Source organism: Primulina eburnea, chromosome 11, assembly GCF_022965805.1.
Source record: "Primulina eburnea isolate SZY01 chromosome 11, ASM2296580v1, whole genome shotgun sequence".
Lineage (NCBI taxonomy): Eukaryota > Viridiplantae > Streptophyta > Magnoliopsida > Lamiales > Gesneriaceae > Primulina > Primulina eburnea.
Window position 1 is genome coordinate 34324432 of NC_133111.1, and position 72089 is coordinate 34396520.

Genomic DNA, 72089 nt, shown 5'->3' on the forward strand with positions numbered 1-72089 from the left:
GCAGAGGCCAGGAGGGGGCCAGACCGCGAGCCAGCCTCCTAGACAGCATGCCCGATTGTTTGCTTTGACTGAGGAGCAAGCACAGGATGCACCTGATGATGTAGTTGCAGGTAACTGTTTTATTTCTGGTTATCCTGCATATGTACTGATTGATACTGGTGCATCACATACTTTTATGTCTGAGCGATTTGCTTTAATGCATGCATTGCCTGTTGAGTCCTTAGCTACTATAGTATCTGTCACGTCTCCGATAGGAACATGTTTAATATCGGTGAAATCTGTGAAATCGTGTATACTGCAGTACGACGGGCATACGATTGATTTAGACTGTATTGTTCTTGGTTTATCTGATTTTGATTGTATTGTCGGCATCGACATGTTGACCAAGTACCGAGCTACAGTTGATTGTTTCCACAAGATAGTTCGATTCAGACCTGAGATGGCTGAGGAGTGGAAATTTTATGGTAAGGGTTCTAGAGCTAGAATTCCTTTGATATCTGCCATAAATATGACTCGATTATTGCAGAAGGGAGCGGATGGATTCCTGGTATATTCAGTTGATTTACTGAAGACGAGCCCATCATTGGCGGACTTGCCAGTGGTGTGTGAGTTTGCTGATGTCTTTCCAGATGAGATTCCTGGATTGCCTCCGATTCGAGAGATAGACTTCGGCATTGAGTTAATGCCAGGAACAGTTCCGATTTCGAGAGCTCCTTACAGGATGGCACCGATCGAGTTGAAAGAGTTGAAAGAACAGTTGGAGGATTTATTGGCCAAGGGTTACATTAGACCTAGTGTATCTCCTTGGGGTGCTCCAGTACTGTTCGTGAGAAAGAAGGATGGGTCGATGAGACTTTGTATCGACTACAGGCAACTGAACAAGGCAACGGTAAAGAATAAATACCCCTTGCCTCGTATTGATGATTTATTTGATCAGTTGCAGGGTTCATCGGTATATTCCAAGATCGACTTGAGATCTGGATACCATCAATTGAGAGTCAGGGATTCTGATATCTCAAAGACCGCATTCAGAACCAGGTATGGACACTATGAGTTTATTGTCATGCCTTTTGGTTTGACGAATGCACCTGCGGTATTTATGGGATTGATGAACCGCGTATTTCAGAAATACTTGGATGATTTTGTTATCATATTCATTGATGATATATTGATTTATTCAAAGAATATGATTGAGCATGCTAATCATCTGAGGACTGTGTTGAGAATTTTGAGGGCAGAGAAACTGTATGCTAAATTGTCGAAATGCGAGTTTTGGCTGAGACAGGTTGTGTTTTTGGGTCACATTATATCGGGAGACGGTATATCAGTTGATCCCAGTAAGGTTGAGGCAGTGATTTCTTGGCCGAGACCTACATCTGTGCCGGAAATTCGCAGTTTTATGGGTTTGGCAGGATATTATCGTCGATTTATTAAAGATTTTTCGAGTATTGCCAAACCAATTACGCAGTTGACTCAGAAGAATGCTCCGTTTAATTGGTCTGAAGACTGTGAGACCAGTTTTATTGAGCTGAAGAAGAGATTGACCAGTGCGCCTGTGTTGACGATTCCTTCAGGTACTGGTGATTTTGTGGTTTATTGTGATGCATCTCATAGAGGACTGGGATGTATACTGATGCAGCGAGGGCATGTCATTGCCTATGCCTCGAGACAATTGAAACCACATGAGACCCGTTACCCAATTCATGATCTTGAATTGGCAGCCATAGTCTTTGCATTGAAGATATGGCGACATTACCTCTACGGTGAGAAATTTGAGATATATTCTGATCACAAAAGCTTGAAATATCTGTTTTCGCAATCAGAGCTGAATATGAGACAGCGGAGATGGCTGGATTTACTGAAAGACTTTGATTGTGAGATTAAATATTATCCAGGGAAGTCCAATGCAGCAGCAGATGCGTTGAGTCGAAAGGTATGTGCACTATCCTTATCGACAATAGTTGTCTCGAATTTGATAGAAGACTGCTGTTTGTCTGGATTAGCTTTTGAGACGGATTGTCAGCCTCTAAGATTATATGCAATTCGAGCTGAACCAGAATTGATATTGAGAATCAAAGAGGCGCAGAAAATTGATCAGAACGTACAGAATTCGATTGCGATGGTTAGATCTGGACATCAATTGGAATATCAGGTTCGTGACAATGTCTTGTATGTGAATAATCGTCTTGTTGTGCCAAATGTTTCAGATTTGAGACAGCGGATATTGACAGAAGCGCACAGCAGTCGTTTTAGCATTCATCCTGGTGGCAGGAAAATGTATAATGATTTAAAGACACAGTATTGGTGGAAACAAATGAAATCTGATGTGACTGAATTTGTAGCCAAGTGTCTGAATTGCCAACAGGTGAAGGCTGAAAGAAAGAAACCAGGAGGATTGTTACAGAGTTTGTCCATTCCTGAATGTAAATGGGATCACATTTCCATGGATTTTGTGACACAGTTACCGAGATCCTCCCGAGGTTGTGATGCGATTTGGGTCGTGATTGATCGATTGACCAAATCTGCGTGTTTTATTCCATACAAGATGACGTACCGATATGATCAGATGGCTGAGATTTATGTCAAGGAAGTGGTAAGATTGCACGGAGTGCCGAAGTCGATTGTTTCAGACCGTGACCCTCGGTTTACATCGCACTTCTGGCAGAGTCTGCAGCAAGCTCTTGGTACGAAGTTACATCTTAGTACCGCATATCATCCACAGACTGACGGACAGTCAGAACGTACGATCCAGACATTGGAAGATATGCTGAGAGCAATAGTGCTGGATTTTAGCACTAATTGGCAAGATGCACTGCCACTTTGTGAATTTTTGTACAACAATAGCTATCAAACGAGTATTGAGATGGCACCATTTGAAGCGTTGTACGGAAAGAAATGTCGATCCCCTCTTTACTGGGATGATATCTCTGAAGTTCCTGAGACTGGACCGGATATGATCAGAGATATGACCGAGAAAGTGAAATTGATTCAAAAGAAAATGAAGGCAGCTCAGGACAGACAAGCCAAATATGCCAACCTTCGACGACGACCGTTGGTATTTGAGACTGGAGACCGAGTATTCCTGAAGATTTCTCCTTTCAGAGGTGTTGTCAGATTTGGCAAGAAAGGGAAATTGTCTCCAAGATATGTAGGTCCATATGAGATTCTTGAAAAAATAGGAGATCGTGCCTATCGACTAGCATTGCCGCCTTCATTATCTGGAATACATGATGTTTTTCATGTATCGATGCTGCGGAAATATCTCCCTGATGATTCTCACGTGATTCAGCCAGACGAGACCAAGCTGGATGAGACATTGAGTTATGTCGAGAAACCGATCAGGATTATTGATCGTAAAGAAAAACAGCTCAGAACGAAAATGATTCCCCTTGTGAAAGTTCAATGGACTCGTCATGGTGTTGAAGAAGCCACTTGGGAGACTGAATCAGATATGAGACAGAAATTCCCAGCATTGTTCCACTGATGTAAAGTTCTATTACATTTCTGTATATACTCCTTACTGATATGATAGATTGCTTGTGATTTCGAGGACGAAATCGTATCTTAGGGGGGAGGAATGTAATGCCCGGAAATTTAATCCCAGTAATCTGTAATTATTGATTTATAATTGATAGGATTACAAAAGGATTAATTGGGACATTGAGAAAAGAATTAGAAATGAAATGGTGAAGGTGAGGCCGAGGGGACACCGCACCCGCGGCCTAGGAAGCACCGCACCCGCGGTTGTGCTTCGGGAAATGTTGTGCATCGAAACCGTAGGGTGACCGCACCCGCGGTCTTGCAGCGACCGCACCCGCGATATTGAGCGCACCCGCGGTCCCTATGACACCGCACCCGCGGTGCTACGTGTTGCGAGAAAAATGTTGCCACCTCGTGAATGCATGCACGGTTATATATAATGGTTATCCCTTCGAAAATCAGAACATAAATCGAGAAAGGGTCGAGGGAGATTTGTGAAAAATCCTTACGCCTTTATCTTTCAATCCGTCCGTCCGAATTTGAATCCGACTTCGGTATTGAGTTCCTGGCAACGTAGGCTACAACTGGACGTAAGTTTTACTACGTTTTGACATGTTTTAGAATTATGATATCGTCAGAATTGAATGGAATTCATATATGATGTTCTTGACATATTAGACATCGTAGAATCGAAGTCAGATTAAGAAACAGACTGATTATGGAATTGTTATGATTTTCTGATTATAATCAGTTAATACCGGACAGATTTGGATTATGGATTGATTATAGAATGTATTGGATATGGGTTATAGATTGTAACTATTATCTGGTGAATTGGTATAGACGGGGATATTGGAATTGTACCGTTATACTGTTGATTTTGAATTAATTCCAGATTGATCAGATTATTATGGAGTTGACTAGTATATTGATATGAGATTATTGATATTGTCAGTACCAGACAGGCTTTGAATTCAGGACTTCGACTGAGCCAGAAACCGACGAAAGAAAGGTATAAGTCAATGTGGTATTGGGAGATGGACTTGAGTCGGTTTAGACTTGGGTTTCCCTAAATCACATACTTTATTTTATTGCATGGATATTTGCATTACATTGATTAATGTACTTGTTCTCTTGAATTTAGATGACAGGTATTAGACGAGTTATCTTGTGACAGAAGTGCCGGATAGTGGTGGTATCGCCACGGCACATTGCACGATGTCACAAGATAGGATGCTAGCGATAGAGCTACAGTCCATGACGGTTAGGTCAGGACACTGGATGTATGGTTATATCGAGTAATGGAATCCATTACGGACTTCGATATAGGAACACCATATTTGGTTATATCGAGTAAAGGATATTGGAATTCTTCTATTACGGAATTCGATATAGGAATACCGGGACACTGGTTATATCGAGTAATAGAGATTATGGTTCCATCCTTTACGGAATTCGATATAGGAATACCACATCTGGAAACCGGGATCCCTAGACTAGGATTGAGTCTAGTCTGAAATATGATTGATGTCGACAGTTTGATTTGATATTGATTATGTTTCAGATTTTGATACATATATCTGTTACCTGATTACATGCTTTATAGTGTTTTATATGATTGCATGTTTCATTGATTTATACTGGGATTATATTCTCACCGGTATATCCGGCTGTTATCTTGTCTGTATGTGTACTTGACAACAGGTGGGACAGGTCCAGGGTCGAAGAGATGAAGAGCTAGATCGTGATTAGAGTGGTGGCACCAGACTTGGACTAGATGTAGGGTTAAACACTTGCCTTTAGTTTTAAACCCTAGTTTGAATAAATGTTGAAATACAGGATTTGTATTTTATATACTGATATGTATATATGTTGTATGTCACTACGTTCCGCATTTTGAAAAAAAAATTTAGACCCTGTTTTAATTGATTAATTAGTCCCAATGATGATTAAGAACTTGATTAGCGTCCGGGTCCCCACAATGCGAAGTCCTTCTTTCTACCCATTGAAAATTCAGAATCGAATCATTATGGCTTGCATTTTGCTACACAATTTCATTCGATCTTAGACGCCGGACAATCTTTCCGAGGACATGGAAGATGACACACTCAACCCACCTTCCGAGACAGATAATGATTTCATTGACAATTTCAATTCCTCAAATGCATGAAATATGTGGAGAGATAACTTTGCAATTTCGATGTAATTTCGATGTACCACAAATAATGAAAAATTGTTTCTGTTTTTGTATTGTGTTTGTAAACTTACTTTTCTTTGCAATTAATATACCAATGATGTTTGCTTATGTTTGGAACTGTGGATGCACAAATGTTGTGTAGCAAGTATTTGATATGAAATTGAAGATATTTCATACTAAATTTGTAGTTAAGATGTGTTCTTCTGTATACCTTACATAACTCAATTTTTGTTCAAGTGTTGTCTTACAACAATATCACAAACATTGATATCGGAGAATCATCTTAAAATTTAAGTTATGTTAAGTTAAACTTCACATAAAATATAATTTCTGTCAACCAAATTTCTCCAACCACATTTAACTACTGCATAAAGATCAAAATCAAAATGCATATACATTAAACAATTATTATTGTTTAAGATTAAAGTTTTGACATTGTATTCTTAGAAAAGTACACGGATAAGAATTATGCAGACGACATCTTACTCACAAAATTCCTTCTTTATCTTCAGATGTGTTCTTCGAATGGGTTTGCACGGCAAGTCGACAAGTTCGAAACGAAGCTTTCAGTTGTTCTGTATATAAATATTAGTAACTAATATTATTACTTCAATAAAATTGTTTCCAGATTTTAAAAAGTCACAACATCAACTTTTCTCAAAAAAATGTAACTATTTTATCAACATGGAATGAGATTATAGTCAACTACTATAATATTTAAATTAATTTTTACACAAAAAATTGTTTGAAGAAATAAAAATAGAGAAATTTATGCAAATCAAAGCTTACTCAAAAATACGTATTCCTAACTTCCAAATTTTTCTTCGACTGTCTTTGCACGACAGCTTCCGAACAGATTTATAATTTTGTCTCTGTAAAAAAAAAAATTTAAATCAAATGCTTTTAACAAACAAATTACTTACAACAACCATCCATCTCCCAGATATTGCAACCACCCATCTTCAGATCTATAAGTTGCGTGGCCTGTGTAAAATTGAAATTTTTTTTTTGCAGTATTTACAGATATGAAAATACTCGTACACAAGCAGAATCGCAAGTCCTCGATGAATCCTGCTTCGTGCTTTCACCATTCATTTCCTTTGAAGCACTTTAGGTGAAGAAGAAATAACATCGTCGACCACATCTTCAAGGGAAGACTTGCAAAAAGATATTTTCTACCATATGTCCATAAAGTAGGGTATTTAGTTTTGTCAACTTCGACTGTGGAATATGGTTTGTGTTTTGAAGGGTATTGTGGGAATTACATTGAGGTACTGGACGGCATTTTAGTCAAAAAAAAATTATCCAACAAGTAAGCCACATATGAAATAATTAGTCACACAATATTACACATCATTCCTTATCAAATACATATCAATCAAATTATTAATCATTTACTTATCTTATCACACATATCAAACGGAGCCCAATAAATCCGATTCAAGAAATTGGCCATCGATTTAGGAAATTGGCCCACGAAATTCGATGGGTGGTCGTGGACTAGGCCCATAAACCTTCAGTTTTAAAACTCAGAATTCGATCCGATTTAAGAAATTGGCCCACGAAATTTGACCCGACCAGACGTAGAAATTTGGATCCGTAGATCTTTCTAGAAGCCACAGCACGTTTTATTCTTCTTTTCTTCTCATCGCGATTAAATTAGAAATTTCTAGAGATAAAATACAATAAATTCCTCCGCGAATTTTTATTCTCATTATTACTATTCTCTCTCGCACTTTTTGGAAGCTAAAGCTTCGGAAATTTCTTACCGCGCGGCGCATTCGATCTATTCTCAGGTACTCTACATTTTGATTCGCAAACCCTGATAAGATGAGTTAATTTTTTAGATCAAATCTATTGTTGCTTTTCCTTTTTCTGCTCTTAATTTTCTTTTTTTGTTTTTTTTCTCCCTGGATTTAAGTTTGAAGTTGGTTGATTGATTTAAATGTTGTTTCTTCTTCCTCGGTTTATTAGGTTTGGAGGTTATTTATTTATTTTTGTTGGATTTGATGTCAAATATAAAACGACGGAGCTTTGCGATCTTGTGGGTTATATGTCAATTAATTTATAATTCCAGCGGCTTTTACTTTCTGTCTTTTCTTCCTTAATTTGCTGTACTTTAGGAATCCATTCGGAGATTTCAAATTGTATGAAACTATGTTTTCTTTTAATTTGTGTGGGAGGTAAATAAATTTTGCGTCTTTAATAGCCTTCATGATGTAATCTGAACATTGGTGTAATGGGAATGAGTGGCTGGCCGTCATGTGTATTTTACTGGTCTGTGACTTCAAATGTTCACGCCGCAGGTCGCAGCTTCCTTGTTCGGAGTAAACTGGTGGTTTCTGTGACTTTTAGCGACGGGAAAATATGAGTGTGGTAGGTTTTGACTTTGGTAATGAGAGCGGCGTTGTTGCTGTTGCAAGACAAAGGGGCATTGATGTTGTTCTTAATGATGAATCCAAGCGTGAAACTCCTGCAATCGTATGCTTTGGTGACAAGCAGCGGTTTCTTGGGACAGCAGGAGCTGCATCAAGTATGACGAATCCAAAAAATACCATATCTCAAATTAAGAGGTTGATTGGGCGCCAGTTTTCAGATCCTGAGCTGCAACGCGATCTTAAGTCGTTGCCTTTTTTAGTCACCGAAGGGCCTGACAGTTATCCTTTGATCCATGCACAGTATTTGGGTGAGATGAGGACATTTACACCAACTCAGGTTTTGGGCATGGTATTTTCCGATCTCAAGAGTATTGCAGAGAAGAATTTGAATGCTGCCGTTGTAGATTGCTGCATTGGTATACCTGTTTACTTCACTGACCTACAGAGAAGAGCTGTTATAGATGCTGCCACTATCGCTGGCTTGCACCCCCTTCGGCTTATTCATGAGACTACTGCTACTGCTTTAGCTTATGGAATTTATAAGACCGACTTACCTGAAAGTGAACCACTGAATGTTGCTTTTGTTGACGTTGGACATGCAAGTATGCAAGTTTGTATTGCTTCCTTCAAGAAAGGTCAGCTGAAGATATTGGCCCATTCCTTTGACCGGTCTCTTGGTGGAAGGGATTTTGATGAAGTTCTTTTCCAGCACTTCGCCTCAAAGTTCAAAGACGAGTACAAGATTGATGTCTATAAGAATGCTAGAGCTTGCCTAAGGCTTCGTGCTGGCTGTGAGAAGTTAAAGAAGGTTCTTAGTGCAAACCCTGAGGCTCCTCTTAACATCGAGTGTCTGATGGATGAGAAGGATGTTAGGGGTTTCATCAAGAGAGAGGAGTTTGAGCAAATTAGCATTCCAATTTTGGAACGTGTGAAAAAGCCATTGGAGAAGTCTCTGGCAGAAGCTGGGCTCACTGTTGAAAATATCCATTCAGTTGAGGTTGTTGGTTCGGGCTCTCGGGTTCCAGCTATGATTAAAATCTTGTCCGAGTTCTATGGTACGGAGCCCAGGCGTACAATGAATGCTAGTGAATGTGTTGCCAAAGGCTGTGCTTTGCAATGTGCTATACTTAGTCCTACATTTAAAGTGCGGGAATTTCAGGTAATGTTCCTATTATTTGTAGCTGTGTTTCTGTGTCATCTGGATAACTGAACTCACTTCTAGCATGCGATATGTTTAATAATCATTTGAGAAAAACATGAACATTATTCATGGGATACAGACGCAATCAAGTAATTATTGGACTTTCAACTTCTCTCTGCATACCTGTGTTTCTTGTTAAATTTTCAGTTGCAAAAGTGCGTTTAAGAACTTGATGGTCGATTGAGGGATCTATGAATTTTCATTGGGATCTTGAATATATTGTCATAATCGGGTTGGCATCTTCTACGGGTATGTGTATATTTGTGGCGCTGTCAAAAACCAACATTTGTGATTTGCGTTTATGTGCGCCAGGTTTTGTAAAATTCCAGGAACAATCTTCCCATGGGTTTTACTTTCCAATTACATCCAATGATTCTCGGATTATGATATGGTTAGTTCCGATTCTGCAGGTGAATGAGAGCTTCCCTTTCCCCATTTCACTATCATGGAAAAGTACTGCTTCAGATATGCAAAATGGAGCAATAGAGAACCAGCAGAGCACAATCGTATTTCCCAAGGGTAATCCTATACCAAGTGTGAAGGCTTTGACTTTCTACCGATCTGGCACCTTTACAGTAGATACACAATACACTGATGTCAGTGAATTGCAGGCACCGGCAAAGATTAGTACATACATGGTAAGTTTCATTTTCTAAAAAAAATATGGTTGATTATTAATTTATTTTATTTGTATTGTCCAACAAGTGTTTCTATTACTTAAACTTGTATTGTGCTTACTTTCAGATTGGACCTTTCCAATCCACAAATGAGCGGGCTAAAGTGAAGGTTAAAGTCCGTCTGAATCTTCATGGTATTGTATCAGTCGAGTCAGCAATGGTAGGTTCACACGATAAAGCTCTTTGATTTAGTGTATTTTTTTATGGCTCTTTGACTATTGATAATCCTGGATAGCAGAATAGAGGTTTGTCAAGCATAGAATAGAGATTGTGAAAAAATAAAGTTAAATAAATTGCCTCTGTTGCCTGCCTTCATACAGTTTACCATTACCCTTACCCTGCAATAGAATTTTCCCAATATTATACATCTCAAACCATGTGCCAGAGCCAATATCGGTTAATTCTCTGTGCCTCTGTGGCGTGCTATTTCAGAATAATAATTATCTCCAATTCTACGTAATTCTCTGCGCCTTTGTGGCATGCTATGTTAGAAATATAATCAGATAATAACTTATATGGCAGCATTTATAAAAAATAGGATATGTAGAAGCAAATCAGCTACGTAAATATGATCGATATGTTTTTAAGGAATGGCGATATATAAAGGTTTATATATGTTATTGTTTTGGTAATACAACATACTGAACATAGTTGATTGCATGAAATATGTCAACCATAATGGTTATATTGGTATGTTCAACGTGCTTGATTACAAGAAAGTTTGTCAACCATAGATCATATTGGTTATTATTCTCTTCGTCCCAAATATAAAGACCACACTTATTTTTTTCATCTGTCCCAAACATATAGTTCGATTATCATATTTACTATTATTTTCTGTTTTCTTTTAGGAATCTACGCATACTTAATTTGCTTTCGTAAGTACTAATTTATTCATTTAATTTTGAAAATGTAAATTATCAATTCTTATATGTATTAATTTAATGTTGAAATGTCCACCATTTCTCGATGAATGTCCAAATCCTTGGAAATAGGGTCTGAAAAAATTGAAGATAAATCTACCATTTTCAGCTTAACTTTTGAGTATGAAATTGAAACAACATTGTTCTTATTTATAATGACTGCTAAAAATTCAAAAACAGTTGCGAGAAAAGATCCTAGCACTTACAACTGATTTTTTAAGAAATCAGATGAATTCATTTGTTTTAGGAGGTGGAAAATTATCAATTTCGTTTTTAGGCGTTGGATTGCTTCAATTTTGCAAAAGTTTGAAAACTTGTTCATTGGAGCCACTTATCATTAATGTGATGAGAAGTTTAATTTTTGTAAATTTTAATTTTTAGGATTTTCTTTCTAATCTGATATTTGGAATTAACATTGCATAAATACAATAGTTAGCTCATGAAGATTAAATCACAACCTGTAACTAATCCAACAATTTTTAGTTAGCTCATGAAGGTTAAATCAAAACCAGTAAATATATTAACTAATTCCGACAATTTTTTTATCCTGTTAAACACTCAATAAATAAGAGATGATGGAAACTTTCTTGTAGAATCTACTTTTCCAATACTTTTCTTAATCTGTGTCAAATTACATGTAAGCCTATATGTATAGGACGGAACGGAGGGAGTATTTTTTTCCTTTTTTAACACTGTTCTGTTTAATTCATTGATTTTTTTGACCTTCTCTTATGTAGCTCTTGGAAGAGGATGAAATTGAAGTTCCAGTTGTGAAAGATTCGGCAAAGGACCCAGAGAAGATGGATACTGAAGATGTTCATACTGATCCTGCTACATCTAGCACCCCTGACGCTGATGTGAATATGCAAGATTCTAAAATTGATGCTCCTGAACCTGAAAATGGTGTGCCAGAGTCTGGGGACAAGCCTGCTCAGATGGAAACAGATAAGAAGGTTAGCTTACAATGGTTAAATTTTATGTGCTGGCAGTTTCCTGTTTCTGGGAGACTAGCCGTTGAAACATCATCTCCGCCTTTGTGCATTCTGTTTCGAATATTTATTGGGATCTTGATCTTATCTGTGCTTGAATCAAATGTTGTTTCTTCTATCAAATACCAATTTGAGCTATCTTTTTTATTCTTTTGCCCGTGACTCTTTTTGAAGTTAATTTTGTAGTCTGATTCGCAATCTATGTTTTTGCTCGTGATTGTTTAGCTAATCAGAGTTGAGTATGTGTTCTCTCAGCTGTGACGAATGTGTTTTATGCTCATCAGGTGGAAATTCCGAAGAAAAAGATAAAGAAAACCAACATAACTGTGTCAGAAGTTGTACATGGAGGACTCTCGGCCTTGGAATTGCAAAAGGCAGTAGAGAAGGAATTTGAGATGGCGTTGCAGGATCGTGTAATGGAAGAAACCAAAGACAAAAAGAATGCTGTTGAGGCTTATGTTTATGAAATGCGGAATAAGGTATGTAGCAGTGTGTTGGCATTGCAAGTTTCTGGGTTTAGACATCCTGTTAACGTTCTTTTGTTGCTCGCAGCTTCATGACAAATATCATGAGTTCATATCCGATCCAGAGAGAGAGCAGTTTATTTCCAGACTACAAGAGATAGAAGATTGGTTGTACGAGGATGGGGAAGATGAAACCAAAGGTGTTTATATTGCTAAACTTGAGGAGCTCAAGAAGGTATGTCCGTTGAAGTTTAGTTTTTACACATGTTTTTGTTTCTCACTTTCAAAGTTCATGATGTACTTTTTTGGGTTTTGTAGCAAGGTGATCCTGTAGAGCTGCGTTACAAGGAGCATTCGGAGAGGGGAACTGTGATTGATTTACTTACTTATTGCGTCAATAGTTACAGGGAAGCAGCTGTGGTGGACGATCCCAAGTTTGATCACATTGATTTGGCTGAAAAACAAAAGGTACAGTCTTGTCCTTTGTGCCCATATGCACGCATATACTCGGTTGATATATGCTCTATGGCGATCGAGAAACTTCTATCAATCTAATTGTTCAGGTTTTAAATGAATGCGTGGAAGCTGAAGCTTGGCTAAGAGAAAAACTACAGCATCAGGATTCACTTCCAAAGCATGCAAATCCAGTTCTTTTGTCTGCTGATGTGAGGAAGAAAGCTGAAGCTCTTGACAGGTATTGCAGAATTGGTTTCTTTTCAAGTTGATAGTCTTGATACATTTCATCCATTTTCTCTTTGAAACTTATGCACTTGCTTTTATTTGAGATGGACAAGCATGTTTTAAAGATTTGAGAAAGGTTCATATATAGCTACACCAATTCTATTGCAGTACATTAATTATTTGCTAGAGACACATTAGTTGTCAACATTATCATTCTGGCCTTCCAACAACTATTTTACCCTGGCTACATGGATAGCCGGTAGTGATGTTTTCTTTTTGTATGGATTTCTACTGTTTTCTGAAATTAATATCTCACTAATCCTTGAATCGTGAAACCAATGCTTAACAATGCATCACCGATTTATGTTGTTCACTTCTGTCACGCAAGCTGATTTGTTTCTCTTCTCACTTCTTAGCAATGTTCCTTGTGGACAATAAATATTCGAACTATCTACAGTATGCTATTTTAGTTTCTATGAATTATATCTAATTCTACAAGTACCTTTACAGGTTTTGCAGGCCTATCATGATGAAGCCAAAGCCAGCAAAACCAGCCACGCCTGATGTACCTTCGCCAGCATCAGCCCAAGGAGGTGAGTCGCAATCTCGAGGGCCAGATAGCACGAACACATGTGACACTGCGGAATCTGGAAAAGAATTGCCATCAGCCGATGCACAGCCTATGGAAACAGACAAATCCGAGACTGCACCAGCTTAATGCCAATAGGTGCTTTATACGTGTGGGTTCACTTGTAAGGCTAGAAAACTTGATTTAAACTTCAGATTGGCCATGGAGGCCATGAATATCTTCGATGTTAGAACATTCAAATTATGTTTTTAAGTATACTTCTCCGGGTCGAAAACCATACTATTTGTTGTAGGTGGCTCTTTATTATGCATCTGTTTTTGAGAGGGTGTTTCAGGCATGACAGAATGACTATTGATCTTCCTTCAGTTGAATGAATCAAAAAGGTTATCCTTTGTGAAAGAAATTCTTTTATAAGTAATTGTCAATGTATGCAGGAAATATCCTTGTTAATTTTCTAGTTTTCTTTGTTGACGTCAAAAACATGTTACAAGGAAATAAAACTTGAACAGATTAAACGATTTTGTCTTTATCAAAATTTGAACGAATATTTATTTCAACATAATATATCTATTTCAACTAATAATTTTTATTTAAATGTTCTAATAAAAATATTCTATTTCATATCTTTATATACTATGTCATGAAGGTGATGGGATCAAAACAGTGAGATTACATTTGTGTTCTACTCAACTAAGTGACAATGATTACTATAAAATGTTCAATAGTTCATGTCACTCCTCTGTAAAAGGTTGGTTTACAACAGATTGAATTTTTAACCATAGTTAACCAATCAAAATTTCATTGGTCAAATTGCATTAGAAAGTATAGAAGATATTAGAACATGAAAAAGAAATCGACTCAATATCTATTAATTAAGATTGCTGAAGACTTGAAAAATGAGAGCTAAAATTCGTGAAAAATTTTCTGCTTTTTGGGAGAGCACACATTTGTTTCTTTCGAATGCTTCAATATAAATAATAATCAAAATCCTGATTGTAATTCTAATCACTCTTTTACTTAATTAATTAGATTAATTAAGGTAATTAAAGATTCTTAGTACATGCCAATCATGGCCAATCTCGAATTAATACATATATTTTTTAGAATATCATGCATTAATATTATTTTGCTTTGTGTTTAAGTTTTTAAAATTTTGGTGTCATGAATATTTCCATACTATATAAATCAATATATATTTTATAAAAACTTAATGTACTATATATTAATTCAATTAAAATACAAATTTATTAAAGTTCATTTGAACTTTAATAAATTAGGATGATGAACTTATACTTTTACAAGCCCATGATTCATGCTCTCATTATATTAATCTCATCATAATCCCGATCGACGATCCAATATCATCGATGTGACAATTTCAACTTGTTCGTTATTACGATGCACACTTTAATTTCGAGAACATCAATGTCTAAATAATGCATGTGCACTCCTTTTGACTGTTTTTAGTAGTAATACTCTCAAAATTTCTACAGTTTTTATAAACTTTATTTATAAGCTTATCAATTGATCCTATCAAATTTATTTCTTTTAAATTCATCTCATACATGCCTTATATTCAAAGCATAGAGAGTACACGTAAGAAAATTATGCGTTTATTCAAAAAAAAAAGGAGAGTAAAACAAAAGGGGATGTAAGGTGTGGGGTAACCAAAAAGAGATGAAATCATATCCCTCGGCTGAAAAGATCGAGATGTATGGCGTTGAGGAATTTCGGATGAAAATTTTGACGAGTGCATAATGAAAATGATCGGTGTACTCCTAATCTTTTTGGACCACTTGAGCACATGTTGACATTACCCCTAAATATCGTTGTGCAACCATGAAATTCTACTACATTGTGTTTAATGGTGGTCACGAATAGAAAATGAACTCAGGAGAGTGAAAACTTGCGTTGAATTGTTGATTTGGTAACTTACACGATTTGCGAATAAATCTATCTAAAGTACAAACTGGTAGAACCCACAGCACACACACGAACACATTTTCTATCCAAAAAAAATGCTATGTGGTGATTTAAAAGGGGGATTAATGGATGTTGTGATGTGACTAATGAGGTGTATTTCAAAAGCCTACAGAGGCATTAGATACCAATTTGTTGTTTCGCCATCGAGTTGGTTGTTTGGTACTTTAATTTGATATCTTATTTTGTGTTATAGTTTTGGTCTATGACCTATTTGCTCGAGGCCAAGAAAAAGTTCAGTATGAGGGGGTTGATATGTGCTGTTTTTACGTGTTTTATTACATTAGTTTTGTATATGTGTGCGCATTTCATCTCCATTTTGTTCGTTTTAGGCTTAACATATGCATATGATAATGGCTCACTCGTACTTAATGTATTTGCAGGTGAAATGACCGGATAACTGAAATTGGGAGACAAAGATACAAGCCACCAAAAGGAAGCAAAAATGTATACCTCTTTCAAATGCTGAATATTAGTATGTGGCGGCTGGTAGCTGCAGTTCACAACTATTGTGGATGAATCAAATGGACTACAGTTACAAAAATCCAGCACAACACTCTCGCTCAAAACACAATGACATCATACATCACTTTATTTGATATTTGGTTGAAAAAAAGAATAATTTGATGAAATTTTTGGTACTAATAACCAACTGGAAGATATTTTCAAAAAAAAAAATTTCCAGAGATTTTCAACCTTAGTAAGTCTCTCAGTTTGTGTACATGATAATCACTCACTGATGTAGTCTTAGATCTTGCAACATCAGGGAAAACACTCAACATGCATATGCATTTATAGGATGTTAAACATATTGCATTAACTCTTTCATTCTATTTTATGAAATTTTTATAATGTGATGACTTTTTTTTTGTGCTTTCAATTTCAAGTTTTATTTCAATCAACACATTTGGCCATGAGATGTGCTCTGACTAAGTGATGAAGCAGTTGAGGGATGTTCTTGTACTCCATAATCCTGTCTCATTTGAAAAGTGACTTGAGAATATTGAACAAAAAGTAAAAAAAAAAATTATTTTGTATGAGAAGAAAAAGTTGGAAAAAACTATCTAAGAGAGTTCGATAAAGACTGTTTTTTAGTGATGAGCTATCTCTTATGAATAAAAAATAGAAATCATAATAGTAGAAAATGTAAAAAGCTACCTAGAGGAGTCCAATGAAGACTGTTGTTTTAGTGTGAGTGCTACTACTTCTGAATAAAAATTAAAGTATAAATGTGCTCTGTGTATGTAGGAAAATAAAAATATTTTAAAATTAGAAGTGCTGCTGGGAGATGTTGCCAACACAACATATAAACACCTCAAATTTTGATCACATGCCTGACATTTGTTTAATATATCATATTATATTCATACTTAAGACATGCATGTTGATGGTTATTTGATTTTCTCTTGATCGGTGAGTTATCAGATTGAAGTTGTGACATTTGCCTGAACACCTAACCTTCCTGATTTTGAATATTTGTGATTTCCCAAGGATTAATGGGTTGAGTCAAAGAGGCGTGAAATCTGGATGATTTTCTTTAAATATGATCACACACGTTTGTATTTTTTTACCATTGGGTGATAGAATAAAACTAGATTGATTTTGGGCAGATTTTTCAGTAGGAGAATCTTTGTTACCGTTGGAAGCCTTACTATTTAAATGAATCCACAAATTTATTACTGCTAATGAACTTTTCTCTCTACTTGAACTCTCATTGCCCATATTTTTCTTGCTCCCATTTTTCGTGTTCTCTACGCGAATATTTTATTTCACAGATGACTAGAATTGGATATGATCATATTGATATTCAAAGAAAAGTGCCTATAAACACCGGCGTTCCACCCCGCGTGGCAACACCACCTGCATAACCCCCTACGGTTGATTTTCTTCAAATGGTTGCAGTCATCGAGGACTCAATTATGATTGAAGTCATTGGATCTAGGGAGTTGGGTAATGCAATAGATGTGGACAATCTGCCAAATTTTGAAGAAATGAAACATGCCTTCCATGTTTCTCAAGGTACAACGATCAAAACGATAGGCTGGGTACGACCCCGACTTCGTTCATTCCAAGAAATTAAAAGCACCCTCCTCCACTACTAATATCTTGGACCCTGACTTCTCATCTAGAGATGACTATGATGATGAAGATTTTGAGTTGGTCGCAAGAGCTAAATCTGTTGCTGTTGAAAAGAAGACGATCCCTAATGTGAAAGAAGCTGTGGTTTCGGAAGAACCGACTGCCTATTCCGAGGATGAAGAGTCACTGGCTAAGTTTGTTGCATGATTAAAAAATAAAGAGGCTTGAAGAAAGAAACATCAGAGATTGAAGAACATGATGAAGAAATGTTGCAAGAGTTCGAAGAAAACCACCGAGGAAAATCTAATATGATTATATTTATGATTCTAGTTTTGACTCTGATTTTGACAAATATTCTGGAAAAGATGATGACAATGATGATTCTGATAGCGAGAATGAAGAGAGTAATGATGAAGAAGGTAATAATGTTGATGCTGGTCATGATGTTGAGAACGATGTTGACGACACACCATGGACAACATCGATACTGCATACCATGACTTGAGTAAGTCATATTTTCCACAAAATATGATTAAAATTAAAAATAATTGAAAAATAGGAGATTGAGATTTAAATAAATATATATGACAAATGATTTGACTTTTCCTTAAATTTTCTTTGAAACTTCTCAACCAATTTTTTTTAGAACTTTCGTTTTTATTTAGCATAATACATAAGGTTAAGTGGATAGAAATGATTTATTATTAATCATATTACTTAAGATTGAATTATTACAAAGAGTGACTCTCATGTGAGACCGTCTCACGGATCTTAATCTGTGAGACGGGTCAACGCTACCCATATTCACAATAAAAAGTAATATTCTTAGCATAAAAAATAATACTTTTTCATGGATAACCCAAATAAGAGATCCGTCTCACAAATACGATCCGTGAGACCGTCTCACACAAGTTTTTGCCTATTATAAATTTGTCTGCAATATATATTTTTCTGTTACTTTCTTGTAGTTTTAATGATTAAGCCGATTTTTTTCAAAAATTTATTATCTAAAATCATTTTATTTGTTTTTAAATTTATTGAAGCGTTCACTACTTTTTATCTTTAAAATGCTACTAATTTTTTTTCGAAAAAAAATTCGAAACTTTCTTGCTAAAATAACTCCACAATTAACAGTCTTAAATGCATAAAAATTCAACGTCAATCACCAAAATCATACATCAACATTCAAAACAATCCAAAAGTAAACTTCAAAATAAAACATAAATCTCTAAACGGAAAATTTTCAAAATCTTTTCGTAAAACTTTAAATACTAAATAAGTAAATAAATGCGGAAAATCAATGTCCTTCGGGAGTGTACTGGCAGATTCGATCCACTCAAACATCAGCGCCTTTCTCAATCTCGTACTCACCTGCAACCAGTCAAAACTAGTGAGTCTAATGACTCAACACGTTCTAACCATGAGTAACAAATAATACATATACATGCACATGCGTAAAAATCTTACTTTTATTTAAAATACCTAGCGTAAATTTGTAAGCATAAATAAATAATAAATCATTTAATCGTAAAGCTTTTCATCATCATATATCATTTTTGGTGAAGTTTGATCTAGCTGTAATCGTATCATGTGGTCGATTGATCAGTCTTAGCTCACCGTTGCGCATGGGGACAGGCGCTAGTGAAGGATCGAGTGTGCTAGTGCCTTGAAGGCATTTCAAACACTATATTCTCCAATGAGCTACAATAGCTCTTGTTCTAAAAATATTAACACCGATGAATTAAATCGAGTTTGGTTTAAACCCAAGCAGAAGAAACTCGAAGTAATTCTTCATGAAGAAGATTGTTATATTCGAAAACATTTGAATTCATGTAAACTGAATAAGCGAAAAAGGGTAAATTGGTTTTTGCATTCACCAGTTTAGTGTGGGTCAACTGAACTGACGGATACTCTAACTGATCCAAACAGTTTGAAAACATCAGTTGATCAATTAATACACAAGATATGTTTATGGATGTTCGGAGACTTCAACTGCTCATACGTCAACCATTCTACCGCCTCGGGTAGGATCCACTAGAAGACCATGATTTATACAACACTTTTTACAAACCGACTCAGCTAGGACTTACACTACTGCCTAAACTGAACTCCTAGCTACGACTGAAGCAGCACCTTCCAGCCAACACTTCTTTAACGTCTATGTGTCAAAGACTTCATACACAAGTTTAACATCTTTGGGCAAGATTGTATTTGAGTGATTGAGAGTGTGTGTGTGTGAGAACTGAACGAGGATGTTCTCACACACTAAGGGAAATAAGCTTCTAAACTAAGCAGATAACACGTTAAATGTCCCTTTGGGCTGATTGCTTCAGAAAGCTGATGTGCAGTGTGCGTGTCATTTTCTTTTCTCTCTTGTTTGCGTTGAAGATTTTTGTTTCTGTATATCATTCTTTTTTCTTCTACTTCTTTTTTTTTTTTTGAGTCTTCACTGATCTTGTTGAGGATCGAAGTTGAGTTTAGAGGGGGGGTGAATAAACTCTACTCCTTTTTCTTTCTAAGGAGGTACTAAAATCCTGTTAGAGATAGTAGTTTATCTTGTTGCGTATACTTTCACCAGATTACAATTATAGGTGCGGAAATAATCTGATGAAGTAGGTGAAAGACAGTAAGAAAGTAGACAATAGTTGTTTATGGAAGTTTGAAGATGAAATCTTCTACGTCTCCCCTTCTCCTGTTTCCAAAAGGTATCACTAAAAGACTTTGGATATTACAGTACAACTCTTGTACACACCCACTTCAGAAGGACTTACACTTTTGCCTACTGAAACTCTTAGTTACTCAACATAGTGAAAACGTGAGACACAAAGTTCTGAAAAGATTCTTTTCAGATTACAAACTCTTCTGATAAAGTATAAGTGTTGTAAATGATTGTGAAGAGTGTAAGAAACAGTAGCACAAGATGATCTTCAAAAGATCAGATATTTGCTATGAAGCGTGTGCTACTTTTCTTTGTGTTGAACTCAAAGTTATCAAGGAATTTCGAGGTTGTTCTGTTTAGTGAGATAGCGTTGATCCTTGAAAGATATTTTTGCGCATTGTCGTGTCTTCTATATGGGTTTGTTCCATGTATATATAAGTGACTGAGTTCAACGTCTATGATCAGAGGATGTCTTCAGACTTCTTATTGAATCAGCTTTATTACCTAAAAAGGTTCCTGCAGAAAAGCTATAAAACAATCAGTCCTGATTTATACTAAAATCGGTAAAGTGAATTAAATGACTCTGTACAGTATTTAATGCTGCAATTAATACTAGTACTTGGTAAACTTAACGGTAACATTTAAGATAGTCCCGTTAGGTAACATCTTCTTCTGATTTTGTTTTTCTATCATTTCTACTGCTTTTGTTTTACTAGAGCAGTAGCTTCTGATTTTCTTATCGTCTACTGTTTTCTTAAAGAATGCTACTGGTTTTTTATTTACATCGCCACAATTAATTCATATCTATCAATTTCTCCCTTTGTGGTGATGCCAAAACCTAAACAGTAAGAAAGCGTTAAAGAACAGATAACAGTTAGCAAAAAGATAATATCCGTGAAATTAACAAAATAAATTGTCAATCATTAGTTCCAATGTCCCTGTATATGACATCTTCATTTAGAGGATCCTGAAATCCTCTGTCTGAAGGTTCCGCCTGGTCTTCTAATCTCCTTTGTTCTGCTTCAGACAGATCTCTTCCTCCTCTTTGTTGTGCTTCCCCCTTTTTGGCATCAGCGGCAATAATACGGGCCATAAAATCATCCATTCTTCCAGACAAGTTTTGAATGACATTGGTCAACATTTCCAGATATGGAGCTTGAGTAGAGATTCGATCATTAAGGGTCGTGAGAGATTGAGTTTGAGAGTCAATCTTGGCGTCCATTAATTCCATGGAGGTGAAAAACGAGCGAATGAGATCATCATGCTCGTTGAGTCGATTAAGCATGTCAGATTGAGCAAGAATGATTTTACCATGATTTCTGGATATAGCTTGTCTGAAAACAATGGTTTCAGCATACATTCTATCCATAGATTCCGCCGTTTTATGTATTTCTTTGGACATTCGTTCTCGGAAGAACTGAGAACCACTGAATTCTGCTACACTCTCACGAGACATCCGCTTGACTAAATCAGAAAGATTATTGAGTTCCCTTTGTAGAGTGTCAATCTGAAACTCTAAATTGAAGGGTTCTGATTCTGGTGATGGAGTTCGCTCAAGCAAGCGTTGCCTTATTTCAGCAAGGCGAATATTCGTGTGAGTTTGTACAGGATTAGTGACAATCAACGCAGTAGAGACTTGATTATTGGTATGTGAAATGGTATCCACCAAATCAGTATAAGGGCCAGGGTTAGCAGAGCTTTCATCCGGAGCAGTAGTGACATTTGGTTCGGCAGCAGTGTTCGTAGGAACAATCTCTTCATCAGGAGCAACAAATGCAGAGACCAAGTTCTCTTCTGATGGAACAACTTCAGCAGGTATAACTGATCGTTCTGCAGTCATGGGTTCAGATTGCTGATTCAAAAGAACTTTCATTTATGCTTGATATGTAGCAGAAAAGTTCTCTATATTTGGCAAAAAGGATATAGCATCTGATTCTGCCATGGGTTGGTCTGCTGTTGGAGAAGATGATGGGACTAACAAAGTAGCTGGATCAGTTTCCTGAGCAGTAGAGGACGTGGGAATAATTGATTCAATGACTTCTTCCACCGAAGCAGTTCACGCACAGACAGGAGAGATGATGACTGAAGAGGCCTCTTTGGTGATGCAGGAGTACTGAGAGCAGGAGCTTTTGGTGAAGCTGTAGTCCGTTCCTCAACTGTCTGAATCTGTGGAGAGTCTCGAACAAAGCCGACATGATATTCAATTGGCTCTCCAAAGGCCTGTTCTTGAGCAAGAAGTTTCTCACTCATCTGTTTCAATCTGTCAGTTAGAATATGAACGTTCTGATCCTGAACAGCGGTAGGAATCGTATGATCAAAATTTGACTCAAGAGTTTTCAGAACAGGTTCTAACTTCTGACATTTCAGCTGTTCGAGGATGTAGTTTCTTCTACGCATTGCCTCGATTATATTTTCAGTTTTGGCAAGCTGAAAAACCTTATTCTCAGTTTTCATCATTTTCCCATAAGACCCTTTATTCTGGAAGTATGCAAAGGAATGAAAAACTCGGACCTTGTGCCATTCGTCAAAGAAATTCATGTCATCATTGGCAGAGCTTTATATTTCTGCCAAGTGAAGATCAACACCAGTGGTCACAAATGTCTTGGGTCCAGGAATTTGTGGTTCTTCATTCAGCTTTCCTTTGCCTTTATCGGTTGATGAGATTGGCAAAATGGGTCGAAAGACAGAAGACCCCGTAGTTGGTTCTCTAATTACAAATCCAGACACCGGTCTAAAAATAGAGGCCATAGATGTTGCTGGAACAGATGCAGCAGCTGGTAGTGAAGTAGGAGCAGTGGGTCGTGCAGAGGAAACAACTTTTGTAAACACTTGTCTGATTGGTACATTCTCAATTTCAGAAATTTCTGTTGTCTTCTTGATTTTAAGAACAGTACGAGCTTTCTTTTTTATGGGAGTTGGTGGTAAGGATGGTTGAATATGAGCAACAGACTCTTCGGATACTGTTTTGTCAGAATCAGTAGAGATAATCACTCTCTTCCTTTTAATCTTTCTTTGAGGTCTTTGAACCTCAGAAAGAGTTTCTCCAATCTCCTTTTTCAAAGCAACAAATTCAGCCACAGTTGGCTTGGGCCTTAAAGCGAGTACATTTTCAGCTAAATCATTGTTATAGAAGCAGCATTATGTTCACTTGTAAGAGCGAAACTAGCATCCTTTAACATTGTGCTGATCTGAACAGCAAATCCAGAGCTTTTCTTTGTAACCATTTCTTTCATAATTCGGAATAGAAAACGACTCCAATCCACTTTAGTTCCTGAAGTGATGGCAGCCATCACTTGGACTTTCTCCTTTGTTAGTTTATCGAACGTGCCAGCTTTGACTAACAGCGCTTTCGCCACAATATCAGCAAGAACTTGATATTCCATCTTGAGGAACTTTTTGTGGCAAGAGGGAGATAGTTATTCTCCAGAAGCTGAGAAAGTGCTGAGAGCAGTAGACATTTCTATCTTAGAAATATCAGAGAGTTCAGAGATACCTGAAAGTGGGAGGAGGAAAGTTGCTCCCAACAGTGTGGCATCAATGGAGATGGATGCGCCTCCTTGAGAATGAATGATCTTTCCTTCATGAACAGTTGCCTTAGCATAGAAGTCCAGAAGGGCAGTTTTGTATATGACAGCGGGTGTTTCCAAGAATTGTCGAAGTCCTGATTTTTCAAGGGCTTGAAACATTTTAACAAGGTTCTCATCTTTGATATTGAGAACTGAAGCAAAGTTGACTTGATAGGCATTAAGAGTATATGCTCCGGCCATTTCTGTAAGTAGGAAAGAGTCAGATAGATTTTGCAGTAGAGAGAAGATGTTTAAAAGAAAGCAGTAGCTGAATAACAAAAGTTTTGAGACGGTAATAGTGAAAAGTGAGAAAGTGATATTTTAAAATAAATGTACATCCGTCAAGTAAACACAAGGACACGTGTCAGTATGTTTACGGTTGAATATTTGAAAAGACATGCAGAGTTTGTCAGAGACTCGAATGATTTTAAAATTTGAAAGAGGCGGGCTGTCCAGACGGTTATTAAGAGTAATCAGAAGAAGATTTGTCGTTTTATGATAATGTCTGCTGGAAGTTTCAAAGTACTGAAATATTTGAGCACTTTGATAAAACCAGCAGACTCGTTGTTTTATCGAAAAGACAAATATTCTATCTGTTTTCTGAATAAAAATCTTAGTCTGACTAAGATACTGTTCCTCCTCGATAAATGCAACTAATAAATGTAGAGATATGAAATCTGAGGACAAGATGGATGAATCTTGGTATTCGTGTAACCAAAATTGCCGATTCTTCAGCTTCCTGATACTCTATATAAATGCCTGCAAATTTACAAATTAAGTCATTCTAACTTTTCTTTTCTCAAATCAGTATAAATGACAGGTGCAAGTGATATATCGGAGCCTTCTCCGGAATCAGAATCAGCAGAGGAATTCCAAAAGTAACTTTCAGTCACTCGTATACAGATGTTTGAAGACATCTTTTTCCAATACATTAGTGCTGACAAGATTCAAGCTTGCTGGATAATTTTCGAAGAAGACCATCCTTATCCAAGATATAAGGATTAGGAAGAAAATCCTCAGTTTAGAATTCCTAACTAGTTCTTAGATAAGTTCCTGCTGAAGTACTTTGCAACATAAAAAGTACTTCAAGCTGCTGATAACAATGAATGGAGTAGATAAACTTAATGTAAGGAAATCTTGAAATTTTTGTTCATCTACTGCTTTCATTGAATTAAAAAAAAGTAAGAAAGACTTAGTCTGGTGAATCAGTAAGTGCTTCGGCCGACTTGAGGCTCGTCAACTTCTTCATCATCAAATGCTTCCGGTTGAGTGGAAGTACTCCATAGATGTGGAATTGTATGTTGTAACCTATCTTTGAGTAAATGTGCAATGGAATACCAGTATTCATCTTAAATCGTTTTCTTCTGCAAATAACTCAATATTAGCTGAATAAGGCATAATTTATAAAAGATAAATTGACATTCATAATGAAAGAATCAGAAGAGACTTTGATAGCTTCTACTGGAATTTATAACAGAGTGCCTTATTTTAAAAATAAGTCTCATTCTGCTTCTAATACAAAATCAAATATAATCATAATAAAGTTCCCCCTAAATTAATGTAATTATTAAATGTCACATCTTGGTAAGTGAATGTTGCGTGTTTTCTTGATTGCACGCAAGTGCACGACGTCAAGTTATTGTAAAATGTAATTTTGAGTACAAGTGTCGATCCCACGAGGAATGTATTTCTAAAATTATATTAATGCTTGTAATTGAAATAGTCTCGACTTTATTTAGAATAATCAATTGACAGATTTGTTTGCACCAATAACTAGATTGAAAATAAATTTAATTATAGTACTAAATAGTAGTAAACAACAATGGAATAAAAGATCTAGATGTCCGATTTCACGCAACTATCCACCATGTGTTATTTTGTATAGCTATATTATAAATGTCCTTATTCATTAGCCAAGAATTCTAAATTATCTACTCCCTCTCCCAAGTGTTAAATAGATATTAATATCTAAAAAGGATTGTAACGTCCCCGTCAACAATCTATAATTAAATAACGCAAAACTTCTTTTAATGGCTTCAATAGCAATATATGTCCTCCCGAACTATTTAAATACCATCGACGTATTTTTCCTTTTCTTGTTTATAAATTCCCTTTTCCAAGTGATAAATTATAAACATAAGAATCATTCAAGATATGACCAGTAAAATGAAAACATTAAGATTGGAAAAATACAAATGAACAATAAGGAAAACTTATATAGCATAATTCATAAATCCCAACACATGGTTTCTAGTTTTGTTCAATCTTTCCTCTAGAAATAAGAATTACTTCATAATAATAAAAACAACACAACAACACACGAATCTTAAACAAGACATATCAAATAAAAATAAAGAAAGAAGAACTTAGAACAAGAGATTTGGAGTGCAAAATATTTCTGTCCAGAAGTGTGCAATATTTCCTAAGGATGATGAACTTGAGCTTCAATCCCTTCTTTGTAGCCTCCTCTCCTTTCCTTTGCTCCCCAATACCCTAGATAGTGAATAATAGAAGTCTTTTATAGTCCTAGACAAGTATTTACACGCCAAACACAAAAGTCATCAACTCCCATGCTCAGCACACCAAAATTTCAGAATTTACGGACTTTGTCTGTCAAAGACCGCGGGTGCGGTAAAGATGGCACCGTGGGTACGGTGCTGTTTCGGGGTGCCATTCATTTTCAAACTACGAGGACCGCGGGTGCGGTAAGGCAAGGACCGCGGGTGCGTTAAGGCGTCGGGGAAATCTTTTAATTTCTAACTTCAATGACCGCGGGTGCGGTCCATATGCTACCGCGGGTGCAGTAATGCTTCGGCCACTTTATCTTTTGCACTTTCCAATTCAACACTTTATTACTCCAAACTCTCATTCTAATCTTCCAAACTACAACAACAAAAACAACAACAAATCACATAAAACCTGCTCAATAATCACAAAATTCAAAGTTAAAAACAAGTAATAAAAGTACAATAAATTGCACTTATCAAACTCCCCCAAACTTAAGATTTTGCTAGTCCCGAGCAAAACAAAACAACACAAACAAACAAACAAATCATGAAATACTTTAAAGAACTTGGCCTCAAGATAAATTAACAACTCTTCATGCATTCACAATTCAAATCAATCCAAACACTTGTTCATCCGGAAAAAATCATACAATCGGTTAATTTTCTTAACTTCTAATCTCTTCAACTCATGTTTCAAAACATTCTCAATCGATTTAAATTTTTACAAACACAAATCAAGAGGTCTTTTCCGGTAAAAATTGTGTTCAAAGCAATATTCATTCAAGAAAGGGATACCCAATAAATATTTGATGCAATGAGGTGTGTGTAAAATTGATCAAGATTCTTACTCAATGAAAGTATTTATCGATTGTCCATAAGCTAGATCCTCCCAATCACTCTCCACTAGTATATTGGACAACTATGACTAGGTTAATAGGATTTTCAATGGTTATAATGTTAGGCCTTGGTTCATGGCTACAAATAAAGATTAGGAGTTCAAATAAGGGAGTAAGTTGAATTTTATTTCTTTTGCAAACTCCACTTTTTCTTTTATCTCCAATTTTTTATTCATTTCATCTGTTTTTCTCCCCTTTTTCTCCAACTTCATCAATGTAACATAATTCATTTTTCTTTTCTTTTGTAGGAGAATTTTCATTTCTTTGATCCTGTGAATTCTTACTCCTTTGAGAAGGTAGGAAATTAATTTTTAAGATATTCAACGGGGTAGTAAATGTGGGATATTTGAAAGAACATCGAATGAGGGTCTTTTACACATATTAACGTGTGCCATTCGAATTCATATAAGCTCAAAGAGGTGACAAATGATAAATTCTTTTTATTTGGTAGCTTGAAAGGCTCAATCGATCCAAAAATCACCTAAATCATTCCTAAATCATAATTTGTCTGTATTTCGCCTCGAGTGATGTTTGGATAGTTCTAGACAAGATCTCAATTCACCAACACAAAGTAGAATCTAATCATCGTGAAAATGGTGTCTCAATGCATCAATCAAATACATATATATTCAAAAGAAAAGTGCTTGGCTTCTAAGAAATTTCAAGAACACAATTCTTTCTCATATAGGCTCAAGAGAGCTTCAAATGAATATTTATGAACAATATAAATAAGCCCAAATAAAATCAAAAATTGCCTCAATCATATATGTGTTTGAACAAATTTAATTCAATGTCAAATGAAAATCACAGAGTTGTATAGAAATTATAAGTCTCAAACTTACCAAATCTCATGATTGTTCTCTAAATTTTTCAAATTGATCGATTAACATGAATGTAATGCATGACTTTTCTTTTTAATGCAAAATTTTTCTTTTCTCATCATTGGCCATTTCAAAATAAAATATTTCATGACTAAAACACTACAAACACACAATCAAACAACTCAAAAATAAATAAACACACAAAATAACCTAAATAAATAAATAAACACACAAAAGAAAATAAACACACAAGATAAAATAAAATAAATCACATCTCCCCCAAACTAAAACATGTGCATTGTCCTCAATGTAAATAAGCATGAAAATTAGGAGAATACGCATACCTCGGGCAACGACCGTCAGTGGTCATCGCCATCCTCATCATCTGCGTCATCTTGGGGTGGTTGGAACTCCGGCGGGTGGTATATGGGTGGCCACTGTGGAGGAGGTGGAAATGGATTACCAGAGGAAGAAGCTGAAGGAAATTGCTGAGCCAAGACAGACGTAAAATCCATCATATATCCCATAAATGTATCGGTCCTAAACCGAAACTCATCCATATCTTGGCGTTGTTGGCGCATCTCCTCTTCCAACTGAGTTAATCTATCCCGCCTATTTCTTGGTTGCGGTTGTGGTTCTTGAGCTTGAGCCTGGGCACGTCTTTCTGCAGCTCTTCTGTTGAATTCCATTTCAGCTCGACGTGCCGCAGCGTGATCACCTCTGACTGTCCTATGTGGTTGAATTACCACAATGACATTTTTCGGCTTTAACAATTCTTCATTCATTGCCCAAGTCACTCCCGCATTTTGGCATAATGCAGTGATAAGAGAAGGGTGGAGGAGTCCGCTAGGAGAATTACCTCTTGCATAATCAAGCATCGAACTCTGAAGCAATTGACCTAAATCAATTGTCTTCCCTGTCATAATGCAAAAATTAAGGATAGCCCTCTCCTTGATGACAGTGGTGGTGTGTTCGGTAGGCTTAATCCTAGCAGAAATAAATGAATACCAATCTTTTGCAACAGTTTTCAGATCAGACTTTGCTAGGCTGACATGCACATCATCCCTCATTCTCCACTCTGCTCTCTCTATGCAAATTGTTTGAAGAATATGATTATAATCAACATGCTCAGTCCGGTATTCTTCATATTCATCGTGCATTACTGGAGGGATACCATATAACGTATTGATCGTATGTGCATCAAAGGCTACCATTTTTCCTCGCACCAACACTTTCAATTGGTCATGCCTAACTTTGAGGTTAGCATAAAATTCTCTCACCAATGAAATGACAGCATCTTGTGGCTGCCTGCCAAACTCCTCCCAATGCCGAGCAGTAAGCATTAATCCAATTTCTGATTGACGAAAACTCAAATCAAATCCCCTTTCTTTTACAATGCTTTTTTTTTTAAAATTTTGTCATAGTTCTCCTCCGCTATTTCGTTCCAAAACCTGTTTGCATCGTAATTTACAGATGATGATGCACCCTTAGATTGTTTTTTTCTTGGAGGCATTTTATCGAACACCTTTCAATCACCAACTTCTCCTCAATTCATTTCACAAAATTTAATGATTCTTGCACTCCCCCAAACTTAATACTCACAATATCCACAACTCAAAAATATACACAACAATCAATCAACAATATCTAAAATATCAAGAATGTACTTCACTAAATGTAATTTCCTTACATAGCAAATAACACCAATGATTTCGAATTTTCAACAAATATGCAATGGATTTGCTCACCTTGAGTGTGTTTAAATGTTTCTTGAAGAACAAAATCAAAGCTCCATCCAATTCTTGAAGAAATTTTCGAGTCCCTTTAAAACCCTAGGTTTGATGTTGATTTTTGTGGAAAGAAAAGTGATATTTGATGGAATGAGTGAAGCTATTTAGGTTGGAGTGGTAAATTTGTTGAAGGAATAACAAAAATTGAGTGTGAAAAGTGTGTTCTTGAGAAAGGATTTCGAAGGGAAGGAGGAAAATTTGAGAGTGGCTCTACGTTTATGTCTAATGTTTGCCCCATTCTGATTTAAAAATTGTCGCCCGCGGGTGCAGTAAGCAAGGGACCGCGGGTGCGGTGTGCTTTCGGCACTTCTTATAATTTTTATTTGCACTGACCGCGGGTGCGCTCCAATGTAGACCGCGGGTGCGGTGCGCTTTCGGTAAATGTAGCGCTGGTGCGCTCATGAATATACCGCGGGTGCGGTGTAGCTTCGGGAGCTTTTTTGATTTTTGCATACACCACAAGCGCGGGTGCGCCTAAGAATATACCGCGGGGGCGGTGTTCCTTCGGGGAAATTTTTTTCCTTCTCCAATTTTTAGTCCTGAAAAGAAAAAAATTGGGATTCATTAGATTTGGGAAGATATAAGCACACATTATAGTAAAAGTACACAACAAAAAATAATAATACAAGTATAAAAGCAAAACCGAAAATGAAATGCAATAGAGAAACAAAAATTTGGGTTGCCTCCCAATAAGCGCTTGGTTTAACGTCTTCAGCCCGACTACCATCAATCTACATCAAGTCGATCCGCCCAAAGGATTGTTGTCAAGGTGCCTTACTTCAGTCCCATAGTATTGCTTAACTCGCTGTCCGTTCACCTTGAAGGTCCTTCCATCACTGCACTTTAGCTCAATCGCCCCATGAGGGTACACTGTCTCCACCAAAAATGGACCTGACCAACGCGATTTCAACTTACCAGGAAATAACTTCAGACGGGAGTTAACAATAGTATTTGTTGTCCTGGTTTGAGCTCCCTTCGTACAATGAGTTTATCGTGCAACTTCTTGGTCTGCTCTTTGTAAATCTTGGCATTTTCATATGCATCATTGCAGAACTCCTCCATTTCGCTCAACTGCAGTTTTCTTACGTCGCCAGAAGCTTTCAAATCAAAATTTAATATCTTCACAGCCCAAAATGCTCTATGCTCCAACTCCAACGGCAGATGACATGCTTTCCCAAACACTAGCCTATAGGGAGACATCCCAATAGTCATCTTGAATGCAGTCCGATAAGCCCATAACGCATCATCCAACTTTATAGCCCAATCTTTCTGGTAGGTGTTGACAGTCTTTTCCAATATTTGCTTAATTTCACGATTGGATACTTCAGCTTGTCCATTCGACTGAGGATGATATGCTAGTGCCACTTTGTGCTTCACACTGTATTTAGCCAAAAGTGAGTTGAAAATTTTATTGCAAAAATGCGTACCTTCGTCACTTATGATGGCCCTCGGTGTTCCAAATCTAGTGAAGATGTTCTTGTGCACAAACTTAACTACAACACGAGCATCATTAGTACTGGTGGCGATTGCTTCCACCCATTTCGAAACATAATCTACAGCTAATAATATATAAGATTGACCAAAAGAAGGGGAAAAGGGTCCCATGAAATCTATACCCCAGACATCAAAAAGTTCCACTTCCAAAATATTTTTCAGTGGCAATTCGTGACGCCTAGAGATGTTTCCTAACCTTTGGCACCTACTACATGATTTCACTAAGGTATAGCTATCCTTAAACAAAGTAGGCCAGAAAAAACCTGATTGCAATACCTTAGCTGCAGTTCGTGTCGCTCCAAAATGTCCACCGTATGCGGAGAATGACATAGCTCAAGAATTTGGTGTGCTTTGACACCGTCAACACATCTCCTAATCACTTGGTCAGCACATCTCTTATACACATAAGGATCATCCCAGAAGAAAATTTTGATATCATGGAAGAACTTCTTTTTCTGATGGTGGTTCAGATCTGGAGGAAGAATACCACAAGACAAAAAATTCGCAGTGTCAGCAAACCAAGGGAGTACTGAACTTACCTCAAAGAGTTGTTCATCCGGAAATGTTTCCTGTATTGCTCCTTCTTCTTTCCTATCCTCTAGCTCAAGTCTTGACAAGTGGTCAGCCACTTGATTCTCACTTCCCTTCTTATCTTTGACCTCGAAGTCAAATTCTTGTGATAGCAGTATCCACCTTATCAAGCGTGGTTTCGCATCCTTCTTGGCAAATAGGTAGCGAATGGCTGCATGGTCAGTAAAAACAATTTCCTTTGTGCCGATCAGATATGGCCTGAATTTGACGAAGGCAAATACTAAGTCGTGGTGTAATTTTGCTGTGCAGCATCCATAGTACGGCTTGCATAATAGATTGCCCTAAATATTCTTTCTCTTCTTTGGCCCAATACCGCACCAACGGCATAATCACTTGCGTCACACATCAGCTCAAAGGGCTCTTTCCAGTCCGGCACTATCATGATCGGTGTTGTCACCAATGCCCTCTTGATTTTCTCAAAAGCCTACAAACAATCATCATCAAATATGAATGTGGAATTTTTTTCAAGCAAATTACATAAGGGTTTAGTGATCTTAGAAAAATCTTTAATGAATCTCCGATAAAACCCCGCATGTCCTAGAAAGCTCCTTATTCCTTTGATGTTCTTTGGTGGACGAAGTTTTTCAATTGCAACCACCTTGGCTTTATCCACCTCTAATCCATTAGATGATACTTTATGTCCAAGGACAATGCCCTCTTGGACCATAAAGTGACATTTTTCTCAATTAAGAACTAGGTTCTTTTCTTGGCATCTCTGTAACACAAGGGATAAGTTATGTAAACAGTGATCAAATGAAAAGCCAAATACCGAGAAGTCATCCATGAAGACTTCCATGATTTCTTCCACCATGTCTGAAAATATAGCCATCATACACCTCTGAAAAGTGGCCGGTGCATTGCATAGCCCAAAAGGCATTCTCCTAAAAGCGAACGTGCCATAGGGACACGTAAAAGTAGTCTTCTCCTGATCCTCTGGTGCTATAGCTATCTGGTTATAACCTGAATAACCGTCTAAGAAGCAATAATGACAATAACCAGCAAGTCTATCTAGCATTTGATCAATAAAAGGCAATGGAAAATGATCTTTTCGGGTGGCATTGTTCAATTTTCTATAATCCATACAAACTCGCCAACCAGTTACAGTACGAGTAGATATTAATTCATCTTGTTCATTTTTAACCACAGTTATTCCACCCTTTTTCGGTACAACTTGTACAGGAGACACCCAATTACTATCAGAAATAGCATATATCACACCAGCATTCAACAATTTAAGCACCTCTTTTTTCACAACTTCTTTCATTGCCGGATTTAATCTCCTCTGATGATCCACATAAGGAGTATACGACTCCTCCATTAAAATTTTATGCATGCATATAGTGGGGCTAATTCCCCTAATATCAGAAATCGACCATCCCAAGGCAGTTTTATATTCCCTCAGTATTCTCAATAATTTATCTTTTTCATCAATAGTAAGGGAGCAAGATATGATTACCGGATATGTCGACTTCTCTCCTAAGAATGCATAACATAGGTGGCTTGGCAGTTCCTTCAAATCAGGAGAGGGTGATATTACCTCTATTTTCTCTTCGACGTTCAACTCCTCAATCAACACATCCGTTTTCTTTTCTTTATGCAATACTTCAAAAGCCACCAGTTGCTCTTTTACTTCCCAGTCTTCTTCACTAACAGCTTTAGTAGCTCCAACCAAGCAACTCTCCAAAGGGTCCCTAGTTCCTGCACAGTCAAAGGATACACATGAGTCTATAACATCAATGCTTTTACAAGTGCTTACCTCATTTGATCCCTTCGTGGCATGATAGATATTGAAAATGACTTCTTCTCCACCAATTCTCAAGGTGAGTTCACCCTTATGCACATCTATCAATGCCCTTCCAGTTTCCAGGAACGGTCTCCCAAAGATTAATGGAGCATCATTATCCTCTTCCATATCTAGAATCACAAAGTCTGCAGGAAAAATAAACCTATACACTTTTACCAATACATCCTCGAGGATCCCTCTTGGATACGTAAGAATTATGTCTGCAAGCTGTAGGGTAATAGTGGTTGGTTTAACTTCTCCAAGCTCCAATTTCCTGAATTAATACTTGCTCCTAAATCACATAAAGCTTTACTACAATGAAAACCACCAATAAAGCAAGGAATAGTAAAACTCCTTGGATCTTTCGATTTTTGTGGTAATTTCTTTTGTAGGATGGCACTGCACTCCTCAGTAAGCTTCATTGTCTCAAACTCTTGCAGCTTCCTCTTTTTAGACATCACATCTTTAATGAACTTGGCATAGTTGGGCATTTGCTCCAATGCATCAGCAAATGGTATATTGATGTGTATCTTCTTAAAAATCTCAAGGAATTTTGCAAATTGATCATCTAAACTCTTCTTTTTGAACCTCTGAGGATATGGAATGGCAGGCTTAAATGCAGGAGGTTGTACAACTTTTGTCTTAGAGTCCTAAACCTTATTCTCTGTTATAACCTCAAACTCAACATCTTCCACTGACTTCTCACTTTCCACCATCTTCTTGGGACTTTGAACCTCCAATTCTTTTCCGTTCCTCAAAGTGATTGCCTTGCACTGCTCTTTTGGATTAACTTCCGTATTACTCGGAAATTGACCCCTGTTCTGATCTCTCAAAGCATTAGCCATGCCAACTGTCCAATTTGCGTCTCCAAAGATTTCATCGTAGCACCCATGTTTCCTATGTGAGTCTCCATGCTATCAAACCGAGACTCAGTTCTAGCCATCCTCTTTCCAGATTCAGCCACAAATGTACCTACCAAATCCTCAAACGAAGGTTTTCCTTCCCCCTTTGATGTATTGAACCCCGGTGGAGGATTCAACACATTCTTATTATAAGCATATGAAAAATTCTCATGATTTCTCAAACCTGGATGATAAGTATTAGAAGGAGGGTTACCTCGATATCCTCCAAATCCACCAAAGTTTCTGTTGTTGATATATTGGGCTTCTTCAAGAGAATGAGTTTCTTCAGTAACAACGGAAGGACCTTCAGTGTCAGGTATGCTCACTTTATTCATGGCTGCTAATTGTGTGGTCAATGCAGAAACTTGGGATGTTAGTGATGTGATAGGATCCACGGCATAAATACCAGCTGTCTTCATTACTCCTGACCTCTCAGATGGCCACTGATAACTATTAATGGTCATCTGTTCAAGCAAATCATATGCTTGATCAGGTGATTTGGCAAATATCGTTCCACCAGCTGCTGCATCCACAGTGCCTCTTGTTTGTCCATTCAAACCATTATAAAACAATTCAATCTGTACCCAATCTTCAAAACCATGGTTTGGACACCTCCTCAACAACTCCTTATATCGTTCCCATGCCTCATATAATTGTTCAAAGTCAGTCTGCCTAAAAGTACTTATCTCAATCTTCAACTGAGCAGACTTCGCAGGTGGAAAATATTTAGCAAGGAACTTGGTTGCTAACTCCTGCCATGTAGTGATACTCCCCAAAGGAAGCGATTGGAGCCATCCTCTTGCTTGATCCCTAAGAGAAAAAGGAAACAAACGCAATCGAATTATATCATCAGAAACACCATTTATTTTTAATGTGTCAGTAATTTCAAGGAATGTTCTGAGATGTAGATGAGGATCTGCAGTAGCGGCTCCCCCAAACTGATTCTGTTGAACCATGTTTATCAATGCAGGCTTGAGCTCAAAGTTGTTTGCATTAATAGTTCCTCGTGCTATGCCCGAATAATGAGCATTCAGTACCGGCCTAAAATGATCTCTGATGGGTATTGCAGGGGGTGGATTTTCATTATCTCTGTTGTCAGCCATTGCTTGAATCTCTTCTCTTCTTGCCTTTCTTAATCTTCTTACGGTTCTTTCAATCTCAGGATCAAAGATAAGCAAGTCAAGATTTTACGATCTTCGCATGAACTGTTAAACAAAGATAAGAAACAAATCAATGTTTAATGTAAAACAACAAAAATAACTCTAAATTAAAATCTAGACTAATTGGTAACAATAATAATATAAATTTAAAATAAACACACCCCGGCAACGGCGCCAAAAACTTGTTGCGTGTTTTCTTGATTGCTCGCAAGTGCACGACGTCAAGTTATAGTAAAATGTAATTTTGAGTACAAGTGTCGTTCCCACGAGGAATGTATTTCTAAACTTATATTAATACTTGTAATTGAAATAGTCTCGACTTTATTTAGAATAATCAATTGACAGATTTGTTTGCACCAATAACTAGATTGAAAATAAATTTAACTATAGTACCAAATAGTAGTAAACAACAATAGAATAAAAGATCTAGAGGTCCGATTTCACGCAACTATCCACCATGTGTTATTTTGTGTAACTATATTATAAATGTACTTCTTATTCATTAGCCAAGAATTCTAAATTATCTACTCCCTCTCCCGAGTGTTAAATAGATATTAATTATCTAATAAAGGATTGTAACGTCCCCGTCAACAATCTATAATTAAATAACACAATAAGCAATAACTTCTTTTAATGGCTTCAATAGCAATATAGATCCTCCCGAACTATATAAATACCATCGATGTATTTTTCCTTTTCTTGTTTATAAATTCCCTTTTCCAAGTGATAAATTATAAACATAAGAATCATTCAAGATATGGCCAGTAAAATAAAATAATTAAGATTGGAAAAATACAAATGAACAATAAGGAAAACTTATATAGCATAATTCATAAATCCCAACACATGGTTTCTAGTTTTGTTCCATCTTTCCTCTAGAAATAAGAATTACTTCACAATAATAAAAACAACATAACAACACACGAATCTTAAACAAGACATATCAAATAAAAATAAAGAAAGAAGAACTTAGAACAAGATATTTGGAGTGCAAGATATTTCTGTCCAGAAGTGTGCAATCTTTCCTAAGGATGATGAACTTGAGCTTCAATCCCTTCTTTGTAGCCTCCTCTCCTTTCCTTTGCTCCACAATACCCTAGATAGTGAATAATAGAAGCCTTTTATAGTCCTAGACAAGTCTTTGCACGCAAAACACAAAAGTCATCAACTCCCATGCTCAACACACCAAAATTTCAGAATTTACGGATTTTGTCTGTCAAAGATCGCGGGTGCGGTAAAGATGGCACCGCGGGTGCGGTGCTGTTTCGGGGTGCCATTCAATTTCGAACTACGAGGACCGTGGGTGCGGTAAGGCAAGGACCGCGGGTGCGGTAAGGCGTCGGGGAAATCTTTTAATTTCTAACTTCAGTGACCGCGGGTGCGGTCCATATGCTACCGCGGGTGCGGTAATGCTTCGGCCACTTTATCTTTTGCACTTTCCAATTCAACACTTTATTACTCCAAACTCTCATTCTAATCTTCCAAACTACAACAACAAAAACAACAACAAATCACATAAAACCTGCTCAAGAATCACAAAATTCAAAGTTAAAAACAAGTAATAAAAGTACAATAAATTGCACTTATCAGTGAACCGTCGATGACTTGATTCAGAACGCTTCGTATTTCACGCCAAAGATATGATTACCTCGATCTTTGGAACCTGGTTTCTTATCTATAAATACAGGCATAGAGGTTAGTCATACATTCACCTTTAAACAAAATGGCAAGAGAGAATAGTCTTGATTTGGCTGATGAGTTCATGAAGAGGGTGACTGCTGCAAGGAAACAAGCGATTGAAGACAAGGTGCTGGAAAAAGTACTTGCCACCTGGTCTAAAGTCCAGGAGCTTCAGTCCTCCTTTGAAGATGGGTTTTATGGTACTACCAAACAGCTGGTAGCAATGGAGAAGTATTATCGACGTCTCCATAATGCTAACAGCGAAGACGTCTTCTCTGAAGATGGCGTCTACCTCCTCATGCTCTTAAAGGAGCAGAGGACTCTGAAAAAGATTGATTTTTCAGAGGAATTTTTGCGTACCTCCACCGGAGAGCTGACCACTTGGTTGGCATTCTGGAGAGAGTGCATTAAAAATGAAGTGAAAGTTGTACGCCCCCGCCTATATTATTAATGAAAATATTATTGTATGTTTACTGATTGTCTCTCTCGCTTGTCTTTTATTTTCTGCAAAACAACTCTGAAGAAACAGAAGAAGTCACAACACATTAATGAAGATAACAGTTAATTAATTTAAGTCTATCAATTCAAGTGAGTTTTGAAAATAGAACTTATTTTCAGGCAGAGGTTTTGTAAAGATATCTGCTGTTTGTTGATCAGTAGAAACATATTCCAAACGAATGTTCTTCTTCTGCACATGATCTCTGATGAAATGATGTCTGATGTCTATGTGCTTCATTCTGAAATGAAGTACTTGATTTTGTGTGATTGCAATGGCACTGGTATTGTCACAGAAAATAGGTGAGTCGGAGGCTTGAATTCCATACTCTTTTAATGTTGTTGTATCCATAGTATTTGAGAACAGCAGCTTCTAGCAGCCAGATATTCTGCTTCTGCAGTAGATGTGGCTATGTAAGTCTGCTTTTTACTAAACCAGGATATCAACCTATCACCAAGAAATTGACAGAATCCACTTGTACTTTTTCTGTCTAGTTTGCAACCTGCATAATCAGCATCTGAATATCCAATAAGATTTAACGATGAATCATTGGGATACCATAAACCGACATTTTGAGTTCCTTTTAAGTACTTCAAAATACGTTTAACAACAATATAATGAGATTGTTTGGGGTTAGATTGAAATCTCGCACTAATACAAACAGCAAACATGATATCTGGTCTACTGGCAGTTAGATATAACAATGAACCAATGAGACCACGATACTGAGTTACCTCTACTGGAATTCTACTTTCATCTTTATCAAGTTTAATAGATGAGCTCATTGGAGTAGAAGCAGCAGAGCATGCTTCCATACCAAACTTTTTCAGAAGCTCCTTGGTGTACTTGGCTTGATTTATAACAATTCCAGTATCAAGTTGTTTGATCTGTAATCCTAAGAAGAATGTTAATTCTCCCATCATGCTCATTTCGAATTGATCCTACATCAACTTTCCAAAATTTGCACATAATTTGGGGTTGGTTGACCCGAAAATAATATCATCAACATAGATCTGTACTAAAAGTATATGTTTATTCTTGACTAAAGTAAACATAGTTTTGTCTACTGTCCCAATTGTAAAGTCATGATCGATAAGAAATTGCGATAAAGTGTCATACCACGCTCTAGGTGCCTGTTTTAGACCATATAATGCTTTGTGTAAGTTGAATACATGGTGAGGTGAGAAATGATCGATAAAACCTGGAGGTTGTTCGACTTAGACCTCTTCTTGTAATAGACCATTTGAAAGGCACTCTTCACATCCATTTGATAAACTTTGAAGTTCTTAAACGCAGCAAAGGCCAAAAATATTCTGATAGCTTCGAGCCTTGCTACTGGTGCGTAGGTCTCATCATAGTCTATTCATTCTTCTTGTCTAAAACCCTGAGCTACCAGTCTTGCTTTATTTCTGATTACTGTGCCTTCTTCATTTAGTTTGTTTCTGAATACCCACCAAGTTCCAATGACAGCTTGGTGAGATGGTCTAAGTACTAGAAACCAAACTTCGTTTCGTTTGAATTGATTCAGCTCTTCTTGCATAGCTTCAATCCAACTAGGATCCAGAAGAGCTTATTTAATTTTCTTTGGTTCGTCCTGAGAAATAAAAGCAGCATGCATGTATTCATTAATAATTTGCCTTCTGGTTCTCAGAGGCACTGCTGGATTTCCAATAACCAATGATGGAGGATGAGATTTTCTTCAAATAAAAGGATTTAAAAGGATATCTTCCTGATTTGATATGTTAGGATTGTTCTCGACGGAACCAGTATTAGGTTCTTGAGTGTCTTCTGCTGGTATTCGCATATCTAATGTCTGTACTTGTGGTTCCATTATCGGAATGTCTAGTTCTGGATTTTGAACATCTTTGATGTTTGCTTCTACATCATCTTCAGTGTCCAGTTCCAAGTGGATCCTGTCTAATCTCTTACTTAAATCTGACGTGTTAGATATTTCAAGAGCACTACTGTCTTCATCGAAGACAACATGAATCGACTCTTCAATATTAAGAGTTCTATTGTTGAAGATTCTAAAAGCTTTGCTTATGGCAGAGTAACCAAGGAATAGTCCAGCATCTGATCTTGAGTCAAATGCAGTTAAGTGATTTTTGTCATTATTTAGTACAAAATATTTGCAACCAAACACATGAAAATAAGATACGTTGGGCTTATTCCCTTTCCATATTTCATAAGGAGTTTGATTGTGCCTTTTGTTGACCATTGTTCTGTTTTGCGTGTAACAAGCAGTGTTAATTGCTTCTGCCCAGAAGTGCTGAGAGATGTCTGCATCTGCTAGCATTGTTCTAGCTGCTTCTTTTAGAGTTCTATTTCTCCTCTCAGCTACTCCGTTTTGTTGAGGTGTTCTGGCAGCTGAATATTCATGATGAATCCCCTGTTCATCCAAATATAACTCAAGATTTTTGTTAGTGAACTCAGTACCCCGATCACTTCTGATTTTAATGATAGAAGAAGATTTTTCATTTTGAATCTTTTTCAGAAGCTTGATCACGAGGCTACTGGTTTGATCTTTTCCTGCAAGAAATATTATCCAAGTAAATCTATAAAAATCATCAATAAAAACGAGAGTATATTTCATTCCCCCTAGGCTCATGATAGGGATTGGACCAAATAAGTCCATATGCAGCAATTCCAAACATCTTGAAGTTGATTTGCTATCTTTGTTGTTGAAACTAGATCTTATCTGTTTCCCAAGCTGACAGGCAGAACAAACATGATTCTTAACAAAATTAATGTCAGGTAAGCCATCAACTATATTCTGCTTTTTGAGATGATTGATTGACTTGAAATTCAGATGACTCAATTTCTTGTGCCACAGCCAGTGTTTATTACTAAGAGAGGCAACTAAGCATGTAGGAGTATTGACATGATTTGAGTTCCAAGAGACTCTGTAAGTGTTGCATTCTCTCTTTCCAGTTAATACAGTAGATTCAGCAGAATCTTTAACTAAACACGAGTGCTTCTGAAAAGCTACAGAATAACCATTATCACATAGTTGACTAATGCTAATCAGATTGTAACAAAGGTTCTCAACTAGTAGCACATCATTAATGGTTATATTGCCATGGATAATCTTACCCTTTCCCGCGGTTTTACCTTTTGAGTTGTCTCCAAAGGTTATCTTTGGTCCAGTGCAGCTCATCATCTCGAAAAGTAGGTTTTTCTGTTCAGTCATGTGTCTGGAACATCCACTGTCCAGATACCATGTAGAGTTACTGATTTCTGTTTTCTTCTCCTGTTCCTGCAAACACAAATTTTAGTATCTGGTACCCAAATCTATTTGGGTCCAAGCCTTATCAGTCCTTTGGAGACCCACATTTGTACAATTTTTGGTGACTTTGTACTTCGGATATCCAAAGATGTGCGTGCAACAGAAGGTCTGTTACTTCTAACAGTATGCATATTAAAATGTTGTTTTTCTCTTCTATTTTTGTTGTCTAGTCTGTATCTCTTTTGAACAGGTCTAGAATTATAGTGTTGGTAGTTTTTAACCTTCATAGAGATTTGTCCTCCTGAGTTGAATCCCTTACTGGATCCAGAGCTCTGGTGGAATCTTTCCTTGGGTTCAACATAACCAAGACCATAATGCTTTCTTTTGTTCATCTGATCTACATTTCTTTCAATTTGAACAGTAGATACTTCTGGTTCATATACCAAGCTGGATCTTACAAAGCAAATGTACTTCTCTTTGTTCGTATCCAGTTCTGGCTTAGTACTAGTTTCAGAGATGTTTTCACTATTGCTGAATCCAAGACCACTTTTGTCTCCAGATTGCTTCTGCAATTCCTGCATCTTTTCCAGTGAAACTGAGGACTTATTCCAAGCATTTACCAGAACAGATAACCTCTGAATTTCAGATTTTAGTGTCTGGTAATCTGTGTTTATCATATCATTCTCATTTTTCAACCTATTAATCTCAACCTTCAGATCGGTACAACTAATTTCTTGTAGGCAATCAAACTTACTAATTTGATCCTTTTGGGTTTTGATTTTCAATCTTCACTTCCTCGAATGATTGAGAAAGTCCTGAGTACTCATTAACCATCTCATGTAATGCATTAATCAGATCAGTTCGTGTGAATTCATTAGAATCAAAATCAAATAACTCTCCAGATTTCGAGGTTGAATCAGTATCTGCCATGAGACATTTGAATTCTTCTGCATCACTGTCACTAGAATGACTTTCTGAATCAGATGACTCAGAGCTGGAGTCCGCCCATTTGGATTTGCTTTCTTCAGCAATCATTGCTTTTCGGTCTCTTCTGGACTTTTTGTCATTCGTCTTGTGATCCTTTTTCTTCTGGTCATCTTTTTTTGGTTTAGGACAATCAGCAATGAAGTGACCGATTTTTCCACAGTTAAAGCATCCCATATCAACAGATGGTGAATCTTTCTTGAAATTGCGATTGGGACCCTGATAAGCTCGATGGTTCTTTTTCATGAACCTGGATAATTTCTTTACAAACAAGGACATAGCATCACTGCTGATCTGTTCAGCAGTCTTCTCCAATGTGCTATCGATGATGAAAGTAGGTAATGCTTGAGGAGCAACTGTAGCAGCAGCAGAAGAGGCAGTAGCAGTAGTAGTAGCAGCAAGAGCCTTGGTAGGTAGACTTGAAGGCTCTTCTCCACTTCTTACCTCCAATTCGAACTCGTAAGCTTTTAGATCTGCAAACAAGTCGTGCAGTTCCAACTTGTTTAGGTCTTTGGACAAACTCATAGACATTGTTTTTACATCCCATTCTCTGGGTAAGGCTCTCATCATCTTGAGGGCTATTTCTCTGTTGCTATGCTCTTTACCCAGAGCTGTTAACTCATTTATCAAGCTACTAAATCTTTCATCGAACTCATTTAGAGTTTCACCAGCTCTCATTTTTAGATTCTCAAATTTCTGCATTGCTACAGACAGTTTGTTTTCTTTTGTTTGCTCATTTCCCTCACATATCTGGATGAGATTTTCCCAAATATCTTTTGCAATAGAACACGTTTTAATCTTGATAAAGGTGTTCTTGTCGAGAGTTTTATATAATATATCATTAGCAACAGTATCAAGGTTGGACTTCTTCTTATCTTCGCTGGTCCATTCACTTCTTGATTTTTCAACCATCGGTGGTGCACCCTCAGTGACAGCAACAACTGTGTTAGGCTTTAATATCTTTAATGGATCATCTGTGATGACATACCACATGTCATCATCTTGTGCTGCAAGAAGAGCTTGCATTCTAATCTTCCAATCATCAAAATCTTCCTTAGAGAACATAGGATTCTTGCTAAAGTGTGCCATCTGTTGTAGTTTTTCACGAACAAGAATAACCTGCTCTGATACCAATTGTTGAGGATCGAAGTTGAGTTTAGAGGGGGGATGAATAAACTCTACTCCTTTTTCTTTCTAAGGAGGTACTAAAATCCTGTTACAGATAGTAGTTTATCTTGTTGCTTATACTTTCACCAGATTACAATTATAGGTGCGGATATAATCTGATGAAGTAGGTGAAAGACAGTAAGAACAGTAGACAATAGTTGTTTATGGAAGTTCGAAGACGAAATCTTCTACGTCTCCCCTTCTCCTGTTTCCAGAAGGTATCACTAAAAGACTTTGGATATTACAGTACAACTCTTGTACACACCCACTTCAGAAGGACTTACACTTTTGCCTACTGAAACTCTTAGTTACTCAACACAGTGAAAACGTGAGACACAAAGTTCTGAAAAGACTCTTTTCAGATTACAAACTCTTCTGATAAAATATAAGTATTGTAAATGATTGTGAAGAGTGTAAGAAACAGTAGCACAAGATGATCTTCAAAAGATCAGATATTTGCTATGAAGCGTGTGCTACTTTTCTTTGTGTTGAATTCAAAGTTATCAAGGAATTTCAAGGTTGTTCTGTTGAGTGAGATAGTGTTGATCCTTGAAAGATATTCTTGCGCACTGTCGTGTCTTCTATATGGGTTTGTTTCATGTATATATAAGTGATTGAGTTCAACGTCTATGATCAGAGGATGTCTTCAGACTTCTGATTGAATCAGCTTTATTACCTAAAAAGGTTCCTGCAGAAAAGCTGTAAAACAATCAGTCCTGATTTATACTAAAATCGGTAAAGTGAATTAAATGACTCCGTACAGCATTTAATGCTGCAATTAATACTAGTACTTGGTAAACTTAACGGTAACATTTAAGATAGTCCCGTTAGGTAACATCTTCTTCTGATTTTGTTTTTCTATCCTTTCTACTGCTTTTGTTTTACTAGAGCAGTAGCTTCTGATTTTCTTATCGTCTACTGTTTTCTTAAAGAATGCTGCTGGTTTTTTATTTTCATCGGCACAATTAATTCATATCTATCAGATCTTCTCTTTATATAGGTGGGAAAACTGAACATATAGTGAGACAAAACTGAACGTATAGTGAGACTCATTTATTATATCTGTTGCATCTTGAATTCGTTTCTTGGACTTTGTGTCTCGACTTTCCGACTGCCCTTCTGAAACGTTTTGTCTTTAATGCTTTGATGCAACGTCAATTATTGTCCTTTGACTGGACAATAACTTTGTAGATTCACTCACAGCTGGAATCCACTGAAATAGTTTGTCTTCATCTACAACCGAGAGATTCTGACTGATGCTCCAAACTGGTCAGCTGAACTGATCTTCAGTAGGGCTGGTGAAATCAATTGACTCGTCAGTTGAACTGATTTCACTCTCGTTCAGTTGAACTGATAGCTGTCAGTTGAACATTCTTTTGGCTGGCCAGGCTTCTGAGGTTCTCCTGCTGAACCACCTATCAACTGGACAATCAGCCGGACTGCTCAATTGACGTAATCAGTTAGACTGATTCAGTTTGTGCGATCAGTTGATTCTTCAGCTTGCGATGTAAACAGCTCGTGAATGATCCTAGCTTCTATACACTTAGGTAGATTATTAATAACATAAATTAAAAAGTTTTGATATCATCAAAATCAAGATTGCGAACTTGAAAAGTTCCATTAACTAGGCATCGCCGTAAGTGGAAATACTATCGTCGGACTCCCTCTGGGCCTTCTATCTCATGATATTCTCAATCATATCATATCATGTTTGTCACGGTCAATTCAAATCCTCCAAAACATTTTCCTTTCTTTTTTATTCATAAAATATCGCGTCCTTTCCAAATTCGTAAAATAGCATTTTAACAAGAAAAATCGAACAACTTTTGCATATAACATAAAAATATCATATTTTCATCATAACCATTTTAAAATATTATTTAGCATGTATTATGATTCATCGGGACACTGCCAGACCTTTCGTACTACCCGAGACGTAAAATAATCATTTTACCCCTCGACTCCAAAATTCATGATTTTGACATTCTCTTACTTTTATAAACTCGAACCTATCCCAAATCATAATATAAGCTTAAATTTGTCATTTAATATTTTTTTATACGTAAACCCGAGCCTTTCAATTTATTATCTTAATAACTAAACCGTGAAGCGTTTTAAATCCGACTAATTTCAAAACTTAATATTTTTTTCTCAAATTTTAAACATAAACTTTTCATCCCTAAACTACCCTAATGAAATAAGAACCAACCCCTGTGGACTAAGTTTCGAGCCCAAACACTTTCCATAGCCAAAACCGAACCATTCCCCTATTCCAAGGCCACACACCAATTCCTACCGAGCCACCCTCAAGCCATCTTCGACCCAGGCCTTGACCAGACCCTAGCCTAGCCTCCTGGGCCACTAGCCTACCTTCATGGACCAGCCGCACCAGCCAACGCACCCTATAACCTAGCTGCACCAAAACGAGCCCTAAATTCCCTTCACGGCTACGGTTACTTCATCCTTGTGCGTCGATGAGTCCAACCATTCTACGACTCTCCCTAGACCTAAGAAGCAGCCCTCACGAGGTCATGACCCCGCCTGAACGAGCCCATGTCCAGCCATCACAAAAACCGTTCACTACAACCCATACCATGCAAGGAAACCCAAGGTTTTAGCTTCTCCAAAGCGCGAATCCTTATAGCTATTGTCCAGCCATCGTTCTCTGCTTAAACGACTCCTTTTACAATCCTTTAATGTCCCCTAATAGCATCATGTCCTTTAGAATTCATAACAAATCTCAATAGAGCGTAAAAACATCAAAACTTCAAAAACTATTCATCCATCGTCAAATAATTTGACCAATATAATTTTCATGTTTCAAAACATAAAATATACATAGTATGATTAGAATGGTGAAAAAAGAAGGTTTAGAAACACGCTTTTGCATTTAAAACACTCGAAATACGAATACCGAAGCGGTGGAATGTCGGTGACCAACGAAGGAAGATTTCTATCTTTTCTAACCTTTTTTCTCGTCAAAACCATACCGAAAACCTACCTTGGGATGCAAGGGAGTCGGCTGATCGTTGTTGGAAGAAAGGGAGAGGAAGAAAATCGAAGAAGGTAGTTGGGAAAAATTCGAAATTCCCTTGCCTAGACTACAAGTTTTGTCTGTTGTTTTTACTTTCTTTGATTCGGCCACTACTCCACTTCAGGTGATTTGTGTGTGTGTGTGTGTGTTTCGATGTGTGTGTGTGAGTGTTTAGGGGTGTGTGTTTAAGTTTTAGGGCTTATTTTAAAAAAAAAAGCAAAAAAGCTTTTAAGTATTTAATTAATGGGAATTAACCCTAGTTTTTAATTAATAAACTAAGCCCATTAAGATTAATAATTTATTAGGCTTCAAATTTAAAAATTTAAAAATATCTGTTTCCAAAAAAATCTCATATAAATTTCATATCCTGCTCCTATTATTTCATTTAAATTTGACCTTAAAAATACTAAAATTTTTAAATTATTTCAAATAAATATTTTCTTAAACAAAAATAAAAACTTAGCTTTTAAATTTTTAACACTTTAATTCGATACGATTCAGGAAATTGGCCAACGAAATTCGATAGCTGCTCGTGGACTAGGCCCATAAACCTTAAGTCCAAAAACTCAGAATTCAATACGCTTTAGGAAATTGGCCCACGAAATTCGATGGGTGGTCGTGGACTAGGCCCATAAACCTTAAGTTTTAAAACTCAGAATTCGATCCGATTTAAGAAATTTACCCACGAAATTTGACCCGGTCAGACGTAGAAATTTGGATCCGTAGATCTTTCTAGAAGCCACAGCACATTTTATTCTTCTTTTCTTCTCATCGCGATTAAATTAGAAATTTCTAGAGATAAAATACAATAAATTCCTCCGCGAATTTTTATTCTCATTATTACTATTCTCTCTCGCACTTTTTGGAAGCTAAAGCTTCGGAAATTTCTTACCGCGCGGCGCATTCGATCTATTCTCAGGTACTCTACATTTTGAATCGCAAACCCTGATAAGATGAGTTAATTTTTTAGATCAAATCTATTGTTGCTTTTCCTTTTTCTGCTCTTAATTTTCTTTTTTTGTTTTTTTTTCTTCCTGGATTTAAGTTTGAAGTTGGTTGATTTATTTAAATGTTGTTTCTTCTTCCTCGGTTTATTAGTTTTGGAGGTTATTTATTTATTTTTGTTGGATTTGATGTCAAATATAAAACGACGGAGCTTTGCGATCTTGTGGGTTATATGTCAATTAATTTATAATTCCAGCGGCTTTTACTTTCTGTCTTTTCTTCCTTAATTTGCTGTACTTCAGGAATCCATTCGGAGATTTCAAATTGTATGAAACTATGTTTTCTTTTAATTTGGATGGGAGGTCAATAATTTTTGCGTCTTTAATAGCCTTCATGATGTAATCTGAACATTGGTGTAATGGGAATGAGTGGCTGGCCGTCATGTGTATTTTACTGGTCTGTGACTTTAAATGTTCACGACGCAGGTCGCAGCTTCCTTGTTCGGAGTAAACTGGTGGTTTCTGTGACTTTTAGCGACTGGGAAAATATGAGTGTGGTTGGTTTTGACTTTGGTAATGAGAGCGGCGTTGTTGCTGTTGCAAGACAAAGGGGCATTGATGTTGTTCTTAATGATGAATCCAAGCGTGAAACTCCTGCAATCGTATGCTTTGGTGACAAGCAGCGGTTTCTTGGGACAGCAGGAGCTGCATCAAGTATGACGAATCCAAAAAATACCATATCTCAAATTAAGAGGTTGATTGGGCGCCAGTTTTCAGATCCTGAGCTGCAACGTGATCTTAAGTCGTTGCCTTTTTTAGTCACCGAAGGGCCTGACAGTTATCCTTTGATCCATGCACAGTATTTGGGTGAGATGAGGACATTTACACCAACTCAGGTTTTGGGCATGGTATTTTCCGATCTCAAGAGTATTGCAGAGAAGAATTTGAACGCTGCCGTTGTAGATTGCTGCATTGGTATACCTGTTTATTTTACTGACTTACAGAGAAGAGCTGTTATAGATGCTGCCACTATCGCTGGCTTGCACCCCCTTCGGCTTATTCATGAGACTACTGCTACTGCTTTAGCTTATGGAATTTATAAGACCGACTTACCTGAAAGCGAACCACTGAATGTTGCTTTTGTTGACGTTGGACATGCGAGTATGCAAGTTTGTATTGCTTCCTTCAAGAAAGGTCAGCTGAAGATATTGGCCCATTCCTTTGACCGGTCTCTTGGTGGAAGGGATTTTGATGAAGTTCTTTTTCAGCACTTCGCCTCAAAGTTCAAAGACGAGTACAAGATTGATGTCTATAAGAATGCTAGAGCTTGCCTAAGGCTTCGTGCTGGCTGTGAGAAGTTAAAGAAGGTTCTTAGTGCAAACCCTGAGGCTCCTCTTAACATCGAGTGTCTGATGGATGAGAAGGATGTTAGGGGTTTCATCAAGAGAGAGGAGTTTGAGCAAATTAGCATTCCAATTTTGGAACGTGTGAAAAAGCCATTGGAGAAGTCTCTGGCAGAAGCTGGGCTCACTGTTGAAAATATCCATTCAGTTGAGGTTGTTGGTTCGGGCTCTCGGGTTCCAGCTATGATTAAAATCTTGTCCGAGTTCTATGGTACGGAGCCCAGGCGTACAATGAACGCTAGTGAATGTGTTGCCAAAGGCTGTGCTTTGCAATGTGCTATACTTAGTCCTACATTTAAAGTGCGGGAATTTCAGGTAATGTTCCTATTATTTGTAGCTGTGTTTCTGTGTCATCTGGATAACTGAACTCACTTCTAGCATGCGATATGTTTAATAATCATTTGAGAAAACCATGAACATTATTCATGGGTTACAGACGCAATCAAGTAATAATTGGACTTTCAACTTTTCTCTGCATACCTGTGTTTCTTAAATTTTCAGTTGCAAAAGTGCGTTTAAGAACTTGATTGTCGATTGAGGGATATATGATTTTTCATTGGGATCTTGAATATATTGTCATAATCGGGTTGGCATCTTCTACGGGTATGTGTATATTTGTGGCGCTGTCAAAAACCAACATTTGTGATTTGCATTTATGTGCCAGGTTTTGAAGAAATCCATGAACAATCTTCCCATGGGTTTTACTTTCCAATTTCATCAAATGATTCTCGGATTATGATATGGTTGGTTCTGATTCTGCAGGTGAATGAGAGCTTCCCTTTCCCCATTTCACTATCATGGAAAAGTACTGCTTCAGATATGCAAAATGGAGCCATAGATAACCAGCAGAGCACAATCGTATTTCCCAAGGGTAATCCTATACCAAGTGTGAAGGCTTTGACTTTCTACCGATCTGGCACCTTTACAGTAGATACACAATACACTGATGTCAGTGAATTGCAGGCACCAGCAAAGATTAGTACATACATGGTAGTTTTCATTTTCTAAAAAAAATATGGTTGATTATTAATTTATCTATTTGTATTGTCCAACAAGTGTTATTATTTCTGTTCTTTTACTTAAACTTCGATTGTGCTTACTTTCAGATTGGACCTTTCAAATCCACAAATGAGCGGGCTAAAGTGAAGGTTAAAGTCCGTTTGAATCTTCATGGTATTGTATCAGTCGAGTCAGCAATGGTAGGTTCACACGATAAAGCTCTTTAATGTAGTGTATTTTTTATGGCTCTTTGACTATTGATAATCCTGGATAGCAGAATAGAGGTTCGTCAAGCATAGAATAGAGATTGGGAAAAAATAAAATAAAATAAATTGCCTCTGATGCCTGCGTTCCTACAGTCTACCATTATCCTTACCCTGCAATAGAATTTTCCCAATAGCATACATCTCAAACCATGTGCCAGAGCCAATTTCGGATAATCTCTGTGCGTGCTATTCCAGAATAATAATTATCTCCAATTCTGCGTAATTCTCTGCGCCTTTGTGGCATGCTATGTTAGAACTAGTCAGATATTAACTTATATGGCAGCGTTTATAAAAATATAGGATCTGTAGAAGCAAATCAGCTACTTAAATATGATCGATATGTTTTTAAGGAATGGCGCTATAAAAAGGTTTATGTATGTTATTGTTTTGGTAATACAACATAGTTGATTGCATGAAATATGTCAACCAAAATGGTTATATTGGTATGTACAACGTGCTTGATTACATGAAAGTTTGTCAACCATAGATCATATTGGTTATTATTCTCTTCGTCCCAATATAAAGACCACATTAATTTTTTTCATCCGTCCCAAACATATAGTTCGATTATCATATTTACTATTATTTTCTGTATTCTTTTAGGAATCTACGCCTACTTAATTTGCTTTTGTAATTACTAATTTATTCATTTAATTTTGAAAATGTAAATTATGAATTCTTATATGTATTAATTTAATGTTAGAAATATCCACCATTTCTCGATGAATGTCCAAATGCTTGGAAATAGGGTCTGAAAAATTGAAGATAAATCTACCATTTTCAGTTTAACTTTTGAGTATGAAATTGAAACAACATTGTTCTTATTTATAATGACTGCTAAAAATTCAAAAACAGTTGCGAGAAAAGATCCTAGCACTTACAATTGATTTTTGAAGAAATCCGATGAATTCATTTGTTTTAGGTGGTGGAAAATTATCAATTTCGTTTTTAGGCATTGGATTGCTTCAATTATGCACAAGTTTGAAAACTTGTTCATTGGAGCCACTTATCATTAGTGTGATGAGAAGTTTAATTTTTGTAAATTTTAATTTTTAGGATTTGAATGAACATTGCATAAATACAATAGTTAGCTCATGAAGATTAAATCACAGCCTGTAAATATATTAACTAATTCCAACAACTTTTAGTTAGCTCATGAAGGTTAAATCAAAACCAGTAAATATATTAACTAATTCCGACAATTTTTTTATCCTGTTAAACACTCAATAAATAAGAGTATGATGGAAACTTTCTTGTAGAATTTACTTTTCCAATACTTTTCTTAATCTGTGTCAAATTACATGTAAGCCTATATGTATAGGACGGAACGGCGTGAGTATTTTTTTTTTCATTTTTTAACTTTAAAACCACTGTTCTGTTTAATTCATTGATTTTTATGACCTCTTATGTAGCTCTTGGAAGAGGATGAAATTGAAGTTCCAGTTGTGAAAGATTCGGCAAAGGACCCAGAGAAGATGGATACTGAAGATGTTCATACTGATCCTGCTACATCTAGCACCCCTGACGCTGATGTAAATATGCAAGATTCTAAAATTGATGCTCCTGAACCTGAAAATGGTGTGCCAGAGTCTGGGGACAAGCCTGCTCAGATGGAAACAGATAAGAAGGTTAGCTTACAATTGTTAAATTTTATGTGCTGGCAGTTTCCTGTTTCTGGGAGACTAGCCGTTGAAACATCATCTCCGCCTTTGTGCATTCTGTTTCGAATATTTATTGGGATCTTGAACTTACCTGTGCTTGAACCAAATGTTGTTTCTTCTATCAAATATCAATTTGAGCTATCTTTTTTATTTTTTTGCTCGTGACTCTTTTAGAAGTTAATTTTGTAGTCTGATTCGCAATCTACGCTTTTGTTCGTGATTGTTTAGCTAATCATAGTTGAGTATGTGTTCTCTCAGCTGCGACGAATGTGTTTTATGTTCATCAGGTGGAAATTCCGAAGAAAAAGATTAAGAAAACCAACATAACTGTGTCAGAAGTTGTACATGGAGGACTCTCGGCCTTGGAATTGCAAAAGGCAGTAGAGAAGGAATTTGAGATGGCGTTGCAGGATCGTGTAATGGAAGAAACCAAAGACAAAAAGAATGCTGTTGAGGCTTATGTTTATGAAATGCGAAATAAGGTATGTAGCAGTGTGTTGGCATTGCAAGTATCTAGGTTTAGACATCCTGCTAACGTTCTTTTGTGCTCGCAGCTTCATGACAAATATCACGAGTTCATATCCGATCCAGAGAAAGGGCAGTTTATTTCCAGACTACAAGAGATAGAAGATTGGTTGTACGAGGATGGGGAAGATGAAACCAAAGGTGTTTATATTGCTAAACTTGAGGAGCTCAAGAAGGTATGTCCCTTGAAGTTCAGTTTCTGCACATGTTTTTGTTTCTCACTTTCAAAGTTCATGATGTACTTTTTTGGGTTTTGTAGCAAGGTGATCCTGTAGAGCTGCGTTACAAGGAGCATTTGGAGAGGGGAACTGTGATTGATTTACTTACTTATTGCGTCAATAGTTACAGGGAAGCAGCTGTGGTGGACGATCCCAAGTTTGATCACATTGATTTGGCTGAAAAACAAAAGGTACAGTCTTGTCCTTTGTGCCCATATGCACGCATATACTCGGTTGATATATGCTCTATGGCGATCGAGAAACTTCTATCAATCTAATTGTTCAGGTTTTAAATGAATGCGTGGAAGCTGAAGCTTGGCTAAGAGAAAAACTACAGCATCAGGATTCACTTCCAAAGCATGCAAATCCAGTTCTTTTGTCTGCTGATGTGAGGAAGAAAGCTGAAGCTCTTGACAGGTATTGCAGAATTGGTTTCTTTTCAAGTTGATAGTCTTGATACATTTCATCCATTTTCTCTTTGAAACTTATGCACTTGCTTTTATTTGAGATGGACAAGCATGTTTTAAAGATTTGAGAAAGGTTCATATAGCTACACCAATTCTATTGCAGTACATTAATTATTTGCTAGAGACACATTAGTTGTCAACATTATCATTCTGGCCTTCCAACAACTATTTTACCCTGGCTACATGGATAGCCGGTAGTGATGTTTTCTTTTTGTATGGATTTCTACTGTTTTCTGAAATTAATATCTCACTAATCCTTGAATCGTGAAACCAATGCTTAACAATGCATCACCGATTTATGTTGTTCACTTCTGTCACGCAAGCTGATTTGTTTCTCTTCTCACTTCTTAGCAATGTTCCTTGTGGACAATAAATATTCGAACTATCTACAGTTTGCTATTTTAGTTTCTATGAATTATATCTAATTCTAAAAGTACCTCTACAGGTTTTGCAGGCCTATCATGATGAAGCCAAAGCCAGCAAAACCAGCCACGCCTGATGTACCTTCGCCAGCATCAGCCCAAGGAGGTGAGTCGCAATCTCGAGGGCCAGATAGCACGAACACATGTGACACTGCGGAATCTGGAAAAGAATTGCCATCAGCCGATGCACAGCCTATGGAAACAGACAAATCCGAGACTGCACCAGCTTAATGCCAATAGGTGCTTTATACGTGTGGGTTCACTTGTAAGGCTAGAAAACTTGATTTAAACTTCAGATTGGCCATGGAGGCCATGAATATCTTCGATGTTAGAACATTCAAATTATGTTTTTAAGTATACTTCTCCGGGTCGAAAACCATACTATTTGTTGTAGGTGGCTCTTTATTATGCATCTGTTTTTGAGAGGGTGTTTCAGGCATGACAGAATGACTATTGATCTTCCTTCAGTTGAATGAATCAAAAGGTTATCCTTTGTGAAAGAAATTCTTTTATAAGTAATTGTCAATGTATGCAGGAAATATCCTTGTTAATTTTCTAGTTTTCTTTGTTGACGTCAAAAACATGTTACAAGGAAATAAAACTTGAACAGATTAAACGATTTTGTCTTTATCAAAATTTGAACGAATATTTATTTCAACATAATATATCTATTTCAACTAATAATTTTTATTTAAATGTTCTAATAAAATATTCTATTTCATATCTTTACTTGAGATATACTATATTATTTTTCTATATTTTCTTATTTACAAAAATAGGAAATTTAGGTAAATGCTTTAGAAACATATTTATAAAAATACCATGTTTCATTTAGTTCCTTGATGGTGATGGGATCAAAACGGTGAGATTAAATTTGTGTTTTACTCAACTAAGTGACAACGATTACTATAAATTGTTTAATAGTTCATGTCGCTCCTCTGTGAAAGGTTGGTCTACAACAGATTGAATTTTTAACCATAGTTAACCAATCAAAATTCATGCTCAGATCCTTTACAAGGAATAAACGAAAGACCAATCACAAGAAAATGTTGGTCTCCCGTGCCAAATTGATATTAGACCAACATTTTGAGTTATAATTACTAGAATAAAAAAATAAAATTGAATATCGAGATTTACATGAAAAACAATTAAAAAATTACTAAGGTTGAAAAAATTTCACTATAATAATAGGTGTTTCTAAAGGGAACATTTTCTCTCTTAATACAGAAGAGCAAATACTTTACAAATATTATAGAATAACATACTCAAATAACTTGGATATGAGATTAGAGAAATGAGCTTAAAACGAAATACTCAAGATGATATAATCGAGGGATCGAGACACCTATTTATAGTTGATTGAACAAGTAATTTCTTCAGTCTGAATGCAACCAATTTTGAAAAATGCACCGAATTTTCAGCTTCCCAATTATGACAATTCATCTACCACTATCAATGTTATCTGCCACCAAACCATTCACAGAAAAATCAAACTCCATTGATTGTGTTGATTCCCTAAAGCATAGTTTATACAAAAGAGCTATAATGTTTACTTGCCGAGAACACACAAACAGAACCTATCGAATGCAAGCAAGCATCCCATTACACCAAAGAAATGCCACATACCGCAATCACCAAAATAAAAGCTAAAATAGTTGAAAATAGTTCGAACCACCTGATGCATAACCAATCCTAATTCCAAGTTCCAATGTGTTATTGCTCCTCCCCAATTCACCCCACGAAAAATTTGTTCTTTGGGATCATCTTCTATCTTGTTTGTGTATAAAGGTCTAGTCGTTCAGCCGCAATCAACAGATATGTCATCAATACGATGTATAGAGGCAAATGATCAATTAGGTTATTTAATTTTACCACATTGTGAGGGAGATTGACATGGGACAAAACTACAAGAATTTAAAACATAGTTGTGATACTCACGAGAAATTTAGAGTCCGATTCCAGCAAGTGTCACTAGTCCAGATGCAGGTATTGGAATTGTCCTGAGCTTGAAATCACGAATAAAACCGTTAGAAGGAGGAGAGTGTCCTGATGTAGCCCTTCCGACGCTCAAGTCAGAGATTGAGGATATGAATCAAGAGCAACTAGGGGTACTGCTGAAAAATAATATAGGGTTGAAAAATAATATAGGGAATGAATTGAATCATACGCTAAAACCTGATATTTATAGGAGGGTGTCTGGACCCTTGATGGGCATGTCTTCCATTTGGGATTAGGATGAGCCAGGGATAATGGGATAATCCATGGGGTATTAAGTTGGAACACTTGGAAATAGTGGTTCGATGACATGGAGTTGTCCAATTAGCATATGCATGGAAAGCAATGAGTGATGTGGCGGGTGATTAGGCATCATTGGACGCGTGAGATCGTTGGATCGCAAGCTGACATGCTAAATCAAACGGGCGTGATGGTTCATGATCTATATTGTTAGATCACAGATGGATGGATCAAAACGATACAAAGCGAATGAGCGCATGTGAATAGTTGTGCACCATCACAAAGTATACAATCTAGATCGTCATATCCATATCCGATCTAAGGGATGCCTTGAATTGTTGCGAACATTCATTAAGGGTGCAATGTAAATCGTTGATCAGAAGATAGATGCACCATATTCAATCTCGTTAAAGAATATGATCCAATGGTTGTGCTCCTATCAAATGAGATGTGATCCATTAGATCCAAAACTGACGGATTAGATTGAATACCAAGCCATGAGTCAAAACTATTTACTAAAATGTGCTTTCTACCTTTGAAAAACTACAAAGAGACCCCTAATTTTGATTCTCACTAACTCGCAAACTTTAGACCATATATATTCCCTCGTGTGCATATTGCTGCATTTAATTTTGTTATTCATAATAATGAGTTCCAAAAGCATATTTAGTTCGTCGGTTTTGTAGTATGGAGTGTTACTATTATAAAGCACAGATCATTGTATCTTGGGAGATGATTGACATATTTCATCAGCCGCGTGTGGAGAAAAGTTAGTCTTAAAGAGATAAAGTCCAAATCTAGGGTCGACGTTCTATCTCAATCTTGTTTTAGTGTCATGTTGCAACAACTACACAACAATTTCAAATTTGCACCTGATACAGTACCAATGTCAAGAAGTTGGATGAGTGGTTTTTTGTCTGGATTTGGGCAACTGGTTTTCATCTATGAGATTTTTGAAATGATAATTGCTAATTGAAATTGTTCTTTCTCACTTTATTGTTTTGTGGACTTGTTAGGTGCATCATTTTCACATTCAAAGAGAATGAAATAATTAGAGAAAAATCTCTAGGAGTGTAAGGTTAAAAAATAAGATGATGTAATCCAACTGAATGTAAATCTAGGGAAAATGAAAAATGACTAATTAAATGATTTTAATTGCTTAAATTAAATATGTTTGATATGCTTATATGATTATGAAGTCGTTTTCTACTTGAATGCATAAAACGATATTTTTAAAGGTTATTCGAAATGCGATCGAGGAACGGAGACCGAGGACTGAAGAATGGAAAATATTTTTATTAAATATTTGTTTTTAATTATTTAAAATAAGGTCGATGCTTCATGATATTTTTAAGATTAAGGAGTTTTGAGGTGATTTTATATGCCAAGACGTAATTTTTAACGATATTTTTATTTTCGACTAAAATATGAATTTTTCGATAAATCGGCTAATATTTTCACGAATTTTCCTAAACGAGATATTTTAAATAATCACCAATGGGCTTGATGGGCCTAATTAACAATGTTATTGGGCCTAAGCTTGTTTACTTGATAACTAAACAAATAAATAAACACAAACCAACCCTCCCCATTAAAAGTCATCATACACACCCCCTTCCCCTAATACACACAACTCTTTTATATCAGCACAACACACACACACACGAGTTTTGTGAAGGGGAAAGCATTGGTTTTCTTAGAAAAAAATTAGCCAAGGTTGTTTGTCGTCGTTCTTCGCATCGTCGATTCTTTTTCAAGCGTAAATTACGCAAAAGCACGCCATAAATCTTTCTTTTCACATCTATCACACCCTAATATGTGTTTGATTATTGTTTGCATTAAAAACATGTTTCTTTTTTCAATATTTTCGTTTTATGCATATATGGGCGATTAAGGTTTGAAATTTTGTTCCAAAAAATTGATATATGTTTGCATGAAGGGGCTGCCATTTATAGGATCTTAGAGCCACGTTTTTATACAATTTTAAGGGCCACACGAAGCACGGTAGGGGCTGCACACAGAACTAAAACAAGCTGATCGAATTATTGTGTGTTTTGATGCCAAGTTTGGTCATGAGGGAGAACCACTGCATGGCTCGTCCAGGGTTGGGCTGGGCTGGGACATGGTCGGGTGTGTGAAGGAGTCCTAGCCATACTAGGAGTCAAGTAACGTCGGCTAGGGAAGGTCCAGGCAAGCTAGGACTCTTTCCAAGCCATCCGAGAGAACAACAGCGTGTAGTGAGGGTTCGCGGCTGGGGCCAGGGGTCAAGGCTAGGTCTGTTAGGGTCCTGAGAGGATTCATGAGGGACTGGGCTCGGTGGTGGCTCGAGAGTAAGGGTCCTAGTTGGGTTTTGAAGAGTCCTAGGAAATTATACTAGGTTCGCGTGGCTCGGGTCCTTCGTTCAGAGGGATAATGCGAGTTAGGGTTGGTCCAATGGGTCCAGGAGGGTTCCTAGAGGGGATGGGCTGGGGCTGGCTTGGGCTCGGTTCGAAGAAAAAGAAAGGTGGCTCGATGGGTAATGCTAGGGTTCGGTTCTAGGGTTTTCTATGGCTAATGGGTTCGAACGTGGTTCACGGGGGTCGAAACATGGTTCATGAGGGTAATTTAAATATAAAAAGTCTATGTATAAATTTGGGGAATTTATATTAAAGTTTGAATTAAATCAGAATTAAAACGCTCTACGAATTAATAATTAAGAAATAATTAGAAAGCCTCGAATTTAAGCTAAATAAAAATATGAGAAATTTAATTTAAACTTAAATAATTATTTGGGATGGTCTTGAGTCAATGAAAACATAGAAAAAATCAAAATCGATGAATATTACATCTAGGGGTAAAACAGTCAATTTACACCTGAAAATAGTAATCGTCATGGCAGTGCCCGGAATGCTGTAAAATATGTTAATATGTTATTTTAAACATTTATGAAATTTTATGATGAAATGATAATGCTAAAAAATATGTTGCATGCTTAGTTTAAAAGAAAAACGATTTACGCATGTTTAATTTTATAAAGTGATGAAAATATGAAATGTTGAAGGAAGTGAAGTAATTGTGACAAATACAATAATAAGATTATGATGATATGTTGATATGTAAGGCCAAGGCTCAGTTGACGGGTAAGAGTGTCGCGGATGTCTCCGTAGCCCAGAACTGTGGTAATACATAGATGGATCTCCATCGACCTTCAGCTAATACGAAAGTCACAATTAGCGATATGAATTCAATGAAAGGAAAACATATATGTGCATGATGAAAATGAATATGTTTATGATGATATGAAAAATGTTTATGTATGTTCATTAAATGTTATTTTAAATAAAAGTATTTCACTGTTGCATGTGATTGTATACGTATTGCTTGCTATTATGGTTATGGTTTGCTGATTCAATAGACTCATTAGGTGTGATCGAGGTAGATGAGCATGATGTTGATGTTGTTGAGGGTCTTGATGGTTGATCTTATTGGACTGAAGGTGCACATAACCCGAGGACCAGCGCTAGTTTTCCGCAGTTATGATTTAAAGTTTATGTTAAAGATTTTTATGACTTTTTATTATGGTTTTGAGTGGTTTTTGAGAGATTGTTAGAGTTAGCTTTATTTTGAAATATCGCTAAGTGAGGGTTGGAAAATGTTTGATGATTTTGATGTTTTAAACTCTTTCCGTTGAATTTTCAAATATAGTTGGTATGGATTATTATAAAATGGTGTCAAAATATTATATATATATATATGTATATGTATCAGCCGAAATATTAGAGGTAATAAAAAAAAATTCTGGTACTTTTTAAAAAAACGAGTAGTGGACGTTTCAGGTGATATCAGAGCAATGTTCCTGCATAGGGTTGTGCCATCCGTCAGTGCCGGGAAGCTCAGTCATCAAGCCTAAAATCTGTAAGTTTATATGCTTTATATGATTTTATGCTGAGTACCTACATGATAGCATGGTTTATATGTTTAAGATGCATGTTATTAGAATTTGATGAACATTCATGTTTAAAGCTTAAGGATGAAAGAAATTTAAATGATGCATGATTATAAAAAAATATATTTAAATGCATGTTGGTTACGTTTAGAACTTGGAAAACATTCAGATATAATGCCTCCTAAACGTGCACTTATTATTGATGGGCAAGCTGAGAATGCTGAGGACCCTCAACAGAATGCACCCCCGCTTTTTCGAGCATCAATTTCAGCATGCTCCTAAACCACAACATGACATTTATGATCAGTTTCGAAGGCTCGGTTCGAGGGAGGTTTCTGGAACTACTGACCCTTTCGCTGCGGAGGGTTGGATTCGATCTCTCGAGATTCACTTCCGTTATTTGAATATGGGAGACACTGACAGAGTTCAGTGTACCACCTACATGTTTAGAGATGATGCTTCCCTTTGGTGGAAGGTGTGGAGCATGAGATTGATTTGACTACACTTACTTGGGTTCGCTTCAAGAAAATTTTCTATGAGAAGTACTTTACTGCTGATGTTTGAGGGCGACTGAAGAGAGAGTTTATGAGTCTCCGTGTAATGTCCGAGAATTTGATCCTAATAATCTGTAATTATTGATTTATAATTTGACATGATTATAAGAGGATTAATCGGGACACGATTTGAGATAACGTGTAAAAAGATGTATGTGCGAGGAGGAGCTCTCGCGCATATGCGCGACCAGCCGAGCGCATATGCGCGAAATGTCCAGAGAGCCTCGTGCATATGCGCGACGTGTATCCGCGCATATGCGCGAGACAACCCGAGAGTTGGCAATTTTGAGCATTGGTCTCGCGCATATGCGCCGGGTATGGGCGCGCATATGCGCGAGATGCCGTGAAGACACGCGCTGGGGTTTATCGCCTCGCGCATATGCGCGGAGGAGGGTCGCGCATATGCGCGAGATGTGTTGCATGTAGGATCGACCATTTGCTTTGCATGCGTGAATGCAATATATATATATATATATATATATATATATATATATATATATATATATGTGTGTGTGTGTGTGTGTGTGTGTGTGTTTGTGTGTAACAAAGCTTCGTTCCTCCTTCATTATTTCCGAGAAAAGAGTTGAGAAAAGTCTCTGTGAAGTTATAGAAAATTCTTACGCCTTTTGTGCAAAATCCGTCCGTCTGATTTTGAATCCGACTTCGGTACCGAGTTCCTAGCAACGTAGGCTACAACTGGACGTAAGTTTTACTACGTTTTGACATGTTTTGAAATTATGATGTTGTTAGAATTGAATACACGTCATATATAATGTTCCTGACATGTTAGATATCATAGAATCGAAGTCAGATTGAAAAACGGACTGATTATGGAATTGTGATGATTTTCTGAAATTAATTGGCTGAGATATGATATCAGATTTGATCAGTATTGAATATTAGTTGAGGGAATTAGTATCTGGTAATGTTGTATTGACCGGGAGATCGGGATTGTGCGATTATACTGTTGATTTTGAATTATCAATCAGATTGATATCGATTTGAACGGTATATTGATATGTTATCATTGACAGTGCCATTGCCAGATTGAGGGATTGACAGAGTTTGAATTCCAAATCGACACTGCAAACGAAAGGTATAAGTCAATGTGGTATTGGGAGATCGACTTGAGTCAGTTTGGACTTGAGTTTCCCTAAATCACATACCTTATTTTATTGCATTGATATTTGCATGTATTTGATTGATATACTTGTTCTCTTGATATATAGATAGCAGGTATCAGATTACTTGTTCTCTTGATATATAGACAGCAGGTATTAGTCGAGTAATCTTGTAATAGAAGTTCCTGATAGTGGCGGGATCGCCACGGGCACATTGCACGATGTTACAAGATAGTATATTGGCGATAGAGCCAAAGTCTGTCTCCAGAGGATTGGCTATTGATGTGGATAGAATTTGGGTTTCTTCTATTACTGTTGATCGATATCGTATCGGTGTGGATAGAATTGGAGCTTCTTCTATTACTGGTGATCGATATTATATCGGTGTGGATAGAAGTAGAGTTCCTTCTATTACTGGTGATCGATACCATATCGGTGTGGATAGAATCAGACCTTTTTCTATTTCTGGTGATCGATACCCTATCGATGTGGATAGAATCGGTATTTCTTCTATTACTGTTGATCGATATGGAATGCCAACTTCTGGAAACCGGGATCCCTAGACTAGGATTGAGTCTAGTCTAAATTGTGTAGCTACGAGTATTGTCGACAGTTTGTTATTAGTTATGTTTCAGATTTTGATACATATTGTTGTTACCTGTTACATGCTTTATATTTGTTTATATGATTGCATGTTTCGTTGATTTATACTGGGATTTATTTTCATCGGAGTTATCCGGCTGTTGTCTTGTCTGTATGTGTACATGACAACAAATGGGACAGGTTCAGGGTTGAAGAGATGAAGAGAGATCGTGATTAGAGTGGAGATTCCGGATTTGGATTAGAAATAGGGTTGGACACTTGATATTAGCTATTAAACCTTAGTTGAATTAATGTATGTGATACAGGATTTGTACTTTTATATACTGAGATGTATATATGTTTTTATGTCACTACGTTCCGCATTATTTTAAAAAAAAATTAGACCCTGTTTATTATAATTGATTAATTAGTCCCAATGATGATTAAGAACATGATTAGCGTCCGGATCCCCACACTCCGTCAGGGGGACATGACCATGGCTGAATTTGTGAGGAAGTTTGAGAGGGGCTGTCACTTTGTGCCCCTCATCGTAAGGGACGCCAAGGAGAAAATGAGGCACTTTATGGATGGCCTTCGACCTACCATCCGCCAGGATGTGATGATGATGCGACCGGTGGACTACGCAGCTGCCACTACTCATGAATTTCAAGCCGAGCAAGTATTGAAAGATATTGATTTTGAAGTGCAGCGCAAAAGGTAGCAACACCAATAGAGCTCACAGCCGAATAAGAATCCATAAACGAGACCTCCTAGACCTCAAGTGTAATGTCCCAGATTCGACGACTGTCCTCACTGTATCAAGACGATTCTTTCTAGCGTGCTTATGTCCTCACTCACACGCACCCCAGGAAACTTCCTAGGGGATCACTCATCCCAGAATTGCCCCAAGTCAAACACGCTTAACTTTGGAGTTCTTATGTGATAAGCTACCGAAAAGAAGATGCACCTTCTTGATATGAGTTGTACATATCAAATCTTTTGAGCCCTCCTCAACTGCACAGTCCCATACTTGAACAGTTTTAGAATCCCTCTCTTTCCTATCATGCCACAGTGACAAGGTTAGTCGACACCAGCATTGCTCTCAAATTATATTCGAAAACAACAAGCCTCAGAAGTACAAAATTCAGAAACTAGTCTTTTTATTCATAATACTAAATAATTCATTGTCCAATACAAACTCAAATGCTAATGTTTTACAGCAAAAATGTAAAACCAGACATAACAATGTCTTAACAGATACAGTGGAAACATAACTTTGAGTTGAAAAACAACAGTCTTTTTATCAAGCCCCAAAACTGATGCTACTCTTCTTCTTCTAACAATTCTTCCTCGTTCTTATCAGAGATGAGTTTGATAGGTGAGTGATATGGTTGTCACTCAGTAAGCGGGGGTGGAAATAATTCTCAGTTTCGAAATCAATTTCAACAGAAACAGTAATACAAATGATATACGGAAATTCTTATTTTCAGAACAGGAATCAGTATTCAGAACAGAAACCAGAAATTTAACAAGTAAGCACTGAGCATGGTTGTGAATTTCATAGCTAAACTGATAACAGTCCCCTATATATTCTCTCCTCTAAGGGGTGCGGCCAGTAATCAGAATTCAGTAATGTTCAGAATATATATTCTTACCATTAGCTCACTAGGTTTCGGTGCTTCAAAAATCAGATATCAGAAATCAAAATTACATATATTTTGCTTCAAAATAGAAGCCATCAAACGGTTTTCAATATATTTATACATAAGCCCACTTACTGCAATTTTCTAAGGAGTGTCAGTTGAAGTCTGGAAATTGGCTTGTTCTCGCTACTGGATTTTCTTGCTCGAAACATACACTCTCCTAGCTCGAATTTCATTTGTTAACTCAAGATTTGTGTAACACCAATTCAGATATTTGAGGGTGTTATTTATAATCAAAATTCTGACTATTAGCCTCCCAATTAATGGTCATAATCTGCCATTATATGCTATTAACAGCCTTTGTCTCATGTTAAATTCTTCAGTTGCAAGTCACGAGCAGAATCAGTAGTTGTCTGTTGGAATCTCGTGCTACTGCTCTTCTGCTACTGGATTCTATCTGCTGGAAAAATATCAGCTTCTGAAATATAAGCTGCTGATGGAATTGCTAACTTATGTTGAACTTTTGCTTCTGCTTCAAAATGCTAACTACTGCTGGAATTCAGGTTCTCACACTTCCGGTGTAAGATCGGTTCATCCATGTTCCCTCCACCTAAAAGCCTGCCAGGAGCCACTCATTGTCCGTCCAACCTCATGGGAACGATGAACATCCCCGCCCTCTTCAGCCCCGGGCCTCACATGCCCACCAGCTTTCGCTTGGTTCGTCCCCGAATCACACCGTACTTGGAAAGGTCTGCTCTGATACTAACTGTAACACCCCAGATTCGACGACTGTTCTAACTGTATCAAGACGAGTCTTTCCAGCATGCTTATGTCCTCTCACTCAAACGTACCCTAGGAAACTTCCCAGGGGGTCACCCATCACAGAATTGACCCAAGTCAAGCACGCTTAACTTTGAAATTCTTATGTGATGAGCTACTGAAAAGAAGATGCACCTTCTTGATATAAGTAGTACATATCAAATCTTTTAAGCCCTCCTCAACTACACAGTCCCATATAAGAACAGTTTTAGAATTCATCTCCTTCTGGTGTTAGATAGGTTCATCCATGCTCCCTCCACCTAGAAGCCTGCCAGGAGCCGCTCATTGTCCGTGAAACTTCATGGAACCGGCGATCACCACCTCCCACTTCGGCCTCGGGCCTCACATCAAGGGCAGCAAAAGCCCCAAGGACAAGTAAAGAGGCCAGGACCAATAAAACCACCACAATCTGGAGCACCAAAACCTGTTGAGAGGCTACTGTGCAAGGAGTGCATTCGCTTACTGTAAGGCCCGAGAATTTGATTACCGTAATCTGAAATGATTTATTGAGTAATTAAGGTAATTATAGACGAAAAGTATTAGACCGGAAAAGACGAGAAAAGACGCAAAATATGTACGAGGGAGGTGCCATTCGTGCACATGCGCGATCTGGTGCGCACACATGCGCGGGTTTGGCAGAAGACCCCGCGCATATGCGCGGCGTGAGTGCGCGCATATGCGCGGCATGTCCAGTAGCCCAGGCAAATGTGCAGAAGGCCTCGCGCATATGCGCCGCGGGAAGGCGCGCATATACGCGAGCACTCCAGTAGCAAAATTCGGATAGAACGCCTGGCGCATATGCGCGGGACTTGGGCGCGCATATGCGCCAGGCATGCAAAACGTAAAGTTGCCATTTGGCCTCACCGGGCGACGTGTGTGTGTGTATATATATATATATATATATATATATATATATATATATATATATATATATATATATATATATATATATAGGTAAGCAACGTTAATCAGCATAAATGAGAATTGAGTGGAGGTTTTACTTCTTGATTTTAGAATTCGATTTACGAGAAATCCGTCCGTCTGATTTTGAATCCGAGTATGGTATCATGTTCCTAGCGACGACAGCTACAACTGGACGTAAGTTTTGTTACGTTTAGATATCGTTTAAAAATATGATATTGTCAGAATTGAATAAAAATCATATATGGTGTTTCTGATACCGTATACATCGTATATTTGAAGTCAGATTGAAGACCAGACTGTGTACGTAATTGTTATGATTTTCGGAGTCGATTTGACTGTGATTGATACCAGATTTGTATTGTGATTGAGATTATGACTTGTACTGATACTGATTATGAAGTCTGGTATTATATTTGTGATGTTTGGACTGACGGGGTTATCGTAACTGTATTGTTATGCCTTCGAAACATCCGTAAATTGATATTGATCAGATTCGGTATTAGTTGAGATTGTATTGTGGTACCATATGTCGATTGGTATTGATTAGATTATGTTTTGATTTGAGTATTGATCAGAACAGGTTCTGAATTGAGTGATATATTAATATTGTGTCTGTTCGGTATTGTTATTACCAGATTTAGAATGGACAGAGTTGAATTCAGGACTTCGTCTTCGTCAGAGCGAGAAGATAAAGGTATAAGTCAATGTGTATTGGGAGATCGACTTGAGTCGGTTTAGACTTGAGTTTTCCTAAATCACATACTTTACTTTATTGCATTGATATTTGCATTATTTTGATTGATGTACTTGTTCTCTTGATTTATAGATAGCAGGTATGAGATGAGTAATCTTATGACAGAAGTGCATGTTAGTGGTGGGATCGCCACGGGCACATTGCACGATGTCATGAGATAGTGTATTGGCGATAGTGCCATAGTCTGTCACCGGATAATTGGCTATCGATGTGGATAGAATTATAGCTCCTTCTATTACTGGTGATCAGTATTGTATCAATGTGGATAGAATTATAACTTCTTCTATTACTGGTGATCGATTTCATATCGATGTGGATAGAATCGGAGTTTTCTTCTATTACTGGTGATCGATACTATACCGATGTGGATAGAATCAGAGCTTCTTCTATTACTGGTGATCGATGCCATATCGACGTGGATAGAACTGGAGTCTTTTCTATTACTGTTGGTTGATATGGAATGCCAATGTCTGGAAACCGGGATCCCTAGGCTAGGACTGGGTCTAGTCTGAGTCGTGGAGTCACGAGCATTGTCGACAGTATGATATTGATAATGTTTCAGCTTTTGATACATATTGTTGTTACCTGTTACATGCTTTATAATTGTTTATATGATTGCATGTTTCGTTGATTTATACTGGGATTTATTCTTACCGGAGTTATCCGGCTGTTGTCTTGTCTGTAATTATACATGAAAACAGGTGGGACAGGTTCATCATCAAGAAGAGAACGAGGATGGACTAGATAGCGTGGAGATCCAGGCTTCGAAGCAACTTAGGATTCAACACGGATATGTAGTTGAACCTAGTTGAATTCTTGTAGATAACACATGATTGTCTGTTTATGTTTAATATGTAATTTGAAGTAAATTACATTACGTTTCCGCTTTGCATTTAAAAAAAAAATATTTAGACCCTGATTTATAATTGATTAATTAGTCTCAATGATGATTAAGAACATAATTAGCGTCCGGGTCCCCACACTTACATTATGGCAAGTGCATGTGGGAATCTTTAGATGCTTCATAGAAAATATACTGGAATGTTTGAAAACTAGTGTTTGAAGATTGAAACTTAGTAGATAGTATTTGCAGATTTTTGTGTGGAGTTGTGTGTCTTCTATGTTCTACCGACTGCCTCCTTCTCTTCACTGCGTGGTGCTCTCTCTTGTATTTTCTCATGACTCACTATCTGGACATGTTCTTCTCCCACGATCTCCTCTCATTCTGCATGTTGTTTAACCTACTCAAACAAATTTTGAATTTATAAGCTTTTTATCTGATTTGCTTCTTCCATTTATCTCCTTGGACTTAATTAAATTTTAGGTTTAATTAAAATATGCCCCCAATACTCGCTAATCCTTGAATTGTGAAACCAAAGCCCGCAAAACCAGCCACGCCTGATATTGTACCTTCTTCGGCTGCATCATCCCAAGGAGGCGAGTCGCAATCTCAAGGGCCAGATAACACAAACAAGTGTGACACCGCAGAATCTGGAGAAGAATTACCGTTAGGTGACGGACGTCCCATGGAAACAGAATCAGACAAATCCGAGACTGCACCAGCTTAATTCAAATAGGCACATCAACATCTTATGTGTAAAATTTGATTTAAACTTCCCATTGGCCATGACTACTTGTTAATAATTATTATTTATTATATTATAGATTAATTATATATTTACCTCTCTTAAAATTTTTCAAATTAACAAAAAAAACTTATTATATTTAAATATTACATGTACTTGATGTTTGTAAAAATATTAAATAAATATGAGAAATTTTATCATTGCATGATGGTGTAAAATGTAAAATTATTAGTTACCTTTCACAAACTTGAAGAAGTAAATGTCACATTTAAATATAGTTGGATTTTGTTAACTATGATAAACCTCATCAGAGGTAAATGTAAATATTCCTATATTATATCAATAAATTATTAAAGTTAAAATGATGAATAAATCATTTCAGAATTTCGAATGTTTATTTCAAGTTATTTTTCCTATTTTGGGAACAATATAGGCTTGTTGAACAACTAAAATGGTTTCGATGTTAAGAATAATGTCAGCAATCAAATAACTCTTTGAAAATTATTTTAATAACTTGAAAATTGACTTGAAGAAATTATACAGCATCACTTATTAAAATTGGAAGGATACAAATTGTACAATTAATTTTAGAGAGATTTTTTTAAATAGGCTTCACACAAGTACTATAATCAATTTTAGCCTCGAGTTAAATTAATTTACCAAAATAATATTTTTATCATATCAAATTACAAAGATATCTCCTATCTTTTAATTCCTATTCAGCATCAATTTCTTCATCTCAAACTCTTTATTTTATTATCTCATCAATTCTATGCGTATAGAGGCGGTCGTGAAACACATCAATCATATTTATTTAAACAAACATGAATTTCTTTTTTTTTTTTTCACTTAATTTTTATGCAAAAAAATTTGATTTTATATTGATGTTATTGTGTGCGTAGGTATATGGGTTATGACAAACTCATTTTGTTTTGAAGTTTTGTTGTGCATACTCATAAATTGTTAACATGGAATAAGGTAAAGACTTAATTGAGACTACCAGATTTTTTGTTTATATTGTGTAAACTCACATTGATGTAATTATTACGTTTCATAACCATAGTGATTGATGATTTTGTTTATATTATTTTGCATGAGCAACAATCGAAATTAAAATATTATAATCTTGGTGGTTTCGTATGTACTAATTCAAACTAACAATTCATAATTTTATTAAGATAGTTTATTGATATAAGTAAGTAGTATTAAAAAAATTAATATATTATAAATTAAATAAAACAGAATAAATGTTAAATCAACTCTTAAAAATAAATAATAGATAATTAAATAAATGAATCATGAAAATGAAACATATTTGGTCATAGAAAAACGGTAATTCAAGATTTTAAATTATATGAGACATAATGCAAATTATGTAATAAAGAAAGCCATTTTTAAAATTATGACTTTGAAACCGTCAGCACTCTTATCTCGAACGGCTCCTGGAATGAATCTCTACTGCACAAGGTGATACCGTCCTATAAGGTACGAGATGTCTTGACGCTTCCAATAGCACAAGGGTCGCCCAAGGACTCAAGATACTGGTTTAACGATGCAAAAGGGAAGTATTCGGTGAGAGATGGATATAAACTTGACATCGGATTCTATAACCCTCCCACTCACAACTCGGTCCTCCATTCAAAAAAGTGGTGGAAATTTCTCTGGTCTATGTCGGTGCCGTCAAAAGTCCGCATCTTTTGGTGGCGAGCTATCTCAAACATCATTCCGACACAAGAGAATCTGATGACGCACCATGTTCCTGTCTCGGGCTCCTGTCAACTTTGCCACTACCATATGGACTCCACGTGCCATGCTCTCTTCTGGTGCCCGGTGGTGAAAAAGTGTTGGAAGGCTTCGGCGTTCATGACGAATATGAAGCATCTTCAAGGCTTGGACCTTGTTGATATTTTCTTGCGGATGAAATGCGTGCTTAATAAAACCAATCTTGAGTCTTTTGTGATGAGAACATGGGCTGTTTGGCAAGCCAGAACTCGCCTTCTACATGACCAGGGCTCTAGGACGGGTCGTTTGGACGTTGATTGAAGTGAAACGTTGCTTCGGGATCACCAATCAGCTCACGAATCATTGAATTCAGGTAACAAGCGCAACATGTTAGCTTCGCCTACACGATGGCAGAGACCGCAGATGGATCAACAACGACTGGAAGTGGATGCTGCGATAAATGAGGATACTGGCAACTATTCAATCGGCGGGGCGGTGCGTGACCACGCGGGACACCTGCTGATAGCATTTGGGAGAAAAATTTCTAAGCCATTATCGGTTGTTCATGGAGAAATGGTGGCTATTCGAGAAGGATTACGGGTGATCCAAGAACGTGAATTGAAGATACATGAGATCACAACTGATTCTCTGCTGGCGGTGCAAGCAGTCGCCAACCCAGCTGAGGATTTCAGTTATATCGGCGCAATTGCATTGGATATTAAGAGGCTTTTGGATGGTCAACATAAAATCATTCTGACTCATGTTCGACGTTCGGCGAATGCTGTTGCGCACAAACTTGCTTCTTTTGCTATTTCTTCTCAAGCCCCTTATTTATGGGGTCCTGGGAATTTTCCTGTTTGGTTGGTAGACCTTGTAATGAACGATCTCAATATTTCACAATAAAGTTACGAGTTTACCATAAAAAAAAACATATGTATTATAACTTAATTTATGACTAATGTTCAAAGTTATATTCATATTATGTGTGCCAGTTAGATGGTATATAGCGAATATCTCAAAGTTTTTTGTTTGGGATTTCAAATTTAAATAAAAAATAAAATTAATCTTTTTAAAAAAATAAAATTAAAAATTTGACACTTGAGATAATTTTGAAACACAAAAACTTTTATAATATAGTTTCATCAGTCAATTTTATAAGATGAATATCCTATTTGGGTTACACATGAAAAATTATTACTTTTTCTACAAAAAATATTACTTATTATTGTACATATGAGCAGGGTTGACTCGCCTCAAGACAAAGATCCGTAAAATCATCTTACAAGAGGTCCACTAATTTTGAAAATAATTTCATGAACTCTTATTTGAGTATGAAAACAAAAACTAACATGTATGTAGGTGGAGCAAGACTTCGATTAAACCGAATTAACCGACCTAACCAAGCCAATTCGGAAATTTAGTTCGGTTATTTCGGAAATCCGATTTTCAAATTTAAAAAAAAAATCGGTTATGTTGGTTAATTCGGTTTGGTTACGGTTTTCAAAATTTTGAAATTGGTTAACCGAATTAAACAATATAATAAATACTATTATTTAATAATTTGTTATTATTTATCAATTTATATATATTTTTTAATTTTAAATTTAAAAATCAACCTTAATTCTAATCTAATTCTAAACGCCTTGAATTTCTCGTTCTCACTTATCTATTCTCTACTCTTGATTTCATCCTCCGGCTACCCATCTCTCGTCACCTATCGAGACGCCGCTCGCCCATCTCTCATCGTCGGTCGTTCTCTAGTCTTCACTGGTAAGTTTTGAATACTGGAAAGAGTTACACTCTTGCACTGCTATTTCGTGATATTCATATATGGTCTGAAATGTGCCTTTCACGGGAGGTGTAGAGGACGACAAATGAATGGGAGGAAATTTGCACTCCATTGTAGTAGATTTGAACTCCACTTGCATCTTAGAGTAGATGTCCTGAAAGTCAACTGTTTAGTAGGGAATTTATTGACTCAGTTGTAATAAACAATCTTTATTTTAATATAATTCATTATTTCATGGTTTGTTTTACTTTATCTGTATACCCATGCAATCAGCATAGATAAAGTCCTTGATTATACTTTAATACAAATGAATCGTAATTCAATGTTGAAATTCATTTGTAAACACCATAAAATCTAAATTCGTTCCTAGTCGATTCAGCAGCCTAAAACATGGATAAAAGTCTCTTGAGCTCGAGACTAGCATATGTGATGTGTACCGCGTTTCTTGGTAAAGGCATAAAGATGTCCAAACATGAAGATGGATAGTCATATGATGATTATACCGAACAACCATCCCTCGGACTTTCCAAATGGTTATCATTCATCGAGAGGATAAGTCTGTGGTTATGATTGTACATCATTAGTCCTTACGACCCGAGACAACACTGAGGCTCTATATGATAAGCATGTGCTTTGACTCATTTACCGACTCAAGAGAGTCATCAGGTGCCGAGATTGGGTACAGTTCGACACATGTAGGAGCCAGTGCATTGTAGTCGGGAATTTACCTCTCACCTACGAGTGTGGATATCTTATGTGATCTGATGAAATAATAATGCATGGAATCTCTGGCCAGAGTATGAGATGTACGTTAGAGAAAGAGTTCTCCAATTGTACATGCAATGCCACTATTTATTCTCAAAGATGTGTCACATAGTTATTGAATTATTATACAACTCTCGATGAACCAATGGTTGCAGATTCGATCGGGATACCTAGGGAATCATGGGGCGACTGGTTCTTGCAGGCACTATCAGTGATACATACGGAATCATGGGGTGATGCTACTAGACGTTTCTTACCATAATTCGATGAGTTTAATCAGAAATGTGATTTCTGACATTCTCATGATCAATAGTTGATACATAGAATGGGGCAAATTAGGGTAAGCCCGAATAAATGATTATGTCCTGAAT

The 72089-nt window shown here is 36.8% G+C and overlaps 4 protein-coding genes and 2 long non-coding RNA genes across 6 annotated transcripts in view; 4 read left to right on the plus strand and 2 right to left on the minus strand.

Moving 5' to 3' along the window:
- Nucleotides 1–6119: 6119 nt before the first annotated feature.
- Nucleotides 6120–6842, minus strand: LOC140804246 (uncharacterized). Its single transcript, XR_012112141.1, has 3 exons — nt 6719–6842; nt 6467–6549; nt 6120–6252 (listed from the first exon to the last, which is right to left on the minus strand). It is a non-coding gene; the product is annotated as an uncharacterized lncRNA (long non-coding RNA).
- Nucleotides 6843–8044: 1202 nt separating this feature from the next.
- On the plus strand, nt 8045–13997 carry LOC140805229 (heat shock 70 kDa protein 15-like). The gene is made up of 9 exons (XM_073161468.1): nt 8045–9214; nt 9667–9894; nt 10001–10093; nt 11594–11809; nt 12130–12324; nt 12398–12544; nt 12628–12777; nt 12873–13003; nt 13501–13997. Exons 1-9 carry the CDS (start codon nt 8045–8047, stop codon nt 13706–13708), a joined length of 2538 nt encoding a protein of 845 aa, XP_073017569.1. The 3' UTR covers nt 13709–13997.
- Nucleotides 13998–30804: 16807 nt separating this feature from the next.
- On the minus strand, nt 30805–35066 carry LOC140805558 (uncharacterized). The gene is made up of 7 exons (XM_073161823.1): nt 34862–35066; nt 34420–34595; nt 34178–34335; nt 32732–34019; nt 32307–32386; nt 31635–32160; nt 30805–31218 (listed from the first exon to the last, which is right to left on the minus strand). The coding sequence occupies exons 1-7, from the start codon at nt 35064–35066 to the stop codon at nt 30805–30807; spliced, it is 2847 nt and encodes a 948-aa protein (XP_073017924.1).
- Nucleotides 35067–47886: 12820 nt separating this feature from the next.
- On the plus strand, nt 47887–53803 carry LOC140805230 (heat shock 70 kDa protein 15-like). Its single transcript, XM_073161471.1, has 9 exons — nt 47887–49056; nt 49504–49731; nt 49848–49940; nt 51419–51634; nt 51955–52149; nt 52222–52368; nt 52452–52601; nt 52697–52827; nt 53323–53803. Exons 1-9 carry the CDS (start codon nt 47887–47889, stop codon nt 53528–53530), a joined length of 2538 nt encoding a protein of 845 aa, XP_073017572.1. The 3' UTR covers nt 53531–53803.
- A 15748-nt stretch (nt 53804–69551) lies between these two features.
- Nucleotides 69552–70067, plus strand: LOC140805559 (uncharacterized). The gene has a single exon (XM_073161824.1). The coding sequence runs from the start codon at nt 69552–69554 to the stop codon at nt 70065–70067; it is 516 nt and encodes a 171-aa protein (XP_073017925.1).
- A 748-nt stretch (nt 70068–70815) lies between these two features.
- LOC140804244 (uncharacterized) overlaps nt 70816–72089 on the plus strand; it is a 12374-nt gene continuing 11100 nt past the window's right edge. Inside the window, exon 1 of the long non-coding RNA XR_012112140.1 lies at nt 70816–70934. This is a non-coding gene — a long non-coding RNA (uncharacterized lncRNA). The remainder of the gene's footprint in view (nt 70935–72089) is intronic.

Coding starts and splice junctions, on each gene's coding strand:
- LOC140805229 (XM_073161468.1), top strand. CDS start 8,045: ATGAGTGTGGTAGGTTTTGACTTTGGTAATGAGAGCGGCGTTGTTGCT. Junction 9,895..10,000: donor CAAAGATTAGTACATACATG/GTAAGTTTCATT, acceptor GCTTACTTTCAG/ATTGGACCTTTCCAATCCAC. Junction 11,810..12,129: donor AGATGGAAACAGATAAGAAG/GTTAGCTTACAA, acceptor TATGCTCATCAG/GTGGAAATTCCGAAGAAAAA.
- LOC140805558 (XM_073161823.1), bottom strand. CDS start 35,066: ATGAAGACAGCTGGTATTTATGCCGTGGATCCTATCACATCACTAACA. Junction 34,596..34,861: donor TGGATTTGGAGGATATCGAG/GTAACCCTCCTT, acceptor CAAATTGGACAG/TTGGCATGGCTAATGCTTTG. Junction 32,161..32,306: donor AAAGAGCCCTTTGAGCTGAT/GTGTGACGCAAG, acceptor CGTCAAATTCAG/GCCATATCTGATCGGCACAA.
- LOC140805230 (XM_073161471.1), top strand. CDS start 47,887: ATGAGTGTGGTTGGTTTTGACTTTGGTAATGAGAGCGGCGTTGTTGCT. Junction 49,941..51,418: donor TATCAGTCGAGTCAGCAATG/GTAGGTTCACAC, acceptor CCTCTTATGTAG/CTCTTGGAAGAGGATGAAAT. Junction 51,635..51,954: donor AGATGGAAACAGATAAGAAG/GTTAGCTTACAA, acceptor TATGTTCATCAG/GTGGAAATTCCGAAGAAAAA.
- LOC140805559 (XM_073161824.1), top strand. CDS start 69,552: ATGTTAGCTTCGCCTACACGATGGCAGAGACCGCAGATGGATCAACAA.